This window comes from Vanessa cardui, chromosome 30 (assembly GCF_905220365.1).
Source record: "Vanessa cardui chromosome 30, ilVanCard2.1, whole genome shotgun sequence".
Classification (NCBI taxonomy): domain Eukaryota; kingdom Metazoa; phylum Arthropoda; class Insecta; order Lepidoptera; family Nymphalidae; genus Vanessa; species Vanessa cardui.
Genome location: NC_061152.1, coordinates 1 through 72,089, shown reverse-complemented (window position 1 = coordinate 72,089; position 72,089 = coordinate 1). Strand labels below are relative to the sequence as shown.

Below are 72,089 nucleotides of genomic sequence, written 5' to 3'. Positions count from 1 at the left end.
TAGACAGCCGCTAATAACTGATTTAACGAAACATCACCCTTCAGATGGTAAAACAGGGTTTGGGAGTAAGTGTTTTATACATTTCGCGCGGGTGACCGCAGTTTCGGCTACTATATATTATCAAAAGCCACTCAACCTAGTCAGATTAATAAGCGGATTTACTCGTGAAGGTGAAGGGACGTAGGTGTATATTTTTATTAGTAAAGAAAATAATAGCAATTTCCCAAATGAATGAAGGAATTGCTATTATTCCTATTTACCCCACTTTTAAAGCTTATTACTTGTGTTAGGAGTGATAACAATGGCCCATGGGGTCAGGATATATTCTGCGCCTTTGACACGGGGCCCGTAAACCGTTGTGCTATTGACACTATTGACACATTGAAGTTTGGTGTTAATTAGCTAAGTAATGTCGATTGTTGAAGCCGTCGGTACGAATATGGCGACGGTTAGATGGATATTATGATGTGTGACGTGTGAAGCCGGGAAGTTGGTTGTAACTCAAAAACTTCTGCATGTTAATGTAACTGACCTTCTCCTGTTAAAGAGACAAGTTTGATATTTAGTTTTTTGGTGTATTTGGGCAGGCAACGCAGGCATTCATGTGCTTAATTTGTCTTTATAATCTAGTGCTTAGCGGTGAAGGAAAACATCGTGAGGAAACCTGCATGTGACAAATTTCATAGAAATTCTGCCACATTTGTATTCCATCAACCCGCATTGGAACAGCGTGGTGGAATATATCCCAAACCTTCTCCCCAAATGGAGAGGAGGCCTTTAGCCCAGTAGTGGGAATTTACAGGCTGTTTTTGTTTTGTTATTGTTGTTGTGTATTTCCGTCCCTGAATGGCTTACATTGTTGGGTTAAGAAGAAAACAAAGTTCTCATTTCACCCGAATAAAGTCAGGCCAGAAAGCTATCATGGTCAAATACATATTTGAGCCTTGGTTGCCTTTGGAACAAAAATATTTGGTGGTAGTGATTTGTGCTAGCTCATCTGGGTAGGTACTATACACCCATCAGATATTCTACCGAAAAACAACAGTACTTAGTATTATTGTGTTTCGGTTTGAAGAGTGAGCCAGTGTAACTACAGGCACAAATAACATCTTAGTTTCTAAAGTTGATGGCGCATTGATCTAAGGAATGGTTAATATTTCTTACCGCACCATTGTCTATGAGCGGTGGTACACTTACCATCAGGTGGCAAATATGCTCGTCCTATCTATAGCATAAATACATTTCTAAATCTTAACTTGCGTTCGAGGAAGCGGGCGTTGCTAGTTTCGCTATACAATTGAATCAATCGCAGCGTTTGCGGATTTGTATATTGGGCACGCGACGTGTCGGGCATGGCGAAGTGACGGGATTGAGCGCATTGTGTATTTTAAAAATCTCATCAGAGAACGTCAGCGTGAAAATCGAATTATGACGCGCCCGCGGCGCTGGTTATTGACGCCGAATGAATTATATTTATCCGCCGCGTATAATACGCCACAACTTAGATGTAACTTTAGCTACATTTTTAAACCGATCACATCTGAATTAAGTACGCTATCCCAAATTATCAATATTTGTTATATGTGGATATGATCTTTACACAAACGTAGTAACTTGTAATATCATGTGACCTAATGTATTCGTCACGTCGCTTTGACGCGTCGATTCAAATCAAATCAAATCAAAATAAACTTTATTCAAGTAGGTTTTTACAAGCACTTTTGAATCGTCATTTTACAATTAAGTGAAGCTACCACCGGTTCGGTAAGTAGATTCTACCGAGAAGAACCGGCAAGAAACTCAGTAGTTACTCTTTTTTAACATTTAAAATTTTACATGCACTCGCTGTCTCGGGTTGAACTGACCAACCCGTATTGGAAGAGCGTGGTGGAATATGTTCCAAACTTTTTCCTCAAAAGGAGAGGAGGCCTTAGCCCAGCAGCGGGACAGTTACAGGCTGTTGTTGCTATTGTTGAGTGTTTCGAGGGGACGGTTTTTGTATATAGAATACAAGAACAATAAATCCTGTAACCGTGCGAGCCGGGCGGGTCGCTAGCTGTAAAATAAAAACAGCTTCAATACCTGCAGCATTACCCCAAAGTACTATGCCATATGACATAAAACTGTGGAAATAAAAATAATATAATAAGTCTCCTAGCTGTAACGGTCCGTTCGTCAATAACTCTAAAACTCTCAGCAGTCGATCGAGTCTCTCCGCTCTCACGCTAACACAAATTCGATAAAGTTTAAAGCAAACAAAAGCACGCGTCTGTTCAATATCGGATCTCTTCCGCTTCCGGCCACGCCCCCTCCCCTCCGGGATCATCCCCCAGTTTAATATTACATGTACCGACTACGGGCGCATTGTTGATCTTTTAAGCAAACAAATTCGTGATAATAAAAATGTTTATCAGTATTATAAATGAAAAAGTAACTCTGTCTGTTTGTAGTTCTAAGTTAATTAATTTATTAACATAAGAATTAATAACATTAAATGCTTAAATTTATATAAATATGAACTAAAACTAGTTACAGTATAAATCTTGACTTAGAATGGTCGCAAGAATGCTAGCAGCATTTCCCCGTTGAATCGCAATTCCGATCCTCTGGGCAAACGAACCAGCGCTCAAAAATGATTAAGGAACGCTTGTGTGCAAAAGGTTACTATACAATTAATGAGTTTATGATCGATAGCACACCTTGGGAATGAAACGATCGCCTCCTGACTATTCCATCTCATATTAAATTGTTTATGTAATATATGAGACAAACAAAAAAAAACCCACTGAGTTTCTTTCGCCGGTTCTTCTCAGGTCAGGGTATTTTCTTTTCCGAACCGGTGGTAGTGTTTCAATTGACCATCAATAAAAAAGTGTAATGCTTCTGTATTTAATAAAGTTATTTGAGGCAATGAGGCGAGGTGTTATACTTTTGATGAAACCTTTTGCACCACTACTCCAAGGGCAATTACTATGTAAGTTAATTCATTTCGAATTTCACTCTTGAAAGATCGATCCGACTTATGATTTTATAATCATATATCGTAATGATCTAATTTCTTCTTACGGTTTTTTTTTCTGACTGGAAAAACGCATTACGGGATTCCCTCACGTGATGATACCTCCAGGACACCTAGTGCGCTTTAGTACACCGGAATACCTACTAAACCATTAAACCAGCACTCTTCATCTTTTCGGCGCGTGCCGCGAGATCACTTTTGTATGCCATTATAACATATGGAGTACCTCTACTGAACAGCTTTTGACGAAATTCCGTATAAAGACACTACTTTTTAAGGCCTGTCACCTAACGATAATAGAAAAAAATAAAGCGAATAAAATACCACAGACAATTTTAACTTTGCCGTTTCATAAACTGAAATCATTTGTAAAAAAACATTGGTAAAAAGGCATATTATTTGATGCTAGATCTTGTAGATGATAAAAAAGAGTGGAGTTAATACCGGTTGATTTACCAGGTTGGAAAAGAGTAACTACTGAGTTTCTTGCCGGTTCTTCTCGGTAGAATCTACTTTCCGAACCGGTGGTTTCACTTATTTGTTAAATGACGATTCGAAAGTGCTTGTAAAAGCCCACTTGAATAAAGTTTGATTTGATTTAGATGTTGATTTTATGACATACTATAACAATTTATGTAAATATATTGAGCGTAATAATATTAAGTTGTAAATATATTTGTGATCGTTCTTATTTGTTGTCTTAATAATGTTGTTATATGTTTATCTAATTATTTATATATTATTGTATTGTTTTAGGTTATGGGTACAGAGTCTACTACTGTTGTGGCCTTAAAATTAATTTAAGTCTGCAATCTCGACGGTACCGTTCAATCTCCATCGCACGCGACATTGGCGAAATACCTAATCTGTGCCCTCTTGGCACAAATAAAAGCAAAATTAAAAAAAGTATATCATATTGTGACAGTCATATAGGATTGTAATAAACATAATATTAATTTATGTCACTATATTAATTTACCTAGCGATACATATGTTATTTATCCGCTTATTGCAATGATATTCTAATAAATAGATATGTTATATCCATACTAAACAACAGAACAAAGTGTGCCGCGCCGGGGACCGTTTATTTTACATTTCGTTACAAGTAAAAAGGATAGCTTGATAAAAACAATAATTAAAAGGGATAACTAGCTGTTTTAATTACCGAAAACGTATTACTACGTAAAACGACTAAAGGCAAACATCCCAATTAGGACGTTTTCTAGTCTTCACTTTTTGCGCGTTAATAACATATCTGTTTACTAGAACATCATTGGCTTGTTGTAAATAAGTATATCCTTTGACCATCCACGAATCTAGCTTTCTTCTGCCTTGTCCGTTCAAAATCCACCGCCGATTGTTTTTCTCGTGCAGGGCAGTACCAGCTCGCCGCACCACGCCACGAGAGTAAGTGACGGGAGTCCCACAATACGGTGTCGAAAACCGAATCAATAAACATACTAATAAATGTTATTTCAATTAACAACGTATTTAAAAATCAAAACCGTACTATATATTATTATTTCATTTAAAATTAAGTATTGTTGGAATAAACAAGCATCATCAGCGTCAAGTCGTACAACTTCCCTTTTAAAAAAAATAAAAAAGGCGGGAGATTTGTAGTTGACACATTGAGAATTGCAATTAATATAATTATTTAATAGAATATAATTATTACGGTGTAATGTGATTATTGATGGTTATTTGTATTGTAGACTAACTGTTTTTCTATTGTGGTAGGTTGATTGTTATTATAAATTAAAGATAATTGTTTTAGAGGTTAACCTACTTCCTACTTATGGTTCTAAAAGTATATTTAAAAAAAATCATGACACGATAATCCAGCTATAGATTTGTTGTGTCATTTCGTGAATTTTCAAAACAAACAATTTTGCCTGCTTCCCGTCAAATACAAGAAGATGACAGATACGTGGCGTGTAACAGTCTTGTTAAATATTAACTATTACTGATGTTTGTGCATTTCGTTAACAAAGGATTGCTTAATCCCAAGGGCCAGTAATTGACTCTTACTATTCACGCTAATCTCTGCCATAGTGTAACTAATGCGCGGGTTAATATTAAACTCTCGAAGCGCCGGTTAGGGTTGCCACGTTTTTCAATGTATTACTTACAAGCAGAGCGTCCCGACTTCGCACGAGTGGACATAAGTTATTATTTAAATATTAATACTTGTTTTTTTCCGACATGTGTAATATTTGTCGTTTTATTTCCACGTATTTACAAAAACCATAATAAATGATATACCTAAACCTTCCTTATGAATCCCTCTGTCTATTAATGAAAATCGCATCAAAATCCGTTCAATAGTTTTGGAGTTTATCGCGAACATACAGACAGATAGACAGGGGATTTTGTTTTATTATATAAATGCGAAAGTAACTCTCTGTTAATCTTTCACGACAAAACTATGGACCGAGCTTATGTCCTTGAAAAGGCTGTCCATTCTTGGGGTTAAATTTAACTCCCTAATTTAATCAAAATTGGTTCCGTGACGTTTTCAAATTGGTGGGTTAATCGTGTAATACATACAGAGTTACGTTAGCTATAATAATACTAGTAGAGTCAATTCCTGGTGTAGAGCCATGTCATGCTTACCATAAAACGAATTGTTAACCAACCTGTAATTTGTCATATAATTTTGAATATGTAGAATTCGAGAAATTGGATTGATTTTAGCTCGCATGATTTGTCTGAAAATTACCTACTTTATTTAACACTAACTGAACTGCGGCTTTACTTGCGCTAAATTAATAAAACGTTACCAATCAAAATAAACTTTATTCAAGTGGGCTTTTACAAGCACTTTTGAATCGTCATTTAACAATTAAGTGAAGCTACCCCCGGTTCGGAAAGTAGATTATAGGCAAGAAACTCAGTAGTTACTCTTTTTCAACATTTAAAAAATACAATCATATTAGTTAAATGCAATTATATGTATATGCATGTAATGTAATGCACTATGCACTATGCATTCACTTATATACTATGACCACATACCGTCATTACTAATTTTATCATCGAGGGGTGAATTAAGAAAGTCTATCGAACCCAAACTATCTTCACAATAAGTTTGATCTAAATCGGTTCAGCGGTTTAAGCATGACGATGTTAGGTTACATTCGTATTTATTGTGACATAGATTGCAGGTTAAAAAAAAGCTTCTAATTTTATTTTTTTTATGGTATAGGTTCGCGGACGAGCATATGGGCCACCTGATGGAAAGTGGTCACCATCACCCATAGACAATGACGCTGTAAGAAATATTAACTATATTCCTTACATCGTCAATGCGCCACCAACCTTGGGAACTAAGGTGCTATGTCCCTTGTGCCTGTAGTTACACTGGCTCACTCACCCTTCAGACCGGAACACAACAATACCGAGTACTGTAATTTGGCGGTAGAATAATTGATGAGTGGGTGGATAAAAATAAATATACAAAATAATAAAGGCGCACCCCTGGCCGTAAGCCTAAGTACTAATGCAATGCTGAATTCCCCACGGCTGCCGTTTATATCCCCCGGGGGATACATCGGATACAATCGAAAGAGTGTATCGCGCACAACAACGCGCCATGTTGATGTCTTAAAGAGAACGGTTTTTTGACGGTTATGTAAATAACTAGTGATTAATTTAGTGTTTTAGGAGAAACTAGCGATCCGGCCCGGCTTCGCACGGGTGCAATACTAATACTGAATATACTTCAGAATTTGTTTATTAACGACATCACTTAAGAAACTTCTAAAATTATCAGTGTTTGTTAATTATATTGTCCACGTATTGTATTATATACAAAAACCTTCCTCTCGAATCGCTCTATCTATTAAAAAAAACCGCTTTAAAATGCGTTGCGTAATTTCAAAGATCTAAGCATACATAGGGACAGACAGCGGTAAGGGAGTTTCTTCTTTAATATGTAAAGAAGAGAGCATTCCTGTCTAATTGTAATCTTGGAGCTAGAGACTCTCTTCGGGATGTTTTAACAAAGTCAATCACTCACTGTGATTGTGACATCGATACTTCTAAATTAACTAACTTGTTTGCGATACTACGCCATTTAATATAGCGTAGTATCGCACGACACATCTTAGATGTAGCATCGGTCTTGAATTTATTAATTAGTAACTTAGTACTGAACTGAATTTCATCAACATTGGTATACTTGTGAAGTGGTAACAGATGGACAGACAAAGTAACACTCGCATTAATAACATTAAATATATATAAAACGACATACCACTCTTTGATTAAGGACGAAATCTCAGAAATCATAACACCTACAGACTCAAAATTTGGCGAGTAGGTTCCTTATACAATGTAGATATCTGCTAAGAAGGGATTTTACGAATTTCCACCACTAAGATGGTAAGGTTGGGGTAGGAAGTTTGTGTTTTATAAATATCGAGGGAAAAAGCTGCAAATGCAGCTAGTATTAGTATACTTAGATGACTTGTTAAACGGTAAATCTAGGTGGAGACTACCTCGTAACGATCGCGCGTGTATCGACTGACCAATATCATTAACTAATAAGGGCCCGCGGCGAGACCCCGCTGTGCGACACGTCGGCGGGCGTCATTGTCCTAATGCCCTGTCAGTACCGAGTCTGAATGACGGACAAATCTTACTTCTTATAAATAAAAGTAGATGTTTGTTTTGTCTTACAAAGACAAAGATATTTCCTCGCGAATCCATAATGAATATCATAAGATTATTCAAGATTTCGATGAAATTATTTTTAGAGTTTAAAATGTTAACTTGGTGGTAGGGCTTTGTGCAAGCCCGTCTGGGTAGGTACCACCCACTCATCAGTTATTCAACCGCCAAACAACAGTGCTCAGTATTGTTGTGTTCCGGTTTGAAGGGTGATTGCGCCAGTGTATGATATATCTACGGGCACAAGGGACATAGCATCTTAGTTCCCAAGGTTAGTGGCGCATTGGCGATGTAAGGAATAGTTAATATTACTTACAGCGTCATCGTCTATGGGTGATAGTGACCACTTACCATCAGGTAGCCCATATGCTCGACCGCCAACCTATACCATAAAAAAAAAATAAGTTTTATAATGGGCTTTTATCAGAAGTAGGGTCCAAAACCAACGGTTCTACATTTGCACTTTGACAAACAATAATCATTCCTGACATCGCTACCAACCTAAGGAGCTAAAATGATCTCGAGTCTGTAGTTACAAAGTCCTACAAGCAGGCAGATTCTCATCCGCCATATTCAAATTCTTACGTTTTACTTTAACGCCTCAAAATTAATTATAAACACAATTTTAGTGTTTGCCCGGAAGCTCAGAATCGTCGGTTAAGATTCTAATCATTAAGCTACTTTACTAGATCTGAAAACCAACTTCACAAGCAAATCCTATAAGCTTTACTGTTGTTTTTTCTATGCAACCAAATGATGAAAAATAATGGTATTACAGTTATTAATTACCATGTATTCTGTTTTTGTTCGGTGGTGTTCGATATTTCGACATTATCTACGAATGTCTTGTTCACGAGACTGAAGTTTGCGGGTAGATGTAGATGTTGTTAGGACAGTCCATATCGAACCTCCTTTCTCGTACGTTTGCTGCGTAAACGCTGGTCACCACTACTATTGTCACACACACCCCTACTATAGTCCCTTATTATATTTGTAAATATCGAGCAAAACTAAAATAGAAATCATGGTAATTATCCCGTTTTAAATAACTGTAATAATCAAAATATCCATTTTAATATAAAAACGCCCAATGGTACCACTCGTCAGCGCCACAAATAGACATTAGTGCGTGCAAACGTCACATCTTAGATGGTCAATCCCTTGTGCCTGCTGTTATACTGGCTCACTGAACCTTCAAACGGGAACACAACACTATTATCACTGTGCTATCACAATTCTTGGTATTGTTCTGATAATCAATATATGTATGTTTTTATTCAGAACATATGCTTTCCACAAGCAAACACAAGAAGCTTTGTTCGCCGATAGCTTGGCTGTTAAGTAATAGAGCCTTTGTTGCACGTGAGTCAGCGTCGGAGCGCCAATAATAAGGGAATTGGATAACTTTTGAATCAATCAATTAGTTTTGTGCCAGTTTGTTTATTTTTTGAAGAGAGCTCAGACATGCGACTGTCTTGTGTGTCTGGGTTAAGACGTCTTTGTCGCAACGTTTTACTGTATATAACAATACATATATGTAAGAGTCGAGATGGCCCAGTAGTTAGAACGAGTGTAACTTAAGCGATGATTGCGGGTTCATATCCAAAGATGCTTGATGAATTTTCTTGTGCTTAATTTGTGTTTTAAATTTATCTCGTGCTCGGCGTTGAAGGAATACATCGTGAGGAGACCTGCATGTGTCTAATTTCATAGAAATTCTGCCACATGTGTATTCCTCCAAGCCGCGTTAATGGAATATATTCCAAACCTTCTCTTCCAAGAGAGAAGAGACCTAGCACAGTAGTGGGAAATTTACAGGCTGTTGTGTTATCGTTGTGTGTTAACGTAATTATTGTAATCGACGCCATCTTTAATCTTTATGCAAAACAATTTCAGTACTTGTCCAAGACAGTCAGACGGTCGCGCTGTCTTAAGACAGGTGACGTCTGGTCTGCGTCGGGTCGCGTCGCCCTCCAGTGCGGGCGCCGTCGCCTTTGTGCGGCCGGCGGGTGCTGCTCTAATTACGTGATTGAAACAGTCGCGCGGGAGGTGTTCCAAGAGCGAACTGTTACATTGTATTGTAAGGTCATTTTCCGGGAAACGTACAAAAATATAACATCACAGTTTTTATACTACTAATATAATAATCCTCCTTGTCTTACTAATTATTAAAAGTGCAAAAGTTTGCGAGAATGGATGTTTGTCTATTTGTGACTCTTCCACAAAAAAACTACTGAACTTATTTGGATGAAATTTTACAGTAATATAGGGTATATACCAGAATAAAATCTATGTTATTCTGGTATATATCCTATATACTGAACTGCACGTGTGCTAGCCGGGCGCGTCGCTAGTCCGTAATCAAAAACATATATGTTATTGTTATGTTGGTATTAAGCCGAAAGCCTGTCGAAAATGCGGGTCTGTGGAATGCACATGTGATAGAATTTCATATATATATAGTGGTGCTAACCTGGGTTTGAACCCACAATCATCGGTTAAGATGCACGCGTTTAAACCACTGGGCCATCTCAGCTCTTGTAAGTGTATTAAATTAAAATGTATTAATGTTTAAATGTGTTGTGTAAAATAAATGTACTTTACGATGTGTATTTTCTGTTTTATTTTAATATAATGATAATAGTAGCGTTGTATTATAAATAAAGATATTTTAATCATAAACTACGTAAATATAAAATAAACAGGTACGTAAATATTGTTTATCTGTATTCCTAATTCGATTGGTTGTCTATATATATTATTTATTACATAGTTTTTATATAATTTCTTTTTGTAAAATTATTATTTGTGAACTAGCTTAGAATGAGGTTAATATATTAATTTGTTTGATTCTTAGCACGCGTTCTTCTTTAAGTCACTCTATCCGTATGCGTTAGTCTGAAAATACACAACAGCGATAGCTTTGACATTTATCTGCCTCGCACAAACACTTTTCTTCGATTTTTCCGAACCTTAAAAAATGAGCCTACACTTTTTTTAAGGCCGGTAACGCATCTCCAAGTAAACTGGTGTTGCAGATGTCCATGGGAGTTGGTTTTTTTATGGAAAAGGTTTCCGTACGAGCACATGGGCCACCTGATAGTTACTGGTCACCATCACCCATAGACAATGACGCTGTAAGAAATATTAACTATTCGTTGCATCGTCAATGCGCCACCAACCTTGGGAACTAAGATGTTATGTCCTTTGTGCCTGTAGTTACACTGGCTCGCTCACTCTTCAAACCGGAACACAACAATATTGCGTACTGTTGTTTAGCGGTAGAATAACTGATGAGTGGGTAGTACCTACCCAGGTGGGCTTGCACAAAGCCCTACCACAAAACTACCACCATCACTTTCCATTAAGTGAACTTCCTGCCTTATTGCTACACATACCACAAAAAATGACACTTGAAATAAAGAATATATTTCTGTTAGACTTATTTTTGTTACACATTGTATAACTATAATTTATTAGAATAATTTAGTTAATACTGGCCGATTGTCTGATACTGACCGGTAAGAAGGAAAATGTCAAGAAATCGAATGCGGCGGCAATGTTTGGTGATATTTATATTATATATTTGGAAATAATGAGAATGAAAGGCTAAATTTAGATATAAAATACGGGATATATTGTAAAACATGAAATAGTGGATAAAATGAATGTGAAAATAGTGCTAATAAATGAATCTGGAAGAATATCGTTGTTGAAACTCGTGACCATCCTAAAATTTTGTTATCACAAATAAAAATGACTCAAGATCAAAACGATTTGACATCTCAACTCCTCCCAAAGGATTAGACCTTAAGGTCGTTAACCCATTCACTAGTTATGAATTCAGAAACCAGCTCAACGTAAGCAAACCCGACGCGGCGTGAAATGACCGCGGCGTTGAGCTAGGGGCGGCGCCTCACCAGTAATGGATTAGCCGTTTAGCGAACAAACAGAAGGGTTCCATATATTATTGAAGCTTTAATTGCTTGTTTGCATATGCGGATGATCGAAGTATAAATTAAAAAAGAGCCCTTTCATCGAGCATTACTAGCTCTAAGGTTCCGACTCCCCGAAGTCAATAAATCCTTCAAAATATACTTGATTCAAGTAGGGTTTTACAAGCACTTTTGAATCGTCATTTAACAACTGTAGTAAGCAAAGCTACCACCGGTTCGTAATGCAGATTCTCCCGAGAACCGGCACGACACTCAGTCGTGTAATATATTAGTTAGATAATTATAATTATGTATGCATGTAATATATCCTGCCTGGAACAAGTATTAATTCCATGGTTTTTCATCGTCTGTACAATCTTGTATTGAATAATATGCCTTCTTTAACAATGTGTTCAACCGAAATCAAAAAGGAGGAGGTTATCAATTCGTCTGTATATTTTTAGTTGTATGTAATGTAGTTATTGCTATATTTGGAGTCAGTGTCAGCATAGTAAACCCTATAGTATATCAATCAAAAAACAATAGGAGAATACTTTAAGAAATTTGTTTTTTACAAATTACCTTTTATATATACGATAATATACTGGGTCAATCAAGGGGCTCGTATCGCTTCTTTCTTTTGATTATAGAGGTGCGGGCCCGTGGCTGACACCGGCTCCAAATATAACAATAACTATAACTACATTATATAATCGTAAAGCGACTTTTAAGTAGTCTAATATTTTTCATTTCATTTTACTTAGGAGGACTCTAAAAAATATTTTGAATACGCAATTATTTTTATTACTTTTTCGTGCATATTCATTTGTTTTAAAAGAGTGTTATGTTTGAAGTCGGTTTTACTTTTTGTTAAAATTTTTATTTATTTAGAAGCGATTTCAATTTATGAAACAGCAAAGGTAAAAATGTAATATGATAATGGTATTCTTATCTTTAATAAGGATACCATAGAAAAATCTAAACTTAATTCTAAAAGTTTAAATAAATAACAGTGTTATTAAATTAGGCGCGTAAAACCTTTACAAGCATTTAGAGATTATGTTCGTCTGTCTGTAAGTCATATCCAAACGTTAATATCCATTTTGTAAACAGATTTTATTGCAGCTTACAGTGTTGTATGGAAGAAAGCTGAACGTAGATTTGTTTGTATTATATCAAACGCACAATAAACTGTAAAGAAGTATAACTTTAAAAGGTATGTACAGTCGGGGTAACAAAAGGTTCGTCACCTTAAGATCTATTTTCGTGTGCTCAGTACGAGCGATAATCTGCTTTACCCATCGATAATGACATATTGCGTCGCAATGATTCGATGTTTAGATTCAAAAGGCACTAAGAGCTTAAGACTCGATAAAGGAATTAATTTCAAAACTGACGAAGGTTTTCTTACTCTGACTGTGCATGCACCTTTTTTAATTATGACGACCTCCATGGTCGAGTGGTGTGTACACCGGTTTTCATGGGTACGCCACTCCGAGGTCCCGGGTTCGATTCCTGGCCGAGTCGATGTAGATTACCATTAGTTTTCTATGTTGTCTTGGGTCTGGGTGTTTGTGGTACCGTCGTTACTTCTGATTTCCATAACACAAGTGTTTTAGCTACTTACATTGGGATCAGAGTAATGTATGTGATGTTGTCTCATATTAAAAAAAAAAAAAAGGTAACAATTTCGCGTCGGGATTTCTATCGGCGACCTTTGACTCCGCCGAGCGCTGACAGATCGGTTCAGTAATGTTGTAATTTCATCTCGACTCGCTTTGTGAGGAGATTGCTCGTCAGATGTCGCTTACAAGGCTAGTGGGGCCATGGGGTGCGGTGATGGTGGACAGTCCCGAAAACGATTCTGTTTAAACCAATAGATTATTTTGCCCTTATTCTACCCATAGACCCAGCTAGGGGAGGCCAGATTTCATCAGATTTGGCCTCTAATCATAAAGTCAGAGACAAAAATCTTTATTCAAAATAGAAGTGATTACACTTTCTTATTAACAGTCAAAAATCTACCACCGGTTCGGAATGTAACACCTCAGACCTGAGAAGAACCGGCGAAAAAAACTCAGGATTTTTTTTTTATATGATGTTACATATACAAAATATATTTTTAATAATAATACAAACATATACCATAATCAAATCAAATCAAAATGAACTTTATTCAAGTGGGCTTTTACGAGCACTTTTGAATCGTCATTTGACAATTAAGTGAAGCTACCACCGGTTCGGAATGTAGATTCTACCGAGAAGAACCGGCAAGAAAGTCAGTACTCCTTTTTAATATTCAAAAATAAATGTATTTTATCAATACTTTGATGTAACTTGCCATTAGACAACGATGACTATTAATGACAATTGCTGCATGTTCACAGAATCAATCCTTGCCGCTTGGTTGTCCCCATTCATCCATGGAGGGGTAGATAGAAATATTAGTGATTCCCACTAGGGAAATGCTTCTGTTGTTCACAAATAAATACTTTGTTTTACATTTGTTTAGGAACTCGAAATTGGAACTTATATAAGTTAGTTTCTGATAACATATTGGTTATATTGTGTGTTTATACGTTTTGTATTATTTTAAATACTTGAAGCTTACGAGCCGCCCTCCCCGACTGTGTAGTAACATTCATGCGGTGTTATACTTCACGTTGTCCTCCTCTAAAGATAAAATTTCCAATTATGGGCATATAAAATGAAACAACGTTATAGCGAGTCAAAACTGAACTGAAAATTTAATTTCAAAAACGATAATCCAGATTAAAAATAAACAGGACGTATATTATTATCGCTCATCGCGTTAGGTCACATTCCATCAAAAAGTTTTAGGTTCCTTATTAAGAAAACTGATTCTCCTAAATGTGATAAGTGAGGAAGTTTAGAAGACCTATATCATTTGTTGATGGAATGTGGCAAGACTCGGCAAGACTCAGAAAGAGAAAGTTACTTTTATGTAGTTTATGTGTATGTTCATTCAATCTTGGATTTTTTCAGATTGTTCTAGCAGATCCTTCGTCAGAATCTACTAAAATTCTCTTGGTGTTCTACTTAATAGCAATTAATATTAAATAATGTCAAACCCAAAGGAAAAGGGTACAATGGGACTGACGTACCTGTGTTGGACAAAAGTCCCAAAATAAATCAGAAAAAAAAAAAACGATAACGCTTTATCGTAATGAACGAATGTTACCGAGTTAAAAATACAATAATTCAAACTGCAAACCATTCAACACAAAGGCGTGTTTTGTAACACACTAGATGGCGCTGCTGATTTTCATATAATCAAATTTATTGTCACAAAATATTCGTATAACGATTAATAGCATACATTGGAAGGGTTTCCTCGTATTAAAAGTTACTGTAATTTTTTCAATAGCTTTATAAATACAAAATAATGTCACGAAAGTTATTTTAACATTACACAAAACCAAATGATAACTTATCGACATGGTTGTTAGTATGTGTTTTAGGGTGTTGGGTGTCATGTGTCAGGCAAAAAAGTAGCCTATGTCCTTTCTTGGAGCTTAAGTTTGCTTCATACTCAATTTCATCAAATTCGTTTCAGCGGTTTGGTCGTGAAAAAGCGACAGATAGTGTTACTTTCACATTTATAATATTAATATGTTTTAGAAGTGTTCTAAAATGCCTTGAAAACAGTTAGGTTAGGTTAATAAAACCGGTTTATACTTTAAAACAAATCGAGACAGCGGACTGTATGCTCACCCTACGCCGGCGTCCCGCTGTGCGAATCAAAAATGTCATATTTGCCTGTCTCACCTGCCACGACACACATATATTCTAAACAAAACCGCATGCACCTTATCACATACACCTAAGGGCGATTATCCCTTGAAATTGTAATATTAAGCAACACATAAATTTTGTCGTGGTTAAAGAAGTCAATGATAATTTTAATAATAAATCATTCGAACGATTTTAGCAGCTCTCACAATGTACATAGAGTGTAAACTCGCTTGAAAAGGTTTTGTGTTTGATGGGCTTGTCAATCGCAGTAAATTATCTATCGGCGAGCGTCTAATTCAAGAAAACTCCAAAGGTTTCACATTTTGATGTGAAACATCTCAGGGGGTGAGGCGTGTCATCTCTCAGCCGCGCCACAGTGTTCTGTATGCGCTGGGATGTACTACATCTTTATATAACAACAACAACAACAACAGCCTCTAAATTTACTAACTCCCACTGCTGGGCTAGAAGCCTCCTCTCCCTTTAAGGAGAAAGGTTTAGAACAATGCGGGTGGGTGGAATACACATGTGGTCGATTTCTATGAAATTGGACACATGCGAGTTCCTCACGATGTTTTCCTTCACCGAGCACAAGATTATTAACACAAATTAAGCACATATAGTGGTGCTTGCCTGGGTTGGAACCCGCAATCATCGGTTAAGATGCATGAGTTGTAACCGCTGGGCCCTCTCCTTTCTATTGAGGATATTAAGTATTGCTCTTTTGTATTTTATATCCTGTAAATGAAGATTAAACTTTATAATTGCACAATTATTTACGTTATTAACGATATTTCTAAGGATATCATGAAGGTTGAAGTTTTAAGTTCAGCTTGGTTTGGAATCCTTTTTACTCAAAAACAATCATCCGCCTGGCGTGTATTAATTCCAGCTAATGCCAGGGTGTGCCTTTTGACTAAGTCTATTTTTGACTAAGTTATTATGCTTTCATGGTCCTTCGAGATATACAGTATCAGAAAGCCTAGTTCCAGGACTATTTCAAGGCACTGCTTTAGTTTTTATATCTGGACTCATTCCCAAACCTCCCGAGCAGTTTCGGTGCGAGGCGATAGGTTTTGTCTCACAACCTCTACCAGGAAGTATATCCTCATCGGTCCGTTCAGCGACTACCACTTGCTTCTAGATTTGCGTTTCTCCTACTTTGTTCATGGGGTAACCCCTTAGACCATGACAAGAAGTCGATGTTGAGAAGTCAGGCTTTCCTCTGATATGACTTTGCAGTTAGGCAGCTTGCCGAAATGGTAACTTCTGGTCAGTATGTGTCTGCATAGTCGATTTATGGAAGCATTATTATATTTGATAAGGTGTATGCATTAAATAATAAATAAATATGAGACAACATCACATACATTACTCTGATCCCAATGTAAGTAGCTAAAGCACTTGTGTTATGGAAAATATGAGGTAACGACGGTACCACAAATACCCAGACTAAAGATAACATAGAAAACTAATGATAATCTACATTGACTCGGCCGGGAATCGAACCCGGGACCTCGGAGTGGCGTTACCATGGAAACCGGTGTACACACCACTCGACCACGGAGGTCGTCATTAGGACTAAGCCTGTGTATAATATTTGATGTTTAAGTAACAGGTAAGTATTTGGTTCACATTCCCTTGAAGTATAGTTATAAAAACGGCTATTCCGTTACAAAACGCTCTGAAGAGGGTATTTTGTTTTTACATTACGAGACTATTGGGTCTCATCTACGACATTAAAGTAAAAAAAGTAAAGTAACAGCCTGTAAATTTCCCACTGCTGGGCTAAGGCCTCTTCTTCCATTAAGGAGAGGGTTTCGAACATATGTATTCCACCACGCTGTTCCAATGCGGGTTGGTGGAATGCACATGTGGCAGAATTTCGATGAAGTTAGACACATGCAGGTTTCCTCACGATGTTTTTCTTCACCGAGCACGAGATGAATTATAAACACATATTAATCTTCATCATCAGGCATCTCAGCTCTTTTTACGACATTCTCCCTCCTAAAATCCATCCTGGTAATGTTGAATGTTTGTTGACGTTTGTGTTTAGTCAAATTTCTTAATTTTTATAAAAACATTTTAAATGTAATAAATTAGGCTGTAAATACGAGGTTCCAAGTGTGTGTCATATTTTATTGTATATAGTTTAGAATATTAAAATACATCTACAATTTACCTCATTTCCAGCTAAAACCTATAAAATTTTAAAGCATACAAAGCTTCAGCCCCATTTTCCGCCCCCGTGAATTGAAAAGGCCTAAGACCTTACAGAGTAAGCCTTTACTTTAAATTTCAAACTATCTCCAAACTAAAATCCATCTAAATTAGTTTAGCGATGAAACCTTCACATTTACAATATTGACAGGGTATTATTACTTTTTTATTCCATTTGCTGTCGAAACGCTTGGCCCTTGGAATAGTTGTGCAAAGGGCTTCATCAAAAGTACAACACCTCCCCCCATTACCTCCACTGGTGACAGGAGGGCTGGTTCGTTCGCCCAGAGGATCGGAATTGCGATTCAACGGGGAAACGCTGCTAGTATTCTTGCCACCATTGCACGCGGTCAAGATTTATACAGTAACTAGTTTTAGTTCGTATTTGTATATATTTAAGCATTTAATGTTTTTAATTCTTGTGTCAATAAAAAAATCTTCAGGGAAGTAGAAATTATTAGGGATAACTGTTTGTCGGCGTTGTTCTTCGGTTAGCATTTACAAAGAAACTGTTACTAACTGACAAAACGTATTCAAAATATACTGTGTAATTACTCAGGTGATCTTTCTGATGTATTTGATGGGGCAAGGTATCCGTTTCTACTATAAAATTACGAAAACATTTTTAACTTTGCCGTTTCGTAAATTCAAATCGTTTGTAAAAAATACATTGGTAAAAGCATATTATTCGATACAAGATTTTATAGATGATAAAAAAGCGTGGAGTTAATACCTGTTGACTTCCAAGCAGGAAATAAATGTATTTAACTAACACGACTTTGTATTTTTTAAATGTTAAAAAAGAGTAGATAACTACTGAGTTTCTTGCCGATTTTTCTCGATAGAATCTACCTTCCGAACCGGTGGTAGCTTCTCTTAGTTGTTAATTGGCGATTCAAAAGTGCTTGTAAAAGCCCACTTGAATAAAGTTGATTTTGATGTATTTAGATTCGTCTACTTTCAGGGAGAGGACAGATTACAGTAAAAACAGATTATTGAAATAGCCTAGCTAGGATAGCCAGTACCTGATTTATATGTTGTATGATGACTATGTTAATTTAAAGATATATTAAGTATAAGATAGGTTGAGATCTATACTGTCTTAGATGCACCATGTTCGATTTGGTACAGTGATCACCACCGGACAGCAATTCTATAGAAATATTATATATTCCTTACATTACCAATGCCTAACCTGGGAAACTATGATGAGTGAGTCAGTGTAACGAAAGGAAAAATACCTTTGTTCGTGTATGATAGGGGTTCTGACTTACCCACAAATCCCATTATATATGTCAAATGGATAAATCTTCTAAAAAATAATAGGCGGTAGAGCAAATGGGCCTGTTGGTGAGAGGTCACCACCGACAATAGATACTAACAAAAAAGTAATATTAGCCATTCCTTACAGCACCAGTGCGTCACCTTGGGAAACCTTGCGAACTCACCACCAGGTCACTAACCAGCTAAGATGTTGTGTCCCTTGTGCCTGTAGTTACACTGGCTCACTCACCCTTCAGACCGGAACACAACAATATTGAGTGCTGTTAATTGTGGGTAGAAGTATAAGTTTCCAAATTCACTTAATTATTTTATATCTTTAAGGGAATATATGAAATATACATATATGTACATATGTATGTATATCTAGCCTCTTTAATTTCAAGGACAATGATAAAGCCGCTATAGGTACATCCAAATATTAATAATCATTCATTAAAACATACTTACAGAAATATATAAAAATCCTTGTCGAGATATAACAGAACACAAGAACAGATACACACACACGGGACACGTAAAGCTAGCGCTTGTTATCGCTTTCGATCGTACACTGAAGATAGGGGTTGAACGACGGGGGCGGGGTTTAGAGTGGGCGTGAATCGTAACCACGCCCTTTGGGGTTGAAAGCTGAATAATTCAAAAGCTGGAATAGGGGAAAGGGGTGGTATTAATACGTAATAGGTAAATGGTTGAGTTGGAATTTCTAGTATTGTATACAATACGTACTTACAATTTAATTATTTAAAACATTTAAAAATCGGCTTCCTATTGTAAAAACAAAACGTTGGAATTATTTTTCAAAATGGCGGACATTTATTGTTATTATTTATCTTTAAACTAGCGACCCGCCATACTTCGCGCGGTTGCAATGCTGATACTAAATATACTGCAAAATGTCTTACAACGTTCACAGTTTTTCTGTCATTCTCTACTATGATGGTGGATCAGGTTGTCGGACGAGCATATGGGCCACTTAATGGTAAGTGGTCACAATCACCCATTGACAATGACGCTGTAAGAAATATTAACTTTTCCTTACATCGTCAATGCGCCACCAACCTTGGGAACTAAGATGTTATGTCCCTTGTGCCTGTAGTTACACTGGCTTACCCTTCAAACCGGAACACAACAATACTGAGTGGAGTGACGAGTGGATGGTACCTACCCAGTCGGGCTTGCACAAAGCCCTACCACCAAGTTAACAATTATTTATATGGAGGTTTATATGTATATACCAACATTATACATATAAACGTTCCTTTCGAATCAATATATTAATTAATCTATTTAAAAATGTTCAAGATCTAAGCTTACATAAAGACAGACAGCGGTAAGCGGCTTTGTTTTATACTATGTAATGATATCAGAAAGGCCGTATCACTTTGTTTGTAGCGATTAGTCTCCGAAACTAATGATTGAATTCTAAAACGAAATCTCATTGGTATAGAGGTGCATTACTCCTGAGTGCCTTGTAAATAACGCTCCGAGGTCCCGGGTTCGATTCCCGGCTGAGTCGGTGTAGATTATCATTCGTTTTCTATGTTGTGTTGAGTCTGGTTGTTTGTGGTATCGTCGTTACACCTTATATTCCATAACACAAGCGTTTTAGCCACTTACACTGGCATCAAAATAATGTATGTGATATTGTCTCATATTTATTTATTATTATTTATTTATTATATCAAAACATTATTCGAAGTTGTGGCGGGACGCTTGTCAACTACTGCAACGAATTCAAACTGTTTTTTAAATAGGTACTTACATAAAATAAATATGAGGTGTCTGTGTGTTATATTAAAATCACCGCTTTTTACTAGATGCATATGTATGTACATATATACCAAATATAACCTATACTAAAATATAATTTAGGGTATAATTATAACTTTTTTTTTAATTAATTTAATAAACGCGCGCGCAGTCGCGGTCGCACCTAATATAAATTTAATTACAGTTTAATGTAAAACCGAATCAATTAATCTTTAATTGTTTAGTTCATTATCTTTTATGTGTGTGTGTTTTTTAGATAACATCTTCGAAAAGGGTTAAAGATTGAAATTTATTGTATACCTACTAGGACCATCTCGAATGTGAGTCGAGATGGCCCAGTGGTTAGAACGCGTGCATCTTAACCGATGATTGCGGGTTCAAACCCAGGCTTGGTTAATTTGTCTTTATAATTCATCTCGTGGTCAGCGGGGAAGGAAAACATCGTGAGAAAACCTGCATGTGACAAATTCCACAGTAATTCTGCCACATGTGTATTCCACCAATCCGCATTGGAACAGCGTGGTGGAATATGTTACAAACCTTCTCCTCAAAGGGAGAGGAGGCCTTTAGCCCAGCAGTGGGAATTTACAGGCTGTTGTTGTTGTTGTTGTTTGCTGTTGTATACTAGCAGTCATCTGCGGGTTAAGAGTATAAGACGTTTAAGAGTGTTGGTTGTTGGTTCTCATGTAGGCAAAAAAAGGTAGCCTGTGTCCTGTCTTGGAGTTCAAGTTAGCTTCATACCAATTTCATCAAATTCGGTTCAGCAGACAGTGACAGACAGATAGACAGACAGAGTCACTTTGACATTTATAGTCTTAATTTATTGTCTACTAGCTGTGCCCGCGAACTTCTACGCGTTTGAATTGAACAAAAAAAATTGCGGCTTAGTTACTCCTTATTATATCAGTTATCTGCCAGTGAAAGTCCCGTCAAAATTATATTAATAATTTTTATAAGTATTTTTTCAATATATCCCTTGGACAATGGTTAAGGCTGCCAGGAAGTGGGCAAACGTCAGCAGTGCATACAAGCTTGGGTTTGTTCAAATATGTTTTGTTAATTATTTTCAGTTATAATACAGATCTTAAAACCATTTTACAGATTTTTTTACATATTCACGTGTCAATAGCGCAATGGTTGAAACTTTAAAGCCAGTCTACCGATTTTTAAAGTCACAGATTTGATTCTGATCCCGGGGATACAAATTTGAATCTCAAAATCGTTTTTTGACTAATACCGAACTATCAGCTCCTAAAATGCGAGCGAACCCGCGCACGGCAACTAGTATGATACACGTGCAATTTATACCGCACAGCATTAAGGAATAATGGAGTTCTATAGTAGTGAAAAAAATTAGAATTGCATGGTAAGTTTCAGAAATTACTCTGTACATAAATAACAACATATTTACCTTTTGTAAATAAATAAACAAATCAAAAATCAAATCAAAATAAACTTTATTCAAGTAGGCTTTTATAAGCACTTTTGAATCGTCATTTTACAATTAAGTGAACCTACCACCGGTTCGGAAAGTAGATTCTACCGAGAAGAACCGGCAAGAAACTCAGTAGTTACTCTTTTTTAACATTTAAAAAATACAACGTCATGTTAATTAAATACAATTATTTCAATTAATGTATCCTGCTTGGAAGTCAACAGGTATTAACTCCACGCTTTTTTATCATTTACAAAATCTTGTATCGAATAGTATGCTTTTTCTACCAATGTATTTTTAACAAACGATTTGAATTTACTAAACGGCAAAGTTAAAAATTTCTGCGGAATTTTATTATAGAAACGGATACCTTGCCCCAAGAAGGACCTATTGACTTTGCGCAGTCGGAAACTTGGCGTTATAAGTTTATCCTTACTTCTAGTGCATATACAATGATTATCACTGATTTTATCAAAGTGATCAATGCTACTGTGAATATACATGATATTGTTGTAAATATATTGCGACGCAACAGTAAGTATTCCTACTCTGTTAAAAACATCCCGAAGAGAGTCTCTAGCTCCAAGATTATAAATATTGGAGAACATCACATACATTACTCTGATCCCAATGTGAGTAGCTAAAGCACTTGTGTTGTGGAAGATCAGAAACGTCGGCACAAACACCCAGACACTCGTTCTTCATCACGAGCTGATTCATGACCACGGAGGTCGTCCAATATATTAGTATATAGCGGACAGCATTAGAAAGAAATTTTTAACTTTGCCGTTTAGTAAATTCAAATCGTTTGTAAAAAATACATTGGTAGAAAAAGCATATTCTATACATGATTTTATAGATGATAAAAAAGCGTGGAGTTAATACCTGTTGACTTCCATGCAGGATTCATTAATTTAAATAATTGTATTTAACTAACTAGACTTTGTATTTTTTAAATGTTGAAAAAGAGTAACTACTGAATTTCTTGCCGGTTCTTCTCGGTAGAATCTACTTTCCGAACCGGTGGTAGCTTCACTAAATTGTAAAATGACGATTCAAAAGTGCATATAAAAGCCTACTTGAATAAAGTTTATTTTGATTTGATTTGATTACGCCCTTTAACTGTGTAATTAGTTAATCTGTGGAAAGTACGCGTGGCGTAAGTGTCAGGTGAGACGGCCTTAAACGAAGTTATTTCCTACCGCGAGTTCTTAAGCATAAAGTTTGTTTGCGTCGCGTCGGTTAAACCGGGCGGGGTGTTTAAATGTCAGAACTCTAATTGATTTGGTAACTGTCCATCTCGCTGGCTCAGTGGCTTTGAGCCTACAAATCACTAGTGGGTTTAAGCCCCTTTTTTCATGAATTTTGGGGACTATACGGGTCTCTGTAACGTGTGGTAAGGGAATTGAACAAAAGCAGTAATACCATGGCTTGCCAAATAGACACATAATACGTTGCAGATATTCATTGCTATTATAAAATATCTATTATAAATAAATCCGTTTCTATACTAAAATTCCGCAGACATTTTTAATTTTGCCGTTTCGTAAAATTCAAATCGTTTATAAAAATTAATTGGTAAAAAAGGCATATTACTCGATACAAGATTTTGTAGATGATAAAAAAGCGTGGAATTCATACCTGTTGACTTCCAGGCAGGATATATTAATTTTAATAATTGTATTAACTAACATGACTTTGTATTTTTTTTAAATATTGAAAAAGAGTACCTAACTACTGATCTTCTTACCGGTTCTTCTCGGCAGAATCTACTTTCCGAATTGGTGGTAACTTCACTTAATTGTTAAATGACGAATCAAAAGTGCTTGTAAAAGCCCACTTGAATGAAGTTTATTTTGATTAGACACACTCATGACTCATGATATTTTCATTCACCGACGATTAAGCACTTAAACCAGAGCGGGTTTGAAGCCTTCGTTTAGATAACTTTTTACTACTGGGTAATCTCGGCTCTCTGTAATATGTAATATAAAAAAATTTCCACCCAAACTAAAATCAGAAACTAATTCTCCTTCAAAATTATATTTTTCTGTTAAATTCATACAATTCAATTAAACGCTTTAAGAAAGCGGGGCGCTACTATTCAAGGCTACTTCAATTAAAACCACCTTATCTCGACTGGAGTGGTCATCAAAAACATTATTTAAAATACCAAAGCTTCTTTTGAAATTGATATTCTACTGGCGCGCTAAGAAAAGCATTTAAGAGAGTGAATTTTTGTGATGCGTGTCTGATGAAAATTACGGCGTGAAGTTTCTTTTTTATATCGTATAGGTTGGCGGACGAGCATATGTGCCTGATGATGTAACTGATCACCATCATCCATAGACAATGACGCTGTAAGAAATATTAACTATTCCTTACATCGTCAATGCGCCACCAACCTTGGGAACTAAGATGCTATGTCCCTTGTGCGTGTAGTTACACTGGCTCACTCACCCTGTAAACCGGAACACAACAACACTGCGTACTGTTATAAGCGAGAGACCAATCAAATGTAAAGCAGCGCAAAACACAGCTTTCAGTCCGGTCAAGTTAGTCCAGAAAATAGGACTAAGGTTACGAAATCCTATTAAGCTGAAATTTGTACGAACAATTAAAGATTTTTCTTTAGGTTTTTAGGGCGGCAGTAATCCTGCTAGCCTCCAAATTGTTCCAAAGTCCGTTAAAGCTGTGTCACTTTTCAACAGGAATCATCCATTTCCATGCAGGTTGCCCGCCAATTCATAATACAGGAATATCCTTCTACCTTCGTGGTTGGAATAGGATCTTGGGTCGAGCCTTGCTTGACCACATCTGTAATTTAATAGATAATCTAAAACGATGCTCCGCTATGGGACATTTCTTACGGTGACGATTAACGCTTTGGTATTCTAACATATAATATATTATAGTCTGGTGGTTCCAATACGTAGGACCATTTCTCTGATTGATTTTGTCCTTAAAATCCTTAACACGAAGTTATATGAAAATATAATAAGCCATATTTGTTTAGTTTCGGTTATTTTATCTGAGCGAAGGCGGGTTTTTATGTGTTTTGTATAAAATGTCGTTTGATTTGACGTAATACGACGAAATTTAGAACAATCGTTCCTTTTCAGTAAACAGACGTGTTTTACTCAATCGTAACTCGGAACGTTTTACTAAAACTCGAGCCTTCAGCTTTCATGGCGTCCAAAGATGCTTTAGAATAATACGTAAATAACACAACGTCTAAAAAATGTCTAAAATAAAATAAGCCAACTTATTAAGCGATACAGATACCATAGAATTGGAAAAATGACTGACACCGTTTCGCAACACAACGAATAAATTACTTAAAATGAAGTACAAAAGTATTTAGAATAAAAAATAAAGTTAAAGTTTTGTTTCAGGGAATTAAATGTTATAGCATTTTTATTTTTTCATATTCAATAGTGATCTTAAAATGTTGCGTGATAGACCGTTACGACTGAGCGAAACGGATTTATGCTTACTCTTTCTCACATCCGTGTGGATTGGAATACTACGTAATGTTTGCCAATTTATGTGCTGCCAGACTGACGGCTTTAGCTCAAATTAACGGAGTCTGGTTTTACCGATAAATAAGTTATGTTACATCACAAAAAAAAACAATTTTCTTTTCTTCTTCTAAAAACAACACGTCATCAAGAAATAATCAACAACAATATGATGTCTTAAAGTGATTTGAAATTCAATGAAACAAAAATAAGTCACGGCCACGCGAAATCAAAAAATAAGTTAAAATAATTTCATTTTATTATTAATTTATATTCCTTTTTTATTTTAATGTTTCACGTATTAATATATCATTATATTCATTTCTGTAGTATTACATATGTAAATATACGAATCCACATAACTTTCTTGTCCTCAACTTAAAAGGAATAGATTTAGCAATGTCAATGCAATAGTATATTAGATATTATCTTACCATAAATATAAGCTTTGGGAAAAAATCGTTGTTCCATAAAATAAATGAGCACGATCTTATAATTATTGAACATAAAAAAAAAATTACGAAAAATAAAAGTATAGACTTTCGGCAAATATAAAAACAGGACCTGGCTACACCGGCCAGTGTCAATCTTGGCGGCCATAATGTTAGACGTGTTTAATTCATAGAGTTGTTGGGTGTTATTTTTGTTTATTTGTTTACGTGTATGTTATTATAGTGAAGTGTGATTTATAATAAGTGTTTGTGTACATTATATTGGATTTTTCACTTTAATTAAAGGTATGTGTAACTTTAATTGCAATAGTAACTGTTTATTATAAATTTTATTCCGAGAAATGTCGACCTTAGACTATAACAGCATCGTTCAGAAATGTCATTGTCTCTGGATGATAAATCTTATACGCGTGCCGAATTTTATATTCAAAAAAAAAAAACAAGTACATTGATAAAAAACACTATACCTACAGACTACAGAGTTTAAATAATTTATTATAAAAACATATCATTCATACATCACCCCTATAATAATAATTTCTAAAGTAGATGATTGTTTATCAAATTTAAGACAATATAATATAATTACAGAATAATTTATTAAGAATATTATCAACATAATAAAAATGATTCATGGTTAGTTTAGATTAGTTTTTAATGTAACAAGTAACTTAAGATTATTTGTTCAAGTACTGAACAGCACTGTGCTTTCATGTTTGTAAATTAAATGTACAGTAAAACGCAGGTTATCTGAGTTAATTGAAACGGATTGATTCAAATAGTCGGACATAGACTTAGAAGGACAAACATTGTCGAGAACTCTCTGTTAATTTACTTATATGTTTTATCAGATTAATTGCTTATAAAGTTGCATGGATCCTGTGTACAAAATCAAGATCAAAAATCAAAATATACTTTATTCAAGTAGGTTTTTACAAGCACTTTTGGATGGTCATTTAACAATTAAGTGAAGCTACCACCGGTTCGGAAAGTAGATTCTACCGAGAAGAACCGGCAAGAAACTCGGTAGTTACTCTTTTTCAACATTTAAAAAAAAACAGTCATGTTAGTTAATACAATTATTTAAATTAATATATCCTGCCTGGAAGTCAACAGGTAACACAATCTGTTATTACTAAATAAGCAATATAAGTCTATTATGATAACTAGACAAGTGTCTCATCTGTTGCACGGGTTAAATAAGATTATTTATAACCAATAAGAAATAAATAAAGTTGATGAATAGAGAACACAAAGTATGAGTTAGGATAATGAAACAACAATAAATAAAGTTGTAATTAAAAACTCTACATTTAAATAATTTTGTATAAAACTACCAAAAAAGACCATGAAAGTGAGAAGGAAAGGTCGCCTGAATACATTGGTTTTTCCTTAAGTTACAATTTCTGCCAGTTCCCTCCACTAATAGCTGCGTGTAAGAGCTTTTATTCAAATATATTGTATTAAAAAATAAAAAAAATATATATAAAGCCACTCTGAGGCTGCTTATTAGGGATCCAATCAAATCAATTTTTTTAAGTAAAATTCACAGTGAAATGTTTTGAAAATGTTGATAATTAAATACTACCACCAATCATGAGTATCGGATTATAGTCAATTCAAAGGCTATAATCTTTATTTAATACAGAAGTGATTACACTTTCGTATTGATAGTCAAAAATCTATCAACGGTACAGAATTTAACACCTGAGAAGAACTGGCGAAAGAAGCTCAGCGGGATGTTTTTTATTTGTCTATTTTTGTTATTAGAGAAATGAAAAAATACAGTTAGATACTAAAAATTAATTCTGGTAGTCATCAACCAAAATAAGCTAACAACAACACTCTGTAAATTCCTACTGCTGGGCTAAAGGCCTCCTCTCCCTTTGAGGAGAAGGGTAGGAACACATTCTACCACGCTGTTCCAATGCGGGTTGGTGGAATACACATGTAGCAGAATTTCTATGAAATTTGTCACATCATAGGTCAAGATGCACATGTTCTAACCACTGGGCCATCTCAAATTGAAATAAGCTAAGAACTATTGAAATGTAAAAATACCTCATAAGTACAAAAGTTTCATTGAAGCCATTGGAAATGAAAATAATTACAAATACACACTGGAATATTGAAGGCACAGGAGAATACTGTACTGCACCGGTCTACTTGGGGAGTTATTCAATAAACCCAAAACTAACATTTTCAACAAAAAGTGACATATGTCTAGGGTTCATATTGTGTGTAATTCTGTTCCATTGTTACTATTTTTTGTTGACTTACAGTTTACAAAATCTCTTTTCATTTTTGTATGTTTTAATTAGCCGTTTAGGGCTTGTTTTAAGCGAAAAGGAAATTATTCTTATGTCATAACTGGATTGAAGTATTAAGATTGTTGTTGTTTATTTGGGTTGTTATGCATTAATTAAAAGAAAACTTTTTGAATATAGTCGACTGGAGTTATAGCCTGGCCATGGGAAATTCGCGGATGCGAATGGCGGTTAGACCTGATGCTTCGGATACAATAAAGGGCTAATTAAACGATAATCGTGCATCTCATTATTTAGAAGATCAACTATGCAAAGTACCCGCGTTCTTTCCCGAAACGGAATCAGAGTGAGCCAGTGTAACTACAAGCACCAGGGACATAACATCTTTGTTCCCAAGGTTGGTGGCACATTGACGATGTAAGGAATAGTTAATATTGCTTACAGACTCATTGTCTGTGGGTGATAGTGACCACTTACCAGCAGATGGCCCATTTGCTCGTCCGCCAACCTATACAAAAAAAAATTGAAATATTGACGATTCAAAAATGCGGTATAGTCAATGATTTTGTAGTAAACAGATATGTTATTAACGCGCATAAAGTGAAGACTAGAAAACGTCCTAATTTACGTTTGCCTTTAATTGTTTTACGTAGTATTACTACGTATACTACTATTATAATACATCATAATTACGTAGTAATACGTTTTGCGTAATTAAAATATCTAGTAATCCCTTTTACTTATTGTTTTTATCAAGCTATCCTTTTTACTTGTAACGAAATGTAAAATTAACGGTCCCCGGCGCGGCACACTTCTTTCTGTTGTTTAGTATGGATATAACATATTATCTGTTATTAGAATATCATTGAGTAATGAGTATAGTAAAGTTACTTGACACTCCTTTTAGTTCGTTGATCGATTTTATTCTGTATGTGTATAAATATGCGTGTTGTGTGATCTGAATGATTAGTTCTGATAAATTGTATGTTATGATGGGCAGTTGATGCGTAATGTGTTATCATGAATGCGGTTTTTCCTTAACAATAATTTGAATAACATAAATAGTTGAATGTAATTATGATTTTTTACATATTCAATACAAGATACATATGTTCTTAGTACATAGTATCGTACGTAGCTACTTCGTTCTATGGAATGTAGCTCACTGGTTTTCTTATGATACAGGGAGGTGGATGGGCAAATGGTACCATCGCCCATAAGACAATGGCGCTGTATAATTACAATATAATTATTGACCATTCCTTGCATCACCAAAGAAGAGGTAAAAGACTTAGCTATTTTCGTTTTAAAGACATTAGTTTGAATTATTATAATAAAGGTGAGATGGTTAGAACGCGTGCATCTTAACCGATGGTTGCGGGTTCAAACCCAGGCAAACACCACTATATATATGTGCTTAATTTGTGTTTATAATTCATCTCGTGCTCGGCGGTGAAGGAAAACATAGTGAGGAAACTTGCATGTGTCTAATTTCATCGAAATTCTGCCACACGTGCAATCCAACAACCCGCATTGGAACAGCGTTGTGGAATATGTTATAAACCCTCTAATGGAAGAGGATGCCTTATCTCAGCAGTGGGAAATGTATAGACTGTTACCTTACTGTAGGCTGTTATTTACTTTATTATAATAATAGTAAAAAGATATTTATTTTAATAACCTAAATCTGTGTTTTAATTCACTTTAATTTATGCTAATTTATTTGTTTTCCTCGTATAAACTTTTTCAATAGTCGTTAATTTCGACGGATGGTTTTCCGGGCGTCGTTTCACGCGGTAGATATCCGGTCCTCGACACGATCCCGTCGAGACTCACAGCCGACAACAAGCTACAAGGTAGCACACAGTATACGTACCGACTCAGCTCAAGGGCCCGTGGTCGAGTGGTGTGTACAACGGTATTCATGGGTACGCCACTTTGAGGTCCCGAGTCGATTCCCGGCGGAGTCGATGTAGATTATCATTAGTTCTCTATGTTGTCTTGGGTCTGGGTGTTTGTGGTACCGTCGTTACTTCTGATTTTCCATAACACAAGTGCTTTAGCTACTTACATTGGGATCAGAGTAATGTATGTGATGTTGTCTCATGTTTATTATTCTTCCTTTCCGAGGTCGGGCCTCACAGGAGGCCTAAAGATCCGCTTTTCGTGAGCTCTTAAATGTAGCCAGTCTAGGTTTTGGGTAACATATCTCGCCTCCCCCAGCAGTGACGCTGTTGGTTATTGCCAACAGCATACTCACTTCTAAAAAACGTCAGGGAATTCCACAATTTGACAGTGCTAATTGTAAATGTATTGCTGTTATTTATCGATAGGTATTACAGCGTGGACGCGAGTTTCCGACGCATCGTGATGATTAGAAGATCACAGCTTCTCCAACTATGTTGATCATTCGTTATAAAGCCTATTTTTCTATAATATGATCTTTTGGCGAACCTCGTAGTAGATACCACTCAGATAAACATCAGCGATTATATAATATACCAAAATGTTATCAGGTACTTTTGGGTATCCTTTTTTCTTGTTTAATAACTCTGACTTATGACTGTTAGGATAAGGACGCCTAACTTGCCTTATTAATCGGGAATGCTCTCTCTGCCATCACCGAGCGTCACAGGATTGCTTTCGCACGCTACCGTGACGCTCATACGATCGTTCCGCCTATGGGGACATCCAATTAATAGATAACTTACCATACTCTATTCCAATCATAACAGGAAAAAAAGTCAAATAAATAACATTTGACAGTAAATTTATGCGATATAATTATGCCTCTGTATTTTATTTTTTTAAATATATTTTATATATTTCGTATTTTATATTTGATAATGTATTATATTTGAGTAAAAATAGATAAATTGGATATTGTAAAACAACCTCATACACGTGGTGTCAATTCTCTTCGCCTGACAACACGGTCGCTCGGCGGCCACATATGGGTACCGAAAATAATGATGGCAATGTGCCGTTAAATATAGAATAATCATAAAGTGTTAGTAGTAATATAGCTGATGTACAATGTACAAAGCTGAAATGCGTAAATCTAACGTTTGTTCATCTTTATTCCTACTTCGATTGGAATAGATAGATATATAGAATAGATTGCTGTATATATCCGTGTGAAGCCGGGACGGGAACCTAGTTTTATGTAATTAATAAGAATGTGCAAATCAAGTAGTCTTTTTAGTATTTACTAGCGACCTGCCCTGGCTTCAGAGGAGTGCAATAAGTGAAGCACACTACAGAATTTGTTTATTTACGACATCACATTAGCAACTTCTAAAATGATCAGTGTTTCATTACTATATTGTCCGTGTGTTGTGTACAAAAACCGAATTCCTCTCGAATCATTCTAGCTATTAAAAACAAAGTAAAGTAACAGCCTGTACATTTCCCACTGCTGAATTAAGGCCTCCTCTTCCATTACGGAGAGGGTTTGGAACATATTCCACCACGCTGTTCCAATGCGGGTTGCTGGAATGCACATGTGGCAGAATTTCGATGAAATTAGTCACATGCAGGTTTCCTCACGATGTTTTCCTTCACCGCCGAGCACGAGATGAATTATAAACACAAATTAAGCACATATATATAGTGGTGCTTGCCTGGGTTCGAACCTGCAATCATCGGTTAAGATGCACGCAGTCTAACCACTGGGCCATCTCAGCTATTAAAAACAATCCGCATCAAAATCCGTTGCGTAATTGCAAAGATCTAAGCATACATAGGGACAGCAGCGATAAACGACTTTATTTATACGATGTAAAGATTTACGCCTAGATAATTAAGTGACACGACCAAAACGGGAAAGGCGACATCGCTAACCTCGTGCTACAAGCGGGAAACCCCGGTCGGCGTGAAGCCGGCTATGGATTCGAGAGGCTGTCTCGAATCGATTGCAAAACCCGCTGACCAAACAAAAAACCGACAACACAGCGTGCTGTTAAACGGACGCCTGATTTCAAATCAAATCAAAATAAACTTTTTTCAAGTAGGTGCCTGTAGTTACACTGGCTCACTTACCCTTCAAACCGGAACACAACAATACTGAGTACTGTTATTTGGCGATAGAATATCTGATAAGTTGGTGGTACCTACCCAGACGGGCTTGCACAAAGCCCTACCACCAAGTGAATTTTTTCATACCAAATTTCATCAAATTCGGTTCAGCGGTTTGGTCGTGAAAGAGCGACAAAGACACAGAGTTACTTTCAATTATATAATATTAGTATAGGTTACAATGATTATTTGCAATTTAATTTAAATCAGTTGTTTGAAAATAAATATACTTGGTGTTGGTCCAAAACTTCTTACGGTGTCTATGACGACGGGCAGTGGTGACCATTTACCAACCAGTGTGTTGGTGGTAGGACTTTGTGCCAGTATGTAGGTATCATCCGCCAAGCAGCTTATTTAGTATTGTGTTTTTTGAGGGGTAAGTGAGGCCGTGTAACGACAGGCACGACAGACATAACATCTTATTTTTGAAGTCTGTGCTTAATATTCTCTTCAGCGTCATTGTCAGCGGACGATGGTGACCCCTTACCCCTGGGTGGAACATCTGCGTGGCCGCCCACAGACCCTATTATAAAATAATCTAATAAATAGCTAAGCGATGCTTACAAAGTTATATTGAAATGTTGATTAACTGACTTAATATATGTTTTAAGAGTAAATATAGCGCGATCACATAGTACGTACATTACGGATGCGACGGACACCCACGCGCCACGTGTATTATATATATATACATATACACTCGCATATATCTTAGCGTAAGATATATATGTGTATATGTCCTTATCTGTTGTTTGGTAATGACAGATAATTCAATATGTTGTCTTAGCGGTCATCGAGGTCAGGAGAGCAACGTACGTTACAGTAACAGCCTGTAAATTTCCCACTGCTGGGCTCCTCTCCCACTAAGGAAAGGGTTTGGGACATATTCCACCTCAGGTGAAATGCACATGTGGCAGAATTGCGATGAAATTAGACACATGCAGGATTCTTCACGATACTTTCCTTCACCGAGCAAGAGATGAATTATAAACACATATTAAGCACATATATACAGTGGTGCTTGCCTTGGTTTGAACCCGAAATCATATCATTCATACATCACCCCTACAATAATAATTTCTAAAGTAAATGATTGTTTATCAAATTTAAGACAATATAATTTAATTACAGAATAATTTATTAGGAATAATATCGACATAATAAAAATGATTCATGGTTAGTTTAGATTAGTTTTTAATGTAACAAGTAACTTAAGATTATTTGTTCGAGTACTGAACAGCACTGTGCTTTCATGCCTTTAATTCGAATGTACAGTAAAACGCAGATTATCTGAGTTAATTCAATCGGGTTGATTCAAATAGTCGGACATAGACTTAGAAAAACAAACATTGTCGAGAACTCTCTGTTAATTTACTTATATGTTTTATCAGATTAATTGCTTATAAAGTTGCATGGATCCTGTGTACAAAATCAAGATCAAAAATCAAAATATACTTTATTCAAGTAGGTTTTTACAAGCACTTTTGGATGGTCATTTAACAATTAAGTGAAGCTACCACCGGTTCGGAAAGTAGATTCTACCGAGAAGAACCGGCAAGAAACTCGGTAGTTACTCTTTTTCAACATTTAAAAAAATACAGTCATGTTAGTTAATACAATTATTTAAATTAATATATCCTGCCTGGAAGTCAACAGGTAACACAATCTGTTATTACTAAATAAGCAATATAAGTCTATTATGATAACTAGACAAGTGTCTCATCTGTTGCACGGGTTAAATAAGATTATTTATAACCAATAAGAAATAAATAAAGTTGATGAATAGAGAACACAAAGTATGAGATAGGATAATGAAACAACAATAAATAAAGTTGTAATTAAAAACTCTTCATTTAAATAATTTTGTATAAAACTACCAAAAAAGACCATGAAAGTGAGAAGGAAAGGTCGCCTGAATACATTGGTTTTTCCTTAAGTTACAATTTCTGCCAGTTCCCTCCACTAATAGCTGTGTGTAAGAACTTTTATTCAAATATATTGTATTAAAAAATTAAAAAAATATATATAAAGCCACTATGAGGCTGCTTATTAGCGATCCAATCAAATCAATTTTTTTAAGTAAAATTCACAGTGAAATGTTTTGAAAACGTTGATAATTAAATACTAACACCAATCATGAGTATGGGATTGTAGTCAAGTCAAAGGCAATAATCTTTAATTAATTCAATTCAATTCTTGGTTTAATGGCTTTTAGATCTTTAATTAATATAAAAGTGATTACACTTATGTATTGATTGTCAAAAATCTATCAACGGTTTAGAATTTATCGCCTGAGAAGAACTGGCGAAAGACGTTTTTTATTTAACTGTCTTGTTTTCAAAAAAATTACAGTTAGATACTAAAAATAAATTCTGGAAGTCATCAACCATATCCAAATAAGCTAAGAACTATTGAAATGTAAAATACCTCATAAGTACATGAGTTTCATTGAAGCCATTGGAAATGAAAACAATTGCAAACACACACTGGAATATTGAAGGCACAGGAAAATACTGTACTGCACCGGTCTACTTGGGGAGTTATTCAATAGACAAATCCAAAACTAACATTTTCAACAAAAAGTGACTTATGTCTAGGGTTCATATTGTGTGTAATTCTGTTCCATTGTTACTATTTTTTGTGGACTGTTACAATATTTACAAAATCTCTTTTAATTTTTGTATGTTTTAATTAGCCATTTAAGACTTGTTTTAAGCAAAAAGGAAATTATTCTTATGTCATAACTGGATTGAAGTATTAAGATTGTTGTTGTTTATTTGGGTTGTTATGCATTAATTAAAAGAAAACTTTTTGAATAAAGTTGACTGGAGTTACGGGAAATTCGCGGACGCGAATGGCCGTTAGACCTGATGCTTCGAATACAATAAAGGACTAATTAAACGATAATCGTGCATCTCGTTATTTAGAAGATCAACTATGCAAATTACCCGTGTTTCTTCCCGCGTTCTTTCCCGAAACGGAATCAGAGTGAGCCAGTGTAACTACAGGCACAAGGGACATAACATCTTAGTTCCCAAGGTTGGTGGCGCATTGACGATGTAAGGAATAGTTAATATTTCTTACAGCGTCATTGTCTATGGCTGATGGTGACCACTTACCAGCTTGTGGGCCATATGCTCGTCCGCCAAACTATGCCATAAAAAAAATTGAAATATTGACGATTCAAAAATGCGGTATAGTCAATGATGTTGTAGTAAACAGATATGTTATTAACGCGAAAAAGTGAAGACTAGAAAACGTCCAAATTGGGACGTTTGCCTTTAATTGTTTTACGTAGTAATACGTTATAATACATTATAATTACGTAGTAATACGTTTTGCGTAATTAAAACATCTAGTTATCCCTTTTACTTATTGTTTTTATCAAGCTATCCTTTGTACTTGTACGAAATATAAAATAAACGGTCCCCGGCGCGGCACACTTTTTTCTGTTGTTTAGTATGGGTATAACATATCTGTTTATTAGAATCTCATTGGGTATAGTAAAGTTACTTGACAGTCCTTTTAGTTCATTGATCGATTTTATTCTGTATGTCGATAAATATGCGTGTTGTGTGATCTGAATGATTAGTTCTGATAAATTGTATGTTATGATGGGCGGTTGATGCGTAATGTGTTATCATGAATGCGGTTTTTCCTTAACAATAATTTGAATAACATAAATAGTTGAATGTAATTATGATTTTTTACATATTCAATACAAGATACATATGTTCTTAGTACATAGTATCGTACTTACTTCGTTCTATGGAATGTAGCTTGCTGGTTTTCTTATGATACAGGGAGGTGGATGGGCAAATGGTACCATTGCCCATAAGACAATGGCGCTGTATAATTAGAATAGAATTATTGATCATTCCTTGCATCACCAAAGAAGAGGTAAAAGACTTAGTTATTTTCGTTTTAAAGTAATTAGTTTGGATTATTATACTAAAGATGAGATGGTTAGAACGCGTGCATCTTAACCGATGGTTGCGGGTTCAAACCCAGGCAAGCGCCACTAATTATATATGTGCTTAATTTGTGTTTATAATTCATCTCGTGCTCGGCGGTGAAGGAAAACATCGTGAGGAAACCTGCATGTGTCTAATTTCATAGAAATTCTGCCACATGTGCAATTCACCAACCCGCATTGGAACAGCGTTGTGGAATATGTTCCAAACCCTCTAATGGAAGAGGAAGCCTTATCTCAGCAGTGGGAAATGTACAGACTGTTACCTTACTGTAGGCTGTTATTTACTTTATTATAATAATAGTAAAAATATATTTATTTTATTAACCAAAATCGGTGTTTTGATTTACTTTAATTTATTGATTTTCCTCATATAAACTTTTTCAATATTCGTTAATTTCGACGGACGGTTTTCCGGGCGTCGTTTCACGCGGTTGATATCCGGTCCTCGACACGACCCCGTCGAGACTCACAGCCGACAACAAGCTACAAGGTAGCACACAATATACGCACCGACTCAGCTCAAGGGCCCTCTTTCATTTCGAGACTTCACCTTACACGTCATTCTGACGACCTCCGTGGTCGAGTGGTGTGTACACCGGTTTTCATGGGTACGCCACTCTGAGGTCCCGGGTTCGATTCCCGGCGGAGTCGATGTAGATTATCATTAGTTTTCTATGTTGTCTTGGGTCTGGGTGTTTGTGGTACCGTCGTTACTTCTGATTTTCCATAACACAAGTGCTTTAGCTACTTACATTGGGATCAGAGTAATGTATGTGATGTTGTCTCATGTTTATTATTATTCCTTTCCGAGGTCGGGCCTCACAGGAGGCCTAAGGATCCGCCTTTCGTGAGCTCTTAAGTGGAGCCAGTCTAGGTTTGGGTAACATATCTTGCCTCCCCCAGCAGTGACGCTGTTGGTTATTGCCAACAGCATACTCACTTCTAAAAACGTCAGGGAATTCCACAATTTGAGAGTGCTACTTGTAAATGTAATGTATTTATTTATCTATAGGTATTATAGGAGCGGTTTGCGAAGCATCGTGATGACTAGAAGATCACAGCTTCTCCAACTATGTTGGGCATTCGTTATAAAGCCTTTTTTTCTGTAATATGGCCTTTTGGCGCATGTCACGAGTACGATACCACTCCGATAAACGTCAGCGATTATATAATATACCAAAATGTTATCAGGTACTTTTGGGTATCCTTTTTTCTTGTTTAACAACTTTGACTTATGGCTGTAAGGATAAGGACGCCTAACTTGCCTTATTAATCGAGAATGCTCTCTCTGCCATCAGCGAGCGTCACAGGATTGCTTTCGCACGCTACCGTGACGCTCATACGATCGGTCCGCCTATTGGGACATCCAATTCAAAGATAGCTTACCATACTCTATTTCAATCATAACAGGAAAAAAAGTCAAATAAATAACATTTGGCAGTAAATTTATGCGATATATTTATGCCTTTGTATTTTATATTTTTAAATATATTTTATATAGTTCGTATTTTATATTTAATAATGTATTATATTTGAGTAAAAAAAAATTGGATATTGTAAAACAGCCTCATACACGTGGTTTCAATTCTCTTCGCCTGACAACACGGTCGCTCGGCGGCCACATATGGGTACCGAAAATAATGATGGCAATGTGCCGTTAAATATAGAATAATCATAAACTTTTGTTAGTAATATAGCTGAGTTATATGTACAATGTACATCGCTGAAACGCGAAAATCTAACGTTTGTTCATCTTTATTCCTATTTCGATTGAAATAGATAGATATATAAAATAGATTTCACGACCTCCGTGGTCGAGCAGTGTGTACACCGGTTTTCATGGGTACGCCACTCCGAGGTCCCCCGGTTTCGATTCCCGGCCGAGTCAATGTAGATTATCATTAGTTTTCTATGTTGTCTTGGGTCTGGGTGTTTGTACCGTCGTTACTTCTGACTTACCACAACACAAGTGTTTTAGCATTGGGATCATAGTAATGTATGTGATGTCTCATATTTATATTTATATTGTTGTATATATCCGTTTGAAGCTGGGACGGGAAACTAGTTTTTAAATTACAAAGAATATGCAAATTAAGTAGTCTTTTTAGTATTTACTAGCGACCTGTCCCGGCTTCAGATGAGTGCAAAAACTGATACCGAAATACTACAGAATTTCTTTATTTACGACATAATATTCGCAACTTTTAAAATTATCAGTGTTTCTTTACTATATTGTTCATATATTATATACAAAAACCTTCCTCTAGAATCATTTTATCTATTAAAAACAAACCGCATCAAAATCCGTTGCGTAATTAAAGATCTAAGCATACAAAGGGACAGACAGCGGCAAGCGACTTTGTTTTATACTATGTAAAGATTTCATCATTATCATTTTCATCATCAGCCCGTTTTTGTCCACTGCTGGACATAGGCCTCTCCAATTGCACGCCACTGTGGTTTTTTTCCGGCTACTCGCATCCAGCTCGTGTCTGCCGCCTTGCCTTAAAGATTTAAGCTTAGATAACTAAGCGATACCTCCAAAACGGGAAAGACGACATCGCTAACCTCGTGCCGCAAGCGGGAAACCCCGGCCGGCGCGAGGCCGGCTATGGATTCGAGAGGCTGTCTCGAATCGATTGCAAAACTCGCTGACCAAACAAAAAATGCACAATACAGCGTGCTGTTAAACGGACGCCTGATTTCAAATCAAATCAAATCAAAATAAACTTTATTCATGTAGGTGCCTGTAGTTAAACTGGCACACTCACCCTTCAAACCGGAACACAACAATACTGAGTACTGTTATTTGGCGATAGAATATCTGATAAGTGGGTGGTACCTACCCAGACGGGCTTACACAAAGCCCTACCACCAAGTGAATTTTTTCATACCAAATTTCATCAAATTCGGTTCAGCGTTGGTCGTGAAAGAGCGACAGACACACAGAGTTACTTTCACATATAGTATAGTATTAGTATTGGTTACAATTATTATTTGCAATTTAATTTAAATCGATTGTTTGAAAATGAATATACTTGGTGTTGGTCCAAAACTTCTTTCGGTGTCTATGACGATGGGCAGTGGTGACCACTTACAAATATATATATAATAAAAAAAAAAAAAAAAACTTGTAGTACAAATTATACATATAGCTTATTATATATTGAAAATAGTATATTTACGTTTACTATGTATATGTTTAATTTCGTATAAGTATGTTTTTCTCTTATATATGTACACCTGAAACGTTTAATTACTGATTACTATGTCCTACGTAACATGGTTGCCTGGCAGAGATCGCTGCTTAGCGATAAGGCCGCCAATTGTACATTTAGATCAAGATTTGCAATTACTGTATAATTTATTTATTCTTTGGTGTACAATAAAGAATACTTACTTACTTACTTACTTACTTACCAACCAGTGTGTTGGTGGTAGGACTTTGTGCCAGTATGTAGGTATTATCCACCAAGCAGCTTATTTAGTATTGCGCTCCGTTTTGAGGCGTAAGTGAGCCCGTGTAACGACAGGCACGAGAGACATAACATCTTATTTCTCAAGGCTGTGCTTAATATTTCCTAAAGCGCCATTGTCAGCGGACGGTGGTGACTCCTTAAACACGGGGCCGAACATCCGCATGGCCGCCCACAGACCCTATTATAAAATAATATAATAAATAGCTAAGCGATGCTTACAAAGTTATATTGAAATGTTGATTAACTGACTTAATATATGTTTTAAGAGTAAATATAGCGCGAACACATAGTACGCACATTACGGATGCGACGGACACCCACGCGCCACGTGCAACATATATACACATATATATCTTAGCGAAAGATATACATTTGTATATGTCCTTATCTGTTGTTTGGTAATGACAGAGAATTGAATATGTTGCCTTAGCGGTCATCGAGGTCACGAGAGTAACGTACGATACAGTACAGTACAGTAACAGCCTGTAAATTTCCCACTGCTGGGCTCCTCTCCCACTAAGGAAAGAGTTTGGGACATATTCCACCACAGGTGAAATGCACATGTGGCACAATTTCGATGAAATTAGACACATGTAGGTTTTCTCACGATGTTTTCCTTCACCGAGCAAGAGATGAATTATAAACACATATTAAGCACATATATACCGTAGTGCTTGCCTGGGTTTAAACCCGAAATCATCGGTTAAGATGCACGCGTTCTAACCACTGGGCCATCTCAGTTCAGTATAGTGATATTATAGTGTAGGCGGCGTTTTCTCTTATATTATAAAAATAGTATATACCGAAAACATCTTCGTTTTAACTGGGAATCCCAATATCAATACGGTTTGACCTAGACACACCTGGCCGACCTCTTGACGCTTTGAGACAAGATATTGTTTACGCTTGAGTGACTATTTGCAATACGCGTGCCTCTTTTGATTTGTTACACACACAAATACACGTGCTTACATTTGTACCTATACGAATAGCTGTCTGAACCGATCTGATTACCAAAAATTTTGGATTTGGAAGATAAAGTGATACCATTTTTTTCATTGTTAACAACAAAAGATTCCCATCACTAGAAATGGGTGTCGTAATCCCCGGGTGTTGTGTGCACAGGATGTCATGTGAGAATAAGTGATCAGGTACTCTAAGGAGTTTGAATAAAATCCTATCATCAAGTAAAGCGATAAATATAACATCACATACATTACTCTGATCCCAATGTGAGTAGCTAAAGCACTTGTGTTGTGGAAATCAGAAGTAACGACGACACCACAAACACCCAGACCCGAGACGACGTAGACAAGTAATGAACTTCCACATCGACTCGGCCGGGAATCGAACCCGGGACCTCGATGTGGCCCATGATAACTGGTGTACCTCTACCAGGGAGATAGTCAAGCTTGCTTTATACCTTGTAATGTTAGTTTGACACTTCTTATCGTATTGACTGTTTACAAGAAGTAAGAAGAATATAAGAAGGTATGGGAACCAAATCGGTTCCCATACCTTCTTATATTCAACGTGACGTTATACTCCACCCAACATTGATCTGCGTATGGCATTTGGATACAATAACAACAACAGCTTGTAAATTTCCCACTGCTGGCCTAAAAGCCTCCTCTCCCTTTGAGGAGAAGGTTCGAAATATATTCCACCACGCTGTCCCAATGCGGGCATTTGCATAGCCATACTTTTATCTATATAACTGTTTCTTTTAACATCACTTTATTTAATACTAGTTGGATTCATTCACATTATATCAATGATGTTGTAGAAAACAGATATGTTATTAACGCGCAAAAAGTGAAGACTAGAAAACGTCCCAATTGGGACTTTAGTCGTTTTACATAGTAATATACTATAGCATATCATAATTACGTAGTAATACGTCTTGCGTAATTAAAACATCTAGTTCTCCCTTTTACTTATTGCTTTTATCAAGTTTTACTTGTAACGAAATGTAAAATAAACGGTCCCCGGCGCGACATAATTTTTTCTGTTGTTTAGTATGGGTATAACATATCTGTTTATTAGAATATCATTGCGTTATAGAAAGTTTTTTTCTTATAGTTAAACCTTGTTTCGTACCAAACTTCATCGGATTCGGTTCAGCGGTTTAGCCGTAATACATAACTGATAACACTGATACAGATAGTCACTCCCCATTTGTAACGTAATTATTGTTTGTGTTCAATAAAATAATGTCTTTAGATAAGGTTTTTTCCATTCGACCATTATTATATCAGAAGATGTGTCACATAAGGAGTGATTACAGTTAGATTTCTCACAAAGCGTTAATGGTAATCGTCGCGGCATTCCGGCTATTTGTCAATATGATATACTGTTGGACGCGAATAAAAAAAGAAACAAGTTATGACGTTCTGTGACGTCACGTCGAGTTGTTATTGGTTTTACCAGTTGTTCAGTTTTCATTGGAGACGTTTATTTATTTATCTGGGAAGCCAACTACTTAATTATTTTTTTATATAGTATAAGTTGGAGGACGAGCATGTGGGCCACCTGATGGTAAGTGGTCACAATCACCCACAGACAATGACGCTTTAAGAAATATTAACTATTTCTTACATCGTCAATGCGCCACCAACCTTGGGAATTAAGATGTTACGTCCCTTGTGCCTGTAGTTACACTGGCTTACTCACCCTTAAAACCGGAACACAATAATACTGAGTACTGTTATTTGGTGGTAGAATAACTGACGAGTGGGTGGTACCTACTCAGACGGGCTTGCACAAAGCCCTACCACCAACTATAATTATGTTTTATAATATGTATACATGGAAGTTTAAGGCTGAAGAATATTACAATGTATATTACAATAAAAGTAACTTATGTGAGAATAAAAAAAAAATACTTCGTTTGATACTAAAAAAGAAAATATATATGTAAATCATTATTACATGGTAGTAGTATTAATATAAAGAGTGATTCGAGAGGATTTTTTTTTTGTGTATAATACATGGACAATATACAATATACATTTACAAATTCTGTAGTATACGACGACCTCCTTGGTTGAGTGGGGTGTACATCGGTTTCATGGGTACGCCACTCCGAGGTCCCAGTTCGATTTCCGGCCGTGTCGATGTAGATTACCATTAGTTTTCCATGTTGTCTTGGGTCTGGGTGTTTGTGGTGCCGGCGTTACTTCTGATCTTCCACAACACAAGTGCTTTAGCTACTTACATTGGGATCAGAGTAATGTATGTGATGTTGTCACATATTTATTTATTTATATTTAGTATCAGCATTGCACCCGTGCGAAGTCGGGTCGGGTCGCTAGTGAATTACATAAAAATATGGTAACTGTCCTCGTTGCCATCTTGTCGATGGTCGCCTCAGTAAATACAGATGTTTCACGTAAATGTTCTCGCGATGATAATTGTTTGTTTGTTGATAAATAATTGCAGTCCGCGTGTGCCAATAACAGATATATATCGGTAGCAATACATACTGTATGTCTTACTTTAATGATATTATGTTTCTATACATAAAACCCAAGATGGTCCAGTGGTTAGAACGGACATCTTGACCGATGATCTCTGGTTCAAAGACAGGCAGTTAGGAAAGACAGTTCAAACACCACGGAGTATTCAAGCGTTTAAAGGAAAAGATCGCGATGAAACCATCTACCCGCTTTGAGCAAGATGTGTCGATGGATTAACCTCCAGATCTTCTCAGGGGGGAGTCCTTTGTCCAGCAATAGGAGCTTTACGGGCTGACTTATGTACACGTGTATGCAACTGTACTTCTATAGGGATGCTTTAGATAGGACCCGGTAGGTGGCGCTGAGATCGAAATCTAAACTAATATTATAAGTGTGAAAGTAACTCTGTCTGTCTGGCGCTCTTTCACGACCGAACCAATGCAGCAAATTCGATGAATTGCTCCCAGCCATATTCACTTGGTGGTAGGGCTTTGTGCAAGCCCGTCTGGGTAGGTACCACCCACTCACCAGTTATTCTACCGCTAAATAACTGTACTCAGTTTTGTCGTGTTCCGGTTTGAAGAGTGAGTGAGACAGTGTAACAGACACAAGGGACATAGCATCTTAGTTCCCAAGGTTAGTGGCGCATTGACGATGTTAGGAATAGTTAATATTTCTTACAGCGTCATTGTCTATGGGTGATGGTGACTACTTATCATCAGATGGCCCATATGCTCGTCGGCCAACCGATACCATTAAAAATTGCCAATGATGACACTTCAATTCGTTGTCAAATGTTTTTTTCTGCCTTTTTTCCTGTCATAGATGGATTAGGGTGTAGGTGTCAGTATATTTTTACGTCGAGATTTGAGGCTTTGCCGCGACGGGATAACGAATAGATGGTCACGTTTAACAATTCATACCAAATGCTGATTAAATCAGATTTTGAAGTCACCTAAAATACCAGATGCGATGATGGAATTAACAAACGAATTAATTGATATATTTACGAGTAACACAAGTGCGGCGGCGCCGGCGCCGTTTAACTCTATCGTAAGAGTGATCTCGAAAAAACCTGAGGATTATTTTAATAGATTTATGGTACAGCTGTCTCTGGCCTTGTATCACAATGGGTTCTTAATGTTCACTGTCATACTATTGTATATAAGTAATCGTTACGTCACAGTGATCACTTCTTATATTTTAGACGTTAAGAGAAATACCGACCAAAATTATACTATGCTATTTATACTTCTGTTTAAATCCTAATAATAATAAAGAGTCCAGATGGCCGAGCCCAAACCACTGGACGGATCGGGCTGAAATTTGATGTTATGACGTAGGTATAATGACGTATTAGCGGATGGCTAAGGAAGGATTTTGATCTATTCCAACAAAAGCCGGCGAAAGTTGGACGTAGTTTACAGATAGGTCTGAAATTAATGCAATACTTCAAATTATCCTGTTAAATTATTTATAACCAATTTCCACGCGGGCGAGGCCGCAGGCAACGGCTAGTAATGGCATGTTTACGAAGCAACATTAAACAAAACATCCTAAATCCTTATTAATCTGAGTACCTTAAATACATTTTGCATTTTATATACGACTGTTTGGATCATATCATATAAAATAATGTAATTGAAATGAAGATTTTCGAAGATATTACCGATTTTAAGTACAGGACAAAGCGGTTTATATTACTTAATCAAAATAAAAATAAAATCAATGATAATCATTGTATGTGCACTAGGAGTAAGGATAAGCTTATAATGCCAAGTTTCCGACTCCGCAAAGTCAATAAGTCCTTGGGGCAAGGTATCCGTTTCTATAATAAAATTCCGCAGACATTTTTAACTTTGCCGTATCGTAAATTCAAATCGTTTGTTAAAATACATTGGTAAAAAAGGCATATTATTCGATACACGATTTTATAGATGATAAAAAAGCGTGGAGTTAATACCTTTTGACCACGCAGCATATATTAATTTAAATAATTGTATTTAACTAACTAGACTTTGTATTTTTTAAATGTTGAAAAAGAGTAACTACTGAGTTACTTGCCGGTTCTTCTCGGTAGAATCTACTTTCCGAACCGGTGGTAGCTTCACTTAATTGTAAAATGACGATTCAAAAGTGCTTGTAAAAGCCTACTCGAGTAAAGTTTATTTTGATTTGATTTAATGACAAAAATCTATGAATTTTATCTACAAAGACATTCTGTAATATATTTAGTATCAACACTGAACCCGTGCGAAGCCGAGTGTGTCACAAGTATGGCATATATATATATAGATAGGAAAAGTAATATGAATTTGTAATATTCGAATTTGTTTAGTTACTATTGTTGTTTCCAGCTGCGTGTTGTGTCGTACACAAGTCGAAGATACAACAATACAGAACTCTCAAAGTGTCCGCGTAGTCGGTTAGTATGTGGATTCGTTTTAGTATAATATACATCAAATACCAAGACCAGAATAGCGTATGAATGCGATCGTAAAACATAAATAAATGAAATACACCGATGATCGGGCTCAGGCCGGGGCGTGACGTGTTGCGCGGAGGCCTTGCGTTTTCGACTTACTTCCGAGTTAGTGCCCTGGGGGGCAAACTTCAACTTCGATCGAGCTGCAACTTTTGACATACATACAACAACAACAGCCTGTACATTCCCACTGCTGGGCTAAAGGCCTCCTCTCCCTTTGAGGAGAAGGTTTGGGACATATTCCACCACGCTGTTCCAATGCGGGTTAGTGGAATACACATGTGGCAGAATTTCTATGAAATTTGTCACATGCAGGTTTCCTCACGATGTTTTCCTTCACCGCCGAGCTCGAGATGAATTATAAAGACGAATTAAGCACATGAATCAGCGGTGCTTGCCTGGGTTTGAACCCGCAATCATCGGTTAAGATGCCGCGTTCTAACCACTGGGCCATCTCAGCTACTAACAGATTCTACTACAAGCTTTATATCGCAATCGAATCGAAGCGCAATACGTGAAGGAAAACATCGTAAGGAAAACTGCATGTGTCTAATTTCATCGAAATTCTGTCACATATGCAATCCACCAACCCGCATGGGAACAGCTTGTTGGAATATGTTCCAAGCCCTCTCCTTAATGGATGAGCAGGCCTTAGCCCAGCAGTGGGAAATTTACGGGCTGTTACTTCACTTTTTTCTTTTGTAAGTAGAATTTGGTTCTCAGACCGCATCCATTGCTATAATATTTGTGGAAGCGCTAGAGTCAATTAGAATGCAATGCTTTATATTACACATTATCTGTTTAGTATCGGTACATAATCGGTTTTATTCAATTTTGCCGATAATACATGTAAGTCGTGTCGTACTATAAAATGTTATGTTCCCTTGGCTATCTGTATTGAAATGTTATACGCGTGTTCACGGCGCGGTGATCTCGCGTAGAGCTCGTCCCGAAGAAGTCATTCCACGAGAGAGAGCAATGCTCGTCGTTAGCTCTATACTGGCTCAAGACGATTTAAGTACGAATGTAATCATTTGCGTAGTGGTAGGGCTTCGTGCGAGCCCCTCTGGGTTGTTACCACCTACCCACAGATATTCTACCGCAAAACAGCAGTACTCAGTATTTTTGTTTTTCGGTTTGAAGGGTGAGTGAGCCAGTGTAACTGCACTAGGGTTGCTGGCGCATTGATGGTATAAGGGATGATTAATTTTTCTTACAGTGCTATTGTCTATGGACGATGGTGACATTTCTCATCAGGTAGCCTATTTGCTCGCCCGTCAAAGGATGCAGTAAAAAATGTCTAGTTTTAAGTCTATCTGTAATCTATTTGACATATGGGTAATTCTACGATTCTAGACAATACGGCCACGGAGAAAAGTTGCTGTTTTTTCATCATAAATAACCAAAAACAGTGGGACACAAGTTAAGTTTAAAAAAAAAAACAATAAAAAAAATATTGTTCTATTTTTCTTTCATAATACTTAAATATATTTATTACAGTTTGTGTCTAAAATACTTCAGTTAAATCACTGATACACAGAAAGTAGGCATCGTTACCAATTTAAACTGAAACCGACAAGGAACAGGCCTGGGTAGAGACTTTTTAAGACTTTATAAGAAATTTCCGATGAATATACTTTAATTAGGCATTTCAACGTAATGTTATTTAATAAATAACATTACTCAGTATTGTTGTGTTCCGGTTTGAAGGGTGAGTGAGCCAGTGTAACTACAGTCACAAGGGACATAGCATCCTAGTTCCCAAGGTTGATGGTGACAACTTACCATCAGGTGGCCTATATGCTCGTCCACCAACCTATACCATAAAAAAAATAAAAATAAAGTACAATAAGGTGATGTGTTTAATTGCAAAAAAAATTCAATATATAGAATAACATTTATATGTTAAGCTGTTTGTCGCATAGGTTACCTCTTATCGTAGAATTACCCATATATATACTACTCATCATATATATACATTAACATTTGTGGGGATAAGTAGTCATGATCCTGATATCAGGAATATGTGATTGCAGTCTTAATTAAGATCGTGAAACATCGCGTTTGCGTAAATAGCATTTATCGAAGGTCCGTCGACGCGGCTTGCAGTGCAGAGAAATGGCCTCAGTCGACACACGAGAATAGAGCGTTACGTCGTCACGCGACCTTTCCCTCTCACTGAGTAATTACAATTATATTTTATTATTGTTTTAACTGACAAGGGATTTTGAATAACACTGATTCCTTGTCATTTAATGTATCCCACCAAAAACATCAAATGTAAAAAAATGCCAAGTCTCTCGATGCAGTCTTTCCATCGTAAAAAGTTTTGAGATCTCATAATAGCCAAGTCCTATTACAAATTATTTTGTAGTTATAAATCAACTGATCCGAGATAGCACAGTGGTTAGAACGCGTGCATCTTAACCGATGATTGCGGGTTCAAACCCAGGCAAGCACCGCTGATTCATGTGCTTGATTTGTCTTTATAATTCATCTCGTGCTCAGCGGTGAAGGAAAACATCGTGAGGAAACCTGCATGTGTCTAATTTCATGGAAATTCTGCCACATGTGTATTCCACCAACCCGCATTGGAACAGCGTGGTGGAATATGTTCCAAACCTTCTCCTCAATGGGAGAGGAGGCCTTTAGCCCAGCAGTGGGAATTTACCGGCTGTTGTTGTATAAATCAACATTTGGTAATTGTATCAATAGTTTTCTTTATATTATAATTATAGTGACTTGGCAATGAGCACAAGTTAAAAGCTGCTTGCTGCCTGGATAGATTTGGATGTGGTATCGTTCGAATCATTGCGCACGTTATATTTGAATAGGTACACAAAGCTCTTTTGAATCGTCCTATTAAAGAATTGAATTAAACGTAAATCTACCACCGACTTAGAAAGTAGACTCTACCGAGAAGAACCGCCAAGACCCTCAGTAGTTACTCTCTTTCACTGTTTTACTCACAGAGTATATCAGTAAATAACGATTACATTTTTATATATCTTGCCCAGAAGTACATAGATACGAAGTCCATGCTTTTTATTATCTTTACTATATTCTTGTATTTTATGAGTAATACGCCTTATTCAATATATTTGATATAAATTAATTTAAATATTATTTTCAATTAGCGCAGATTCTTTTATTTCATAACTACTAACATAACATTGTCTAATACATTTGAAGAAAAAGAAATAATTATTTGTTATTAATTTAATTCTTAATTTTTAACTTTATTTACACCTAGCTTTTATTTTATTTTGTTTTGTTTTAGTATTATACTATTTAGTTAATATTTTAATAGTATCATGTAATCGCACACAAACAAATGCCAACAATGCTGTATACACCTGTAAAGGCAAATCATACTGGATTGTATATTTAGTGCATTCTAATATTGTTAGTTATTATGATAAGTTGATGGTGTATCTTAATAATAAATAAAAAAAATTGAAATAGGTATCCCAGAGATTCCCTGATTCTTTGGAAAGTAATGTAACCCACGAGCGTTGGTAATCCTGAACAAGAAACATTAAATTTTCTTTATGTTCAGTGGCGGATTTATAAATCTGCCGCTAGTAGGCTAGAAGGCTATTAAATTTTTGCCGCCCCTACTTTTTTTGCAACATTCATGATTTGTGTTCTATCGTCCTCATTACATCGGTTTTTTCCCGTTATTAGTATGATTATGAACTAGGTGATATTTCTGTCAGTTACTAGATTATTTTTCCAACCCGCTATGTAGTGACGAGTATACGGATTGCGGGCGTAATGTGTATACACATAATTAAAAGTTTATTTTTTATTTCTGTAAGATAATAAAAATATTAACTAAATTTGCCGCCCTCTAAATCTGCCGCCCTTGGGATCCAGCCTACTTAGCGTATTAGTAAATCCGCCACTGTTTATGTATCAAATCTATAAGATTTATTTTAGTATAGTTTTAGATCAGAATTATTTGTGGAACGCTTTCGTACATCGTAATAGCACTGTTATTATATAAAAGTAATGTTTGGTTCGATCAGATTACGATGAAACGTATAAATCAAAATACACATTATTCGAGCTTATAAAAAGCTAAAATAAAACAGTAAATTTCCTATTACTGGGCTCAGGCCTCCTCTTCCAAGGGTCAGTGGAATACACATGTGGCAGAATTTAAAATTAGACTATAACAGTTTTCCTCACGATGTTTTCCTTCACCGTCCAATAAGAGATCTTATTATGCACATGAATATTCAGTGGTGCTTGCCTGGGTTTGAACTTGCAATCATCTGTTAAGATGCACGCGCTCTAACCATCGAACCATCTCGGCTCATTTACCACAAAAAAGTAGTAGTCGGTAGTAGGGGTAAATGAAGGACATGCAAAAATATGTTTGATTTGATAAAAACGTATAGTACGACACAACTCAGATGTAGCATCGGCAAAATTCGTAAAACCGATCACATCCGAATTGAGTACGCTCTCCCAAATTATCAATATTTATTTCTCATGTGAGTATGATCTTTACACAAACGTAATAACTTGTAATATCACATGACCTAATATATTCGTCAATCTGACGCGTCGCTTTACACGCACTCGCTGTCTCGGGTCGAACTGACGCGGGAATCTATAGCGACGAATAGCGTCGAATGGCGCGATAGGGAGCTGTTTCTGTTGGTTGTGTAAATCGGCAGTAATCGGTGTCATTGCATTTTCCGATGCTACATCTAAGTTTTGTTGTACTATAAGTGAACAGACGAGCGGACTTTCGCATTACAATGTTAGTGGGCGCATAAACTATTTGCGTTCGTGCGTGATAATCATTTTTATGGCTCGCGTAGATAACTCTTGCGTCGGGTAAAACCCGGGCGGTATGCAAAGATAAAAATATTTTTTTAGATTTAAGCTCGTTGTAGCGAGTTTAGTAGACTAGCTCAGCGTCCCGGCTTCACGCGGGTACGGTAATCGTCTGTATATAATTTAGCGTACATAGATATGTAATAATACATCTATATATCTATGTATATACTTGGTGGTAGGGCTTTGTGCAAGCCCGTCTGGGTGGGTACCACCCACTCATCAGTTATTCTACCGCCAAATAACAGTACGCAGTATTGTTGTGTTCCGGTTTGAAGAGTGAGTGAGCCAGTGTAACTACAGGCACAAGGGCCATAACATCTTAGTTTCCAAGGTTGGTGGCGCATTGACGATGTAAGCAATAGTTAATATTTCTTACAGCTTTATTGTCTATGGGTGATGGTTACCACTTACCATCATATACCATAAAAAAATAAATAAAAATAAAATATTTTTTCTAAAAAATAACACCGACTTCAAAGTGATAACTAAAAAGTAATAAAATAATTTGATTTAAACACGTATTATTGAAATCGGCCGATCGTATGTAAATATTTCTACATTTTCTTTTTACTCAAAATCGTCCTGAACAGACGACGAACTTCAGGAATTCTTTGTATTATTATGTTCTACTTTTAAGGGTGAGTAAGGCAGCGTAACTACAGGCTTAAGGGTCATAAGATCTTTCCCAAGGTTGACGATGTGAGAAATGGTTAAAGGATCAGATGGCCCATCGGCAAGTCCTACCTTAATCATACGAAAAAAGCATTGTTATTATATATGTTCGTTTCTACTGCATTCGACACGTGTCAGCAAGTTTTGTATTTTATGTTACTTCTCATTTGTTAATGCTTATATTGTCTTGTTACAGAAATGCTGAGAAGTAGCCGGTGATGCGAAATGACGGCATGGCTGTTGGTGTTCATGGCGGCGGCGGCGGCGGCCGACCCCCAGATGTGAGTGCACACGATACGTTCTCCTGCCCCTATTGATTTGCAAAAGTCAGCTAAGATGGAACGATAACAACTATAGTCGTAATCGCGCATTTTGGGTGTCGTACCTTGACAAACACTGATGTAACGACCAATCAACGGTTCTTTTATTACTAAAGTTATTAATTGCGGGATATTTACCATGTTTTTTATTTTTATTCAGTGGAGCTCGATATCTACGACATTATCTACGAATGTCTTGTTCACGTAACATATAACTTTAGTAATAAAAATAACCGTGTTAATTTAAAATATTATATAGTTCTTTTATTTCCTATACTTGTGCTAAAAAACATTACCCGCCAAGTTTCCTGATTCAAGGTAAACAGGAAGTCGGGGTACTTCTACTGCTTTAGGTTTTGATTCCCTTCGTAAATTAGCAAGGCGAAATAAATTGGCATACATGATTAGAGAGAATTAGAGATTATGTTTCCAATGATTGCCGGCGTTAGAGGGACCCTGGGCAAGAATATATTGGCCACTCGGCCCACTTAAGGAAATCAAAATCGGGTGTTAATTTTTTTTTATCCTGAACCAATGTGAACGTGTATTAAGAATTCTATCTTTCCTTTAGCGTGACCCAGAGCTAACGACGTGTACGTAGAAAGTTATATAGCTCCTATTTTTTGTATTTTTTAAATTTTTGGGGGAAGTATTTAACCTCCACCAATCGCCCCTCCAAATTTGGCGCGCTGGGCCGTCGCTCCATCACGCCCCTCCCTAACGCCGGCACTGTTTTCAACATTATACCTCTACGCGTTCCTGAAAAAAGCTTTTCGTTAAGACAAAACTAATAAGGCTTCCTTTTTTTCTTTACATATACGGAACCCTAAAACGGTTGCGTGTGTTTATAGGCGCGTGAGAAGTTCTACTTTTTCGGTGTAATTAGAAACAGCGCGAATGTTTCGAAGAAGTTTCAATCGTCCTCTTCCGCAGGAGCTTCTTCGATTTGGGAAGTAACTACTGGAGCGGGCCGGAGCGAGGCTGCGCCGCCGAGGAGGGCGCGGGGCAGATGATCCTCAGCTGCACGCTGCCCAGCGCCAACCTGACGCTGTACGTCGACAGGGCGGCGACCATACTGAAGATCGTCTGCGAGAAGGTTGGGCTCCTCTCCCGGCACTGGACCGTGACCCCCCCCCCACACGTTCCGTTTGTGTGTGTGTACGCGTTCAACTCAAAAACTACCCAACGGATTTTGACACGGTTTTCACTAATAGATATACATAATAGGAAAATTATAGTGAATGTTGAATTTGATGAACTCATTCTCTCTAAGACTTTTTTTATGGTATAGTTTGGCGAAAGAGCATATGGGCCATCTGATGGTAAATGGTCGCCATCACCCATAGATAATGACGCTGTAAGAAATATTAACTATTCCTTACATTGTCAATGCGTCACCAACCTTGGGGACTAAGATGCTATGTCCCTTGTGCCTGTAGTTACACTGACTCACCCTTCAAACCGGAACACAACAATACTGAGTACTGTTATTTGGCGGTAGAATAACTGATGAGTGGGTGGTACCCCTCGGAAGGGCTTGCACAAAGCCCTACTACCAAGGATAACGTGGAAAGTATTTTTTTATAGCTATAGTAGTAATTAGATATCTAAATGTAAAACTAGTAAGTAAAACTTTACCTTTGACCTTAGCTAAGGACATTCTCGAACAGTTCGCCCTTCAAACTCAAACTCGAATTCCTTTATTCAATATAGAAGTATAGCACTTATTAATGGTCAAATTAAACACCATCGTTCCGGAAAAGGAAACACCCTGACCGGAGAAGAACCGGCGAGAGCAACTCAGCGGGTCCATTTTTGTCTCGTTTATTATGTAGACGAGTGAAATAGCCAGGAGGCGATCGTTTCATGCCCAAACTTCAGATACAGAACCTTACCCAAAAATCCGGTTATCAGATTAGTACTGCGACGTCACGAAGACCTCCGTGATCGAGTAGTGTGTGCACTGACCAGTGTATTGTGTATTCATGGGTACGCCACTCCGAGATCCCGGGTTCGTCGGGCCGAGTCGATGTAGAAAATTCATTAATTTTCTATGTCGTCTGGAGCCTGAGAGTTTGTGGTTTGTTACTTCTGATTGTCCACAACACAAGTGCTTTAGCCACTTACATTGGGATCAGAAGATAAACAAAAAAAAGTCACAATTAATAATCAAATCAAAATAAACTTTATTCAAGTAGACATTTACAAGCACTTTTGAATCGTCATATTACAACCAAGTGAAGCTACCACCGGTTCGGAAAGTAGATTCTACCGAGAAGAACCGACAAGAAACTCAGTTACTCTTTTTTAACATTTAAAAATTCAATGTCATGTTTGTTAAATATATATAATATGTTACACTATCCTATGTATTGTGTTTAGAAACAATTTCCCCAATAATGTGGTTTCATTATTCCACTGCAGAACAGCACGCTGGTGTGCGACGAGCTCCAAGAAGCGAAGCCCTACATCGACAGGTATATAGTGAAGGGCGCCGGCGGGCAGCTCGGCTACATGAGCGTGGAGACGTGCCGCCTGTCCCGCGAGAGCCTGGCGTGCCCGCTCGGCGCGCTGGGCGCCACAGGCGCGGCGCTGATGAAGCTCCAGGGCGTGGGCGGGCGGCTGGAGCGCGACCACGTGCGCGGCTTGAACACGACCAAGTTCAGGATGTACGACGTCGGTGAGTTGTCCAATAGACGATACGTACTCCCTACAGCGCTGCGTGCTAGCCTTGAGCTGTGATGCTATGTTCCCAGTGTATATGCGTTACACTGGCTCTCTCACCCTTGAAACCAGAACAACAATACTTACTATTGCTGTTTGATTAGAATATGTGATAGCTATCCAGGAGCGCAGATGCCCTATCGCCAATTAAACACCACCACCAAATATAATGTCTTTTATTTGTGGTAGAAAATTCAGTATTTTCATGAGCTGTTTACGTCAAAATCAAAAATTATTTATTATGTTGGGCTCGTCAAAAGAAGTTTTAGTAAAGTAAATGTGAAGCTACCGCCGGTTCAGAAAGTAGATTCTGCTAAGAAGAACCGACAAGAAAGTCATTAGTTACCCTTTTCATTTTAATTACAAAGTATGTCAACAACAACAACAACAGCCTGTAAATTCCCACTGCTGGGCTAAAGGCCTCCTCTCCCTTTAAGGAGAAGGTTTGGAACATATTCCACCACGCTGTTCCAATGCGGGTTGGTGGAATACACAGTACAAAGTATGTCAGTAAAGTACAATTATATTTTTATATATCCTGTTCAATAAATATTATGTCCACGCATATCTTGTGTTATCCTTATCTATAATTTTTTTTATTTTATATTTTTTAGGCCAAGTTAAAAATAGTTGTACAGTGTTATTATATATACACAGGTATACAAAAATAGAGTGACTACTGAGTTTCTTGCCGGTTCTTCTCGATGACTGTATACCGAACCGGTGGTAGATTCACTTAACATAGTTATTAAGTGACGATTCAAAAATACTTGTAAAATATCTTGTAAATCCTACTAGATTTTTTTTGTATAGGTTGGTGGACGAGCATATGGGCCATCTGATGGTAAGTGGTCACCATCACCCATAGACAATGACGCTGTAAGAAATATTAACTATTTCTTACATCGTCAATGCGCCACCAACCTTGGGAACTAAGATGTTATGTCCCTCGTGCCTGTAGTTACACTGACTCACTCACCCTTCAAACCGGAACACAACAATACTGAGTACTGCTGTTTGGCGGTAGAATAACTGATGAGTGGGTGGTACCTACCCAGACGGGCTTGCACAAAGCCCTACCACCAAGTAAAAAAATATACTTTGATATTGATTCTGAACTGAATTCTGAACGACTACATTGATGAGAAAGGATGTATCGAACACACAGACACACATAGCTTCACATACGATATGTTCCTCGCGTGTTTTGAAATGATAAATTAATTGTTATTGCGATAAGCGGCGACCCCGCTATCGGCGGGTCGATTTCCATAACGCGGTTCGCGTCACGCGCGCTGTAATTAGTGTGACGATAAGACCTTTCGGCTATCCCGAAGATTCGCTACGTCCGGCGTCATTCCCGCAGACAATATTATGATTGACCTATAACCTTTCTTTGGGTATTATTTCCGGCTTCAAACTACATCTAATCAAAGAATTCGATTTAGAAAATGATACTCATAGCATTGGTATAAGCAACAAGCACAATATGGTTACTCCTGTTACTCGACTGCATAGAGTCAGTAATAGGATAACAGTACAACAGAATCTGAGAGCTGAGACGGCCCAGTGGTTAGAACGCGTGCATCTTAACCGATGATTTCGGGTTCAAACCCAGGCAAGCGCCACTATATACATATATGTGCTTAATTTGTGTTTATAATTCATCTCATGCTCGGCGGTGAAGGAAAACATCGTGAGGAAACCTGCATGTGTCTAATTTCATCGAAATTCTGCCACATGTGCATTCCACCAACCCTCATTGGAACAGCGTGGTGGAATATATTCCAAACCCTCTCCTTCATAGAAGAGGAGGCCTTATCTCAGCAGTGGGAAATGTACAGGCTGTTACTTTAATTTACTACTTTACTACAACAGAATCCCAGAAAGCTTTCCGTTGACAAATTTAAAGAAATTGTTAAAGTAAAGTAAAGAAAAGTAACAGCATATAACTTCCCACTGCTCGGCTAAGGCCTCCTCTACCAGGTCTAGTGGCTGTACTAGGCCGTAGATCTTGAGGTACTGGGTTCAAACCCCTAATCGATAAATAGCTCCAGGGTTCGTAAGAAAAATTGACGGTGAGGCATACTCAGTATTGCTGCTTGGGGTGGTATATATTAAGAGGGTGGTACCTTGGTATATTTAATCGATTCATACATTTCTATTGCAGATGAAAATATAACTGAAGTCCCGTACGAGGCCTTGTCGCTCCTCCCGGCGCTCAGGAGTTTCTCCATGAAGGGCGGTTCCCTGGTGCTGAGGCCGGATCAAGAGGCGCCCGTGTTAGGGGAGCTGGTGACGCTGGAGCTGGCGGGCGGGGGCCTGCGGGCGCTCCCGCGGGGCGCCTTCCGCAACGCGCCGCGCCTGCAGACGCTGCTGCTGTGGGGGAACAGGATCGAGCTCGTGCACCGCGACGCCTTCGAAGGTCAGTGCAGGCACACAGACAGCACGAGATTTGTTTTAATAGCTTGACTGTTATTTATGAATGTAAAGTACCAAAATACGTGAACAATCGACGTGTTGTTTTTCCTATAGTAAAATTCCACAGACATTTTTAACTTTGCCGTTTCATAAATATAAATCATTTTGTAAAAAGACATTGGTGAAGATGGCATATTATTTAGTACGAGATTACGCAGACGATTAAATAGCGTGGAGCTAATACCTGTTGACTTGCAGGCAGGATATATTACAAATATCTATAATTTTATTTAGCTAGCATGACTGTCAGTTTCTTGCCGATTCTCCTCGGTTGGATGTACATTCTTTCATTCGGTGATTGCTTCACTTTGTATAGTTAGTCAATGACGATTCAAAAGTGCTTGTAAAAGCCTACTTGGATAAAGTATGTAATGAAATGACATTTCATTATTCCAAATTTGCTGCGCTCCGCGCGTTTTTAATCTGTAACTGAAAGTCAGTTTGCCGCGCATTTGATGGTTGAATGACAGAATGACGGATAACGTTTAGATTTTTTTGAATTTTGATTTTGTAAGAAAATAAAAAGATATAATAGAAGAGGCGATATTAGTGAACTTTAAATGTCGTTTCTTTGTATTTTCAGGTAAGATAAATGTATAATTCTAATAGTTTAATGATAATTGTTATAATATTGTAAAGGCGTGTTAAATAAAACAAATCTTTGTATTTTCAGAGAAACAATTTTGGTTCATTTTGAGCATCCTCAGTAACCTATCTTATAAAACGACATTTTCGTTAACTAAAATGGACCGGCTGCAATTCGAATTTACGATGATAGCCTCAAATGATGGCAAATCTAATATATTAGCCATAACTTCAATATCTACAGAAGAAGGAAAATGTTATGTTTTACCTGAGGAGCTGAAGCCGGTGACTCATCATACATATATTATCAAGATGAACACTTTCTCAAAAATAAAAAACAGCATAAAGAAAAGGCATCAAAGTAGAAAAATATGGATAAAATTGGATGAAGATCTTAAGAAAACATATCTAGATGAAAAAGGTAATATGCAATTTTTAGATCAATATTTAGAAGAAATGAGCTTAAAACAACCAGTAGACAAAAGTGACAATTTGCAATATATCTTGGAAAAATTAATAGAAACTACCACGAAGAAAGAAAATCAACATAACCTAAAACATATTTCAGAGAAATTTATTATTGAAAAATTCACAAGTAAGAACCCTAATGCAATGCAATGGATCGATAGTTTTGAAAAAGAATGTGAGCGCTTTAACATATCAAAAGATGAAACAAAAATAGACATATTGAGGTTGTTTTTAGAAAAATCTTGTTTGGATTGGTATAGCTCAATGACCATAAAACTTACAATAAATGCACAGTGGACTGAATGGAAAGACAAATTTTTAGAAACTTTTAAAAACCGAGGATGGGATATAGTCACATATGCTCTTGCATTCAGATATAAAGAAGGACTACTAATTGATTACGCTATAAAAAAAGAAAGACTTCTACTAGATATAAATAAATCTATAGACTCTAAAACAATGATAGATCTTATTGCAACGGGTTTACCTGGGTTTATATTAAATAAATTAAACAGGGATGAACTCAATGACACTACTGATTTGTTCAATGAGATAAGAAAATATGAAGGTATGATGTACAAGAAAAACTCAACTACAATAAAAAGCGGTACATTCCTTTATAAAAATAAAACTAATGATAAGAAGCCATGTAAGACCTGTGAATCTATGGACAAAGGAATTAGATATCATCCGGAGGAGTCATGTTGGTTCAAGAAAAATAAAAATGAATCTGAAAAGGTTTTTAAACCCAGGAATGTAAATAACAACTCCATAATTGAAGTAGATATAAACACTGAGAAAAAAAACGAGTAAGTACACCATTAATCAAGATCAAACTTTTACTAGAAAAAAAATTAGAAGTGAGCGGCATTTATGATTCAGGCTCACAGATCTCTTTAATAAATTCAAGACTGATTAAATTAAAAGAAAAAAAGGAAAATGTGAATATAGCATATATGAAAACGGTTAATGGTGTGAAAAAAACAGATGGCTTGATAACAATAAAAATAAAAATATTTGATATAGAAGAAGAGGTGGATGTGTATATAGTAGAAAATGATGATTTTGATGATTTTATAATCGGATTGGATATGATAAAGAAATTCAAATTGACCCAAAACGAGGACTTGAAAATAGAACAAAAGAAAATAACAAATAAAATAGATGAAATGTCTAAAGATAACAGAAATGAAGAAAATAAAATAAAAACATTTGCAATAAATTTTAATGAACACATAGAAACAGAAGAATTTGTAAGTGTGACAGACCATTTAGATAATGAAAAGAAAATTGAGATAGAGAAAATATTAAAGGAATATAAAACAATTTTCGCTAAGGACAAATATGATATAGGATCAGTCAGAGACTATGAAGCTCACATAGATTTACTAACAAATAAATACTGCAGTAAAAGACCATACAGATGTACAATAGAAGATAAATTAGAAATCGAAGAGCAAATATCCATGTTATTAAAGAATAATTTAATAGAAGAATCCTACAGTCCTTTCGCCGCTCCGGTGACATTGGCATTTAAAAAAGGTGAAAATAGAAAATCCCGCTTATGTGTAGACTTCAGGGAACTGAATAAAATTGTTGTTCCACAAGCTCAACCTTTCCCATTAATAGATGATTTGATTATTAAAACTAGAAATTGTAAGTATTTTACTACACTGGATATAAACTCAGCTTTTTGGGCTATACCACTACGGGTAGAAGATAGAAGTAAAACAGGATTTGTGACGCAAGATGGCCACTTTCAGTGGACCTGCCTTCCTTTTGGCTTAAAAACATCACCAGCTATTTTTCAGAGAATTTTAAGCAATATTCTAAGAAAGCACAATCTCACAGGATATTCCGTCAATTATATTGATGATATTCTTATATACTCAACCACCTTCGAAGACCATATAAGACACATAAGAAATGTATTAGAAGGAATAATAAAAGAAGGTTTTAGATTAAAGTTTAAAAAATGTATGTTTGCTTCAGACTCAGTAAAGTACCTCGGGCACGTAATTCAGAACAACTCAGTAAGACCACTAAAAGACAATTTGATCTCAATTAAAAATTTTCCAACTCCTAAGACACAAAAGAATATCAGACAATTTTTGGGAAAAATAAACTTCTACCATGAATACATACCAAGAAGCGCAATTATTTTAGAACCGTTACACAATTTATTAAGAAAAAATGAAAAGTTTGTATGGTCAGCGAAGTGTGAAGAATCATTTAATCAAATAAAAAGATATTTATGTTCTCAACCTGTGTTGGAAATATTCGATAAAGACTTACCAATAAAAATCTTTACAGATGCCTCTTTAGAGGGTATTGGGGCAATATTAAAACAGACACAACTAGATGGTAAAGATAAACCAGTTGCATATTTTTCAAAAAAACTAAACGAATCTCAAAAACGAAAAAAGGCTATTTATTTGGAATGTTTTGCTATGAAAGAAGCGGTTAAATATTGGCAACATTGGCTAATTGGAAAACATTTCACTATTTACTCTGACCACAAACCTCTAGAAAACATGAATATTAAATGCAGGACAGATGAAGAATTGGGTGACCTCACATATTACTTATCTCAATATGATTTTACAGTAAAATATATACCTGGTAAAGAAAATATAGAAGCAGATTGTTTGAGCCGAAACCCTGTATTAAAATCAGAAGATAACAAGGAGGAAATATTGAAAATAGTTAATTTAATACAAATGAAAGATATAGTTGAAGATCAAGAGAAAAATGAAACAATAAAAGAAAAGAAACAAAATTTACTACAAAAAAATAAAATCTATTATAAAAAAATAAAGAAACATGAAAAGATTATACTCTCAGAAAAATTTAGTAAAGAATTAATAAAAAAGGTGCTTGAAGACTATTGTCATATTGGAATTAGACAATTACAGAAAAAAATAAGTCCAATATATACAGCTAAAAACCTAACAAAAAATATAATCAATATTTGTAAAACATGTGAAATATGCATAAAAAATAAATCAAGATGTCAAGGAAAATTTGGGTTAATGTCACAACTGGGACCAGCGACCAAACCATTTGAAATAATGTCAATAGATACTATAGGTGGCTTCGGGGGATCTAGGTCCACAAAAAAATACTTACACCTTTTAGTAGACCACTATACAAGATATGCTTTTATTACAACTTCAAAAACACAGAATGCAAATGACTTTATAAAATTAACAAAGAAAGTACTAGAGACAGATGAGATTGGAATAATTCTGACAGATCAATATCCAGGCATCAATTCAATAGAATTTAAACAACATTTGCAGGAGAATAACATTAAACTAATTTTTACAGCTGTGAATACACCATTCTCAAACGGCTTGAACGAACGATTAAACCAAACAATTGTTAATAAAATAAGATGTAAAATAAATGAGAAAAATAATAAGAGAACATGGACAACAATAGCAAGAGAATGTATAGAGAAATATAATGAAACAGACCACTCTGTTACAGGTTTTGCACCAAAATATTTACTGGACGGAACAAATGTTAGTATTCTACCAAATGAAATGAAAACAATAGAAACCGAAGATAAGTGGATTGCTGATAGAAGATTAGCATTAGAGAATACAATAAAATCTCATAAGTACAATAAGAAAATATTTGATAGAAATAGGAAAACGCAAGAGTTTGAGATAGGAGACAGTGTATATGTAGAAAACGGAAATAGACTGCATAGAAAAAAATTAGACGAATTAAAAATAGGCCCTTTCAAGATAATAGAGAAAATATCAAATTCCATTTATAGGATTGACACTGGCAACAGGAAAACAGAATCAACATTATTTCACATTACAAAATTACAACCTATCACAGCAGATGAGGTAGAAGAAAACGAATATGAGGATAACTTCTAGATTATATTATTTAGAATTTTCGTTTATAGTAGATTAGATTATTTAAAATTTTCGTTTATAGTAGGTTATATTATTTAGAATTTTCGCTCTTAGGGGGGGAGATGTAATGAAATGACATTTCATTATTCCAAATTTGCTGCGCTCCGCGCGTTTTTAATCTGTAACTGAAAGTCAGTTTGCCGCGCATTTGATGGTTGAATGACAGAATGACGGATAACGTTTAGATTTTTTTGAATTTTGATTTTGTAAGAAAATAAAAAGATATAATAGAAGAGGCGATATTAGTGAACTTTAAATGTCGTTTCTTTGTATTTTCAGGTAAGATAAATGTATAATTCTAATAGTTTAATGATAATTGTTATAATATTGTAAAGGCGTGTTAAATAAAACAAATCTTTGTATTTTCAGAGAAACAATTTTGGTTCATTTTGAGCATCCTCAGTAACCTATCTTATAAGTATATTTAGATTTTGTTTGGTTGACCTCACCTCAGAAACACGTAGACCTGTAATGATGTGCTGTGGTCTTCCAGGTCTCCCTCATCTCGTGAACCTGAGTTTGAACGTGAATCTCATCTCTCATCTGCCGGGCGGCGTGTTCCGACCCACGCCGCGCCTCGGCCGGGTCGACTTATACGTGAACAGGCTCACGCTGATCACGAAAGACCTGTTCAGTGGCCTGCAGGAGCTGAAAGAGGTGACGACGCTTATTTGATACCCTTCTAACAACAGCCTGCTGTCCCACTGCTGGGCTAAGACCTCCTCTCCCTTGAGAAGGTTTGGAACACACATGTTGCAGAATTTCTATGAAATTAGACACATGCAGGTTTCTTAATGGCGTTTTCCTTCACCGAGCACGAGATGAATTATAAACAAAAATTTAGCACATGAATGTTCAATGGCTCTTGCCTGGATTTGAACCCGCAATCATTTTAACTTGTCAGCTCTCGGTGCCGCTTGCAAACTTCCTCTTATGTCCTCATTTCTCACTCTATCCATTCGCGTAACACCACACATTCCTCTCAACATTCTCATCTTCGCTACATGCAGTTGGCCTGCCTATGGAAAGATATAACTTGTCTACATTACAGATCTTAATATTCGACAACAACGCAACACTGAGACTAGAGGACCGCAGCTTCGCCAACCTGCCGGCGCTGCGCACCCTCAAGCTGGAGAAGAGCGCCATTGCAGCGCTGCCCGCCGCGCTGTTCGCCAACACGACCGCCCTCAAGACGCTCTCCCTCAAGGGGAACAGGATCGCCGCGCTGCCTGAGGGTATATTCTCGCGCCAGAAGTTGCTCCGGTTAAACCTGAGCAACAATACCATCAGCGCGCTGCCGCCGGACGTGTTCGCCGACCAGGATACGCTGGAGAAGCTGGAGCTGCAGCGGAACGCCTTGGCGAGCCTGCCCGAAGGCCTCTTCGCTGACCTCAAAAGCCTGAAGGAGTTGGACCTCAGCGATAACTCGCTGAGGAATTTGTCCAAGTGAGTTATTTACAATAAGTATAAACTCTGATCCCAAAGTAAGCACTTTGAAGTAACGACGGCATCACAAACACCCAGACCCAAAACGGCAAAGACAAGTAATGAACTTTTTCTACATCGACTCAGCCGGGAGTGGCGTAACACATTAAAACCGGCGCACACACCAAAATCAAAGTACACTTTATTCAAGTGGGCTTTTACAAGCACTTTTGAATCGTCATTTAACAATTAAATGAAGCTACCACCGGTTCGGAAAGTAGATTCTACCGAGAAAAGCAAGAAACGCAGTAGTTACTCTTTTTCAATATTTAAAAAAAATACAGTCATGTTAGTTACAATTATTTAAATTAATATATCCTGCCTGGAAGTCAACAGGTATTAATTCCACGCTTTTTTATCATCTACAAAATCTTGTATCGAATACCACTCGACCACGGAGGTTGTTTTCTACAAACTTTTATTGATTTCATGATATGTAGTCCAATCCAACGGTAGGAGGGGCCAAGATAAACGATACTCTTAAAAGCTCTTTTGAATCGTAATGTGTATTAATAAGTATTGTAATTCCGTTTCAGCTTCGTGTTCAACGGGTTGAGCAGCCTGACGGAGCTGTCTCTGGCCGGGAATCGAATCGAGTACCTAAATGAAGCCGTGTTTGAATTCACACCCGATTTAGAGGTGAGGCCTCTGTGCAAATACCAGTGATACGGCAGATGTCCTGCCTGTGTATGTCCACTTTATTTCTACCATAAGAAAACCATAGTTCATGTCAGTCACAGTAAGAAAACCTTCGTGAATTTTCAAATTGATTCCTTTATCGAGACTCAAACTCTTAGTACCTTTTGAATCTAAACGTCAAATCATTGCGACGCAATATATCACTCTCGATCGGTAAAGCAGATCGCTCGCACTGAGCACGCGAAAACAGATCTTAAGGTTTGTCACCTTAAGATCTGTTTTCGCGTAACACCACACAAAGGTTTGTACCTTTTCTTACCTCGACTATACGTATAATCGTCTAATTCGCAGTCGCTGTCACTAGCTCGCAACAACATGACGATATCGAAGGAGGTGAACAGCGTGGCGTACTACTCGCAGCCCGCCTACGCGCTGGGCGGCGCGGGGGGCGCGGGGGGCGGCGGCGCGGGGGGCGCGGGGGGCGCGGGGGGCGCGGGGGACCTCGCCGTGCACTCGTCGCCCTTCCGGCGGCTGGCGCGGCTGCGGCGCCTCGACCTCGCGCGCAACCGCGTGGCGCTCGTGTGCGAGGACTGGGCGCGCATGTTCCACCTCGCGCACCTCGACCTCTCCTACAACGACTTCACCACGCTTACGGTACGTGTGTAGCGCTTGTTATATATAATGTGTAAGGGATAACCTACCTGGACGGGCTTGCGAAGCGCCCCCCCCCCCCCCCTTCAGTCAATTGAAGTTTGTATGATGTTTGAACGCGTGATGTTAAATAAGCACACGTGTGAATCGCAGGACGTGGACATGGACTTCCCGACCAACGTGACGGTCGACTTCCGGCACAACCGCATCCAGCAGTTCCGGCCCAACATCGTCCCGCCCGGCGCCGACGCGCCCACCTTCCTGCTCGACGACAACCCCTACCGCTGCGACTGCCAGCTCTACCACTACGTGCGCAACCGCCGGAGCGGCCGCCGGATGGCCACCATCAGGATCGGCGGGGCGCAGTGCTCACAGCCCGCCGCACTCCGGGGCGTCAGGCTGGCGGACCTGCGGCCGGAGGACTTGACGTGCGACGTCAGCTGCTCCACTGGCGAGCTGCTGACGGAACCCGACCGGCCCGGCAATGCGAGCGCCTGCTCCTCGTGCACGCTGCGCCCGGACAGCGCCCGCCTCGAAATGACCTGCAGCAGCATCCCGGCCGAGCTGCCCCCGCTGCCCTACGGCGTCCACGACACGCACATTAAGCTGAGCCGCGCGCAGGACCTGTCGGCGCTGCCGCCGCGCGTGACGCTCGTGGACCTGTCGGCGCGGGGCCTGGCGCGCGCGCCGGCGGCCGCGGCCGTGGCGCTCGACCTGTCGCACAACGCGCTCACGGCGCCGCCGCTCGAGCTGCTGCGGCGCAACTGCACGCTGTACCTGCGCGGCAACCCGCTCGACTGCTCGTGCGCGGCGCGGGCCGGCCTGCGCGCGCTGAGCGAGCTCCGCGCCCGCGTCGCCGACTACGAGGCCGTGACGTGCGCGGGCGGCGCGCCGCTGGCCGGCGTGGCCGTGGCGCAGCTGTGCGCCGCGCGCGACGCCGCCGTGCTGGGCTCGGCGCTGGCGCTGCTGGGCCTGGCGCTGGCCGCGGGCACGGCCGTGGCCTACCGGTACGCGACGGAGATCCGCATCCTGCTGCGCAAGTGCGGGCTGTACTGGGCGCGCGAGGCGGGCGGCGAGCCGTACGACGCGTTCGTGTCGTTCGCGCACCAGGACGAGGAGTTCGTGGCCAAGCGGCTGCTGCCCGGGCTGGAGCGCGGGCGCGGCGCGCTGCGCGTGTGCGTGCACTACCGCGACTGGGTGGTGGGCGACTGGATCCCGGCGCAGATCGCGCGCTCGGTGCAGCAGTCGCGCTACACCATCATCGTGCTGTCGCGCCACTTCGCGGCGTCGCCGTGGGCGCGCATGGAGTTCCGCGCGGCGCACGGCCGCCAGCGCGCGCTGGTGCTGCTGCTGCCCGACTCGCCCGCCGCCGACGCCGCCGACCTGGCCGCCGGCCTCGACCCCGAGCTGCGCGCCTACGTCGCCACGAACACGTACGTGCGCGCCGACGACCCGCTCGTGTGGGACCGCCTCAAGGACGCCGTGCTGAGCGGCCGGAAGCGGGCCGGCGCCGCAGCCCCGCCCCCCGAGCCGCCCAAGGCGCCCGGCGGGCTCGACGTGCAGCTCGAGAACGGAAAGCTGGTCAACAAGGCGCTCGCTGCGCCCGCCGTCTGACGAGAGGCGACCGGTGCCCCGCTCGCTCTGTTTAATGTGCCTTCGAGTGACCTCTAGCGGGTTATTCCTTTAATGATAAGCAATAGTAATGATCTGTTTAATTGATATTATGATAAAGTGAAGCTTTAACGACGTCTCGAAGTAATGAATGCTCAGCTGTAGGACTTATATTATGTAATGCAATGCAATCGCTCTGATAGTCAGTAAGTTTGTACGAGATAATGTTTATTAGCTGCTATGTTATTTAATGTATACAGAGCTATATTATATCCCCTCGCCTTTGATCATTCCGATGGCAGGAGGAGTCACATAACCGAAACTTGGATTCAAGTTTCCATACGAATGTGTGTGTGTGTGATGGGACTCCAATAACAAGTTTCAGACGAATCCATATTGAATACCACAGATTATATTCAAGTTTAAGTATATATGTCCTTACTACTCCTGCCATTGGAATGAACCAGGGATGTTCTGGCGCTCCTTAGCCGACACTAAAACCGATAATAAATATATTTATAGTGATTTCGTTCTTCCATATTGTTATACATAAAGAGAGTAGCTAATTATATTAAAAGTTGAGTTACTTCTGTGTGATTGTACCTGATACTAACTAATAGACCGAAATTGAGACGCCCGTAACGTCCCTGAGTTAAATATAGGAAGCAAATGAATATTTGTCTGAGAGGAAACCGTGGGATTAATGAAATATATCAATCAATATATATGTAATTTTGATAGTTTCTTAATTATGAGTGAAGCTACCACCGGTTCGCACTGCAGATTCTGTTGAGAACCATTAAGCAATCGATTTTTATTTTTGTATTTTTTTTTTTGATGATATTAATTGTGTATATGTGTTACTGTGTGATTGTAAGCGCCGTTGGTAAATAATAAACTTTTTATAAACCGATGGAATGCATGAACGGGGCAGATTGTTCTTAATATAACTTTAAACACTTTTTATTTATGAGCTCTGGAAAAAAGCGATACGCGTTACTCCTCATGAGGAGTGGGGAGGGGTGGAGGGGTAGGTGGGGCTAGCTAGTGCCCCTAGTTTGCCGGAATAATCATACTTTTATTACTATCGATATACAGCTATTGCAGTAATAATATAGTTCTTGCAATCTACGAGTGCGCGTCGCCCTTAGTTGTATGAGTGACCAATCTGTATACGCGTCAATGTAGGCGTAAAAGCGACCGTGCGTACGGTTAGCAACCAAAAATTCATTGATCAAAAATCAATAAATTAATTATGGATTTTACCTATTTTTATATATTTTTTTTATTTATTTATTAGGAGTGGTCAAAATGAAAAATAAACAAAAGCGTTAAAATAACTATTAATTTACATTAATAATAATAAATAATTACAGGTAGAAAATTAAAATATACACAAAATAAAAAGTTCGTTCAGTTATTATTAATAACAAAATAACAACAACAACAATAGCCTGTAAATTCCTACTGCTGGGCTAAAGGCAACCTCTCCCTTTAAGGAGAAGGTTTTGGAACATATTCTACCACGCTGTTCCAATACGGGTCGGATTGGTTGGAATACACACGTGGCAGATTTTCTATGAAATTTGTCACATGCACGTTTCCTCACGATGTTTTCCTTCACCGCTGAGTACGAGATGAATTATAAAGACACATTAAGCACATGAATCAGCGGTGCTTGCCTGGGCTCGAACCCGCAATCAATGGTTAAGATGCACGCATTCTAACCACTGGGCCATCTCGACTCCCACTGGGCCATCTCGACTAATAACAAAATAATTTAAATTATATTACTATTTTCATCAAACATTTCTATCCTGTCGCTGTCATCATTTTCACTTTCATTGTCGCTGTCATCATCTTCACTTACATTTATAATAAACTGGAAATCATAGTCGAAATACTTCATGTATTCTGTTTCAATTTTTTCAACGTGCTTGCATGTATTTCGCCAGGTGGTTTGATCTATATTATTTATGCATTCATCTATTAAATTTTGAACAACGGTCATGGTTTGGCCTATATTTTTTGAGGCAATTTGGTTTTTTATAATACCCCATATATTTTCAATCGGGTTAAGCTCTGGGTGATACGGAGGGAGTCTTAAGATTTCGAAACCTTTTTTTCTTATAAAGTCATCTATTTTAAATGTTATAAAACGGTCCTTGTTCTTTTTAATTAGATCATACAGTTCAACTTTTTTAAAACGATTATCAAATGAGATACCATTCTCTGTCAGCCACTTTTGCATTTCCCCTTTACTGGAATTAGAGGTCGGTATTTTGCTGCTTCGAGTATTGTGATAAGAAGCGTTGTCCATAACAATAACTGACTTCTCAGGTAAGTTTGGCAATAACTTTTCATTAAGCCATTTTGTATAATTATCATGATTCATGTTTGAATGATAATCTCCTGATGTAGATGCAGCTTTGTAGACTAGCGAAGCATTAGGCACAAAACCGTCGCTGCTGCCTGCATGCACTACAATAAAGCGGCTTCCTGTGCTCAGTTTCTTTGAAAACTGTTTATTGCCTTTGGGGTCATTGTTTTGAGGCAACCAGGTGTTTTGCCACACGTGAGAAGTCAAAACATATGTTTCGTCAGTGTATACAATAGGACGACCTTCCGAACGATACTGAAAGATCTTTTTTAAAAAATTTAATCGCCAAAGTTGAATCTCATGTCTTTCTTGTAATGCTTCTCTGTTGTTCCCAATTTTTCTCCATTTGTAGCCTAATTTCTTTAATATCGAACGTAATGTATTTAAGCATCCATCAAACCCAATCTTTTCTCTCAAAACTGATTACAATTTTGATAATGTTAGTAATTGCTTTTCTACAATATGGAAATTTTGCACAGTAGTTCGAATGATTTCAAGATTCATGTTGTCTAAATTAAATTTATTATTTCTCTTACGTCGTTTTTTCGTAGGTGAAGTAAAACTTGCAGAAGTAGATGGCAGCTCTTTTTCTTCTTTCAAAATTGTAGTTACAGTTCGTTCACTAAACCCTGTAGCTTCAGCAGTACGTTTCCGTATATTAGCCAAAGGACTCAAATCGCAATGATCCATATTGTTCGCTTTCATAAAATTATACTCTCCTTGAAGAAAGTGGTACACGCGGGCAATAATGGCGCGTCCCTGCGAATAGTAGTAAAGTTACATATTGGTAACTACAAAAATATCAAAAAACAATTATAAAAATAAAAAAACTTACCTCGCTATGAATTATTTTACGTTTTCTTTCACATTTGAGGTTTGACATGCTGACCGTACTCCGTGAACAATAGTGACGCGGAAACAATAAAGACAAGTTACCCGAGTGAAGGCTCACTCGCTACTGATCGCTCCGTCGGTTACACACACTAACGCAATTATGTGTTTACGGTTACAAACACAAATAAAGGCCACGCGCGCTCGCAGATTGCAAGAACTATATCGATATAAGCTATATTTGTAATTAGCGTACAGAGAGTCATCGGGCATAGACTACTTTGACATAGACAATAGTATAATCACTACAGATGTTTGGAAATGCAAATGAACTGAGGAGGCTCATTTTTGGGTCTAATTGTGGTTCAAAAATCTACAGGACTCGATAACTTCGAATCGAAAGTATAATTTTGGTCAAATAGGTAATCAAGGTTTTTTTTTTTTTTTTTCTTTTCGTACCCGCTTCATGCGTAAATAACATATCGTAAAATCAGACTTCTTGGTTCATGCGCATTTCTCGGTCTGTTTTTTTTTGTGTAATAACTGGACTACTAGTGAGGACTGAGGCGTCGAGTTGACGGCAGCGGGCGGCCATCTTGTATTCATGGTTACGTTTAAGGTTTCCCGCGCACCTCTTTATGCGACGAATCGCTAATAGGCTATTGGACAATGCGAAAAATAAATTGTGAATTATTGTAATCAGTGTATATTATGAGTTTAAAAATGGTTATTTACTAACGAAACTTGAAAATAATACTTAATTTATTCAAAAATCCATAAATAAAAATGCAAACTTTCAAACGTTTGTCACGTGACATAAAACGCTCCTGATTGGCCGGGCTTATGATGAAGTCACTTTCTTGTAAACTTTGCTTTTATACTATATGTACCACAGATTTAAATACAGGAAAGTGACGTCACCGACCCCATTGCAGCGCCATATTATCCAAGTAGCGTTTTTGCGCGCTATTTAAATATGGAATTTTTAATATGATATTTTTCGGCAAATATGTTCAAGAAATACAAAACACATCTTTTAATGGGTTCCTTAACTTCTACTAAAAAATATTAAATGCATTTTAAAAACCAGTCGAAAAGCCTATTCCCGACTATCATTATACTTTTGTGGTTGGATTCATTGATCTTTAGGGCGATATTGAAGAATTTATCTGTGTATTTACACAAATTTGTTAATTATCATTTAACTATACATTCACTGATCTGATGATTGGCAATAAAATACCTATTAATATTATAATCCTCCTTAGATAAATAAAATGTTGTAATATGAGATATATACAGAACCTTTGTACTTTTTACACGGTCATAGACTGATGTTTTGTGACGCTGTGTCGGCTCAAAGTCGATTAAATGTGTTTGTAAATATATTGTATTTTATAATAATTTACATGGAAGATAATACACTCATTTTTAAAAAATATATTTGTTTTTTTATTTATACCTAACACTGTGTTTCTAAATGTGATCACCTGTATGTGGGCTCTGAAGCTATGGGATGGGTGGAGTTGTGGTCAGCGCCACGTGAGCCACGAGAGCGAAATGTATATTAATATTATAAATACAAAAGGAACTCTCTGTCTGTCCATCCGCTGCTTTTCCACTTTTCCTTGGCCAAACCGCTGTACAACACAATTCAATGAAATTTTGTATGAAAAGAGCATAATTTCGAGAGGTCTGGATGATAAAATAAAATCAAACTTGATAATAGTTCTGTCTAATGTTTGTATATGTTTTTCAATCCCTCGCAATAATGTGATTATTATGCAAAGTGACTGATAAGAGAATCAGTAAAAGAAAAGGCATTGGCATATGGCCTGCGTTTGAGCTCGTAACAATTTGAGCAATTTGAGCACTTTGTCGTTTAAAAAATCAGAAAATTTAGCTACAGTTTGTATCCAATAGGATTTATGCAACACAAATTTTATACAATTTTAAAAAGTATTGTGTTTTGACCGAAGAAGTCCTGATATCAATCATGTTTGTCCTTAGGCTTACACATAAATCCATACTCATGTCGCTTAGATCTTCTGTACTGCATCTCATATTAACTATAACTACAGTCCGTTGACCGTTCACAGTTTTTGTACGCCTGACAGTGACATCTATCCAAAAAGCTGCGCGTTAGGTTGGCATTATACATATACGTGACAGATACGCGAAGTAATGATACCTGCTAATAAAAAAAAAAAATCCCGTATATTGGAAAAATAAATTATACATTTGGAAATTTTTAATTTAGAATTATTAATTACAAGTTGAATCGTTAAGGTTGAACGGTAAAATTATGTGTAAGAGTAGTTTAATTATTATAAGTTTTTTTTTTATTTCCTGTTTACCATCACCACTTGACTGTATACCGGTTAAAAATATAATTTTATATTTGGCTCAGGTACAAAGAAAAAAGGATTATACGTGTATTTATGTAGGACACGTAACTTCATATGTCAATATGAAGTAAGCATTCCATCACATAGCATAATTTCCTAATTTAACGCAAGGGAGTTTAGAAACTAGTTATAGCAACACATTGCATAAGTTCGACAACTTAATAGCGGGACGTTAACTGCGAACGAAGTTGAATGTGAATCTTTCCTAATACATCTCGTTACTCGTAC

General features: G+C 37.5%; 1 protein-coding gene and 1 pseudogene across 1 annotated transcript; one reads left to right on the top strand and one right to left on the bottom strand.

Annotated features, from left to right (window-relative positions):
* Window positions 1–26,210: 26,210 nt before the first annotated feature.
* LOC124542155 (protein toll-like) lies at window positions 26,211–67,133 on the top strand. Its single transcript, XM_047120090.1, has 10 exons — window positions 26,211–26,357; window positions 51,537–51,621; window positions 52,594–52,756; window positions 54,085–54,340; window positions 56,555–56,809; window positions 62,347–62,510; window positions 62,905–63,302; window positions 63,878–63,980; window positions 64,332–64,634; window positions 64,785–67,133. The coding sequence occupies exons 2-10, from the start codon at window positions 51,566–51,568 to the stop codon at window positions 66,243–66,245; spliced, it is 3,159 nt and encodes a 1,052-aa protein (XP_046976046.1). The 5' UTR covers window positions 26,211–26,357; window positions 51,537–51,565; the 3' UTR covers window positions 66,246–67,133.
* An 823-nt stretch (window positions 67,134–67,956) lies between these two features.
* LOC124542154 lies at window positions 67,957–69,667 on the bottom strand (annotated as a pseudogene).
* Between the last annotated feature and the right edge of the window lie 2,422 nt (window positions 69,668–72,089).

Bases quoted from the DNA above. Each gene is read 5' to 3' on its own strand.
- LOC124542155 (XM_047120090.1), top strand. From the start codon at position 51,566: ATGACGGCATGGCTGTTGGTGTTCATGGCGGCGGCGGCGGCGGCCGAC. The intron at 56,810-62,346 runs GTCAGTGCAGGC...GTGGTCTTCCAG, and splicing joins GCACCGCGACGCCTTCGAAG to GTCTCCCTCATCTCGTGAAC. The intron at 62,511-62,904 runs GTGACGACGCTT...TCTACATTACAG, and splicing joins GCCTGCAGGAGCTGAAAGAG to ATCTTAATATTCGACAACAA.